At 42.3% G+C, this 72,089-nt stretch overlaps 1 protein-coding gene across 1 annotated transcript; it reads right to left on the reverse strand.

Annotated features, from left to right (window-relative positions):
• Window positions 1-7,542: 7,542 nt before the first annotated feature.
• On the reverse strand, window positions 7,543-43,248 carry LOC103372670 (interleukin-1 receptor accessory protein-like 1; the record flags this gene model as incomplete). Its single annotated transcript, XM_008302365.1, has 6 exons — window positions 7,543-8,270; window positions 11,540-11,584; window positions 14,679-14,849; window positions 23,806-23,952; window positions 29,428-29,573; window positions 43,116-43,248. Coding segments are annotated over 6 exons (1,370 nt in total), but the record flags the coding sequence as incomplete, so codon positions are not given.
• Window positions 43,249-72,089: the final 28,841 nt, after the last annotated feature.

A 72,089-nucleotide genomic window follows, 5' to 3' on the forward strand; every position in this document is an offset into this window, starting at 1 on the left:
TGCGTCTAAAACTAAGCTTAGATAGCAGCTGCAACTTTAATTAAAAAGTAAGCCGTGTGGTTATCCAGGCAATAAAACAGCACATTCAGAATCTGTCAAGTTTAAGAAAATGGCTTGAGTTAGTTTAACACTGTTCTGCTAATGTTTAAGTTCCAGGTAAGCTGGCGTCAAGCTGACGTTTTAGCGCGCTGGCGTATTTGCGCAACTTTTACGGTGGCCTGGGGTGTCAAACAGGTCAATAAATCAAAACAAACCACAACAACACGGTTATATTTGAATGATTAAAATTACATATCCAAATAATCAGCAGAGAGACTTACATTTTCTGTTTCTGTCGCCGTTGCTGCTCCACCGCTGGTCCACAGAGACGCTGTTGGTAATTGACGCACCTGCAGCGCTTCACCTTAATGAGGGAGGCCAGCCAATTAAAGGTCTTTTTGTTTAATAAACTGAAAACTACCTTAAAGTCATCATTTTCAGAAACTTGGTTTGTATTAACAGTTTTCCGGGACACGTTTTTCTAAAAACATGTCCAAAAAAATATACAGTTTTTACAACGCCAAACATTTCTACCCCCTGACATCATCAACAAAAGTTCATTTAATGTCAGAAATCCCCATCATGAGTTGTATAAATAAGTTTAACGTTCAGGTTCTTGCCCTTACCTGATCAGATAATCCCAAACATTTCGCAAAACTCGAGAGGAGAAGGTGTTCTGGTGCCTTGAGGGACAGGAGGGGAAAAAAAAAAAAATCCTCCCTGTGAATCCACATTACCCATAATACCTTGCAGTCACACCTTGCACGACCATTTCCTGTTTTCCCTTCCCTTTTTTAAAATTTCTTTTTTAATATTAAAAGCATCAAATTATCAATTATAAGAATGATATCTCCATATAGATGTTTAAAAAGTACTTTGGCATGCCTCACTGGCAGCATTTAAAGTTCAAGCTTCAATTAGTGTGGTTTATATGTCAGTGGAAGGGAGCCATTTGTCAAATCTAAATGTTAAATACAATAAACTCTAATTCTACAAGCACTGTCCCAGTAGAAAAAAAACTGCAGCCTCATATTCCCAAATATACAAAAGATAAACAGAGATTCTGATACCAAATGCCATCGATTTTAACTCATTTGATATCCACCATGCAGCATAAATTAACATGACACAGCATTTCCTTCATTACACATTCACCCGCTGCTTGTTCGGTTACTCAGAGACTCCAAAATAATAAAATAAAATAAAAAAAATCATTGCTCATTTGGGAGCCATAAAAAGAGCTTTGTAAGTAGGCTAACAGCAGCAGTTTATCTAATAGCAGGAAATTGTGCAGTCCTCCATTCATCACAATTATAGGTTTCAAATGGCAAAAAGATTTCAGCTGGGGCAATTTAGAGAAGATGTGTGTGATTTTTATCCTGACTGAATGATCTACCCATCACTCCACTTTCCCCATAATGGCTCAAATTGGGTCCTTTCCTCCCAGCATACCTTGCGAGGGACTTGTCAGCTGGGGTGCAGGGTGAAATATGTCCAGCAGATGACAGCCTTTCACTTTGAATTTCCTGAGGTGGCCGCTTTCCTCTCTGTATCTTCTGGCTGGAGAACAGAAATCGGGCTCCTGCTCAAATGCAATGCTGCAACACTTTTTTTCTATTTATAAATTAGCATGATTACACTTACCGTTTTAGATATGTTAAATCAAGCTGCAGGGAAGCATCGTCTGATAAACCAGGCAGCTGTATCCCGCAGATCGATATCTAACATCGATACTATTGTTAAATAATAAATAATTAAAGATGCACTTGCAAGAAGTAATCGTAAATTGAAGGGGCCTCGGTAAGTGATCAGTGATCCATGACTTGGATCTTCCCGCACACAGGCAATTATGCCGTGCTGAACCATGGTGAGTTCAGAATTACTCCAAATCTGGGTTAACAGCTGCCTGCATCCACTATCCAAATGCTTTCAGCTCTCTCTCCCTCTCTCTCTCTCTGACACACACTGCCTCCACCGCCACCTACCCCTGCACAGACAATTGGCCTGGTTCTTCGAGTGGAAGACGTGTCACACAGGGCACAGAGCACAAGAGCTCCGAGTAACAAGGCCCTCTGGGACATGGAGGGGCATGGCATACCTGCCAGAGTGAGTAATACTCCTCACCAGTAAGTGTGCACGTGTGTGTGCGTGCAGGCAGGCAGGCAGGCAGGCAGACGGGTGGGGGAAACAAAACATCTGCGGACGTACATGTACGCTCACATCCCGATCTGCTCCTGCTGCAGCGAATATCTGCACTCACCCCCCCACCGGTGTCACATGCTTTTGTTCAGGGAGCTTATTATGCGGTTGACACTGTAATGAAGTGAAAATGATTTCATTTGGGGAGGAAAGTGCCGCAGCTCAGGAACTCCCACTTTTTCGCAGACTCGCACACCATATGGCGACATGTCACGTCGTATGAAAACATCTGGTGGCCTTCTATGTTCACATGGGTTCAGATGATTGGAATGTAGTTTCGCGTTGCACACATTGTGGCGGGAAACTCGGTGGAAGTGGGGAACACGGCGCTCTCTCTAGTTCTGTTATGAGCGTGTGCAGCTGACACAAGGAAACAGCAGTCTGACTCACGGCTGCTTTCAGCGTCTACACAGAAACTTCAGAAATGGATGCATACAAACCTTGAGATTAAGATGTTTAGGGAGGTTAACCTGCACACAGTGTGGAACATTGTATTCAGGCTGTTGCATTGTCCCCTTCAGGAAGAAGACTCTCTCTGCATTTGTGACTGACGCCACGAAACATAAAGAAACCAAACAGAAGCTGACAGACCTGGACCTTCTACTGCTTCTAACTGTCCTTCTGAGTGACAATTTTATATGGAGACATCACTGAAGTCACAATACAGCCGGTGTTTTTCAAACAACACTGGTCTAAAATCAGTATTTCAGGGGAGCAGAGCTTAGAAATGGTTCTCATTAACATGCAGCCTAAACGGGATTCAGTCCTTATTTAATGCTCGATTCATTGTCTCACAGCAGAAACAGAAAATTATGTTAACAATAACAGCTTAATGGGAACTTGGCTGTATTAAAATGCAATGCAGTGAGCACAGGGAGCAGGAGAGAAGCAAAAAACAAAACTACACTGTGGGGAAATGCATTACTAAGCATGTTCTCACTGCTTTTATTTAACAGCTCTAAGTTTTTTAGACATTTAAAAAGCTTCTTCATCAGTACAACCTCACTAGAAAGCTCAGTTAGCAGTCATAGTTGGTGTAATATTTGCCAGCGGCAGCATCCTTCTCCCAGTTAAGGTTAAAATGAAGTAAAAATATGGTTTCAATTCAACATTCACTAACCGGCACATGCAGCCGAGCTCAGCTGCACATATCACATTGTGCAGGGCCTTAGGGGAACTCAGGTCTGTCCTGGATTGAACTGAGACAGTAGGCGGACCACAGAAGACATTAAAAACCAGGTGTCATGAGTCAAGAAGTAGTGCAAAATGTCAAGTTGTGGGTTTATGGTGCCTGTTTCTTGGCTGAGCCCAGCATCTGAGGTGGGCAGGCAACCAGTGCATCAGGAGAACAAACAATACAAAAACCTTAAACTGCAACGTCAACGAATCAAACAAATGAAATATAGATTGTTAATTAGGAGATTTTGCTAACTTTCAACAGGCTAACTCCATTTCCAGTCTTCATGTTAGATGCCGAGCTGCAACTACAACCACAGACTGCTCATACTATTAGCTACATGTATTTTTAATATCAGTGTTGTCTTTTTGGTCGAGTTGTGAAACCGAGCAAACTCGTCATCATTCAAGTCGACGCACACAGAGGCTAATTAACACTGTCAAGCAGTATTTCACGATTCTCCCTCGTGTGCGTTTCTTTTCTCTCCGATGCTCTCGCTTTGATCACAGCAAAAAAAATAAGTAAACGGCTACACTGTGGGCACATCGCTCCGAGGCAGGGGAGGAAAAAAAACCAGAAAGCAAAGAATTGTTTATCTGCCTCGAAGCACGCTGAAAGAAAAAGGATCCTGTTTTCTTAGAGACATTAAATGTGACAGTTTTACTGAGCAAACTTGCCTGTTGTTTCCAATGCGCTAATTCCCACTGAAAAATCATGAAGCGGTGAATCTGGAAACACAGCTGCATACATTAACGGTCGACATACAGCCTAAACAAGAAACTCCAAAATATATTCAAAATCATGATCGCAGAAAATGACTGACGCATCTTCTACGCAAACAACAAATTCATTCTCGGTGCATCTGTGCCAGCTGTCTGTGATTGCAGCCAAAAGTGCACTAAGGTCAAACAACAATCAGGACATGGAGGTTTTTAAAGTGTTTCTCGATGCATTGACTCCCCTGATTTAGTCTTATTCTAAAATGAGGCCTGGCTGATTCAGTCTCTGAGTGGAATAAGGAGACTTATTGATTGTTGTTTCAAGGTTTTACGGGAGACGGGAGAGTTATGGCGGTTGGGGCTGCATCGGCTCTCCGCCAAGAAAAGGGATCCGGGCATCGTCAGCAATCTCTGCCGCCTCTCCATAAACAAAGTGAGCCGGGTGGCATTTCTTTCTTTTTTTTTTAAAGCAAACAAACACAGCGCTCTCACTCTCCCCACACACAGCAGCACACACAGCACGGAGAAATAACATTACCATTAATGTGGTTTTATTAATAATAACAGTATCTCTTTTAATGAACATTGCAGATACATAATAGAAAATAAATCAGAAAACAGGAGAGACGTCGTCTCAAGAGTCGTGAAAGTGCCTGGAATAATTCTGTGCTATATATTGTCATTGTTATTCATCATCCTTATCACCTTTCCCATCAAAGCCACATCACCGGAAATTCGTCATGAAACAAAAGTGTGTGTGTGTGTGTGTCGTCGTCCCGCTTAGAAAATGTTTGTATTCACAGAGCCTCCCAAAGCAGGAGCGCCAGACTCCTGTCGAAATCCCATCGATTTTGCGCCTTAACCTCCAGTCGGGATTAGTATTTCTACTTTGAGAGGCCTTGTGAATAATGACCATTGGTTTCATGAGTATGGCTCGATTGTCTTCATCTTAATCATGTTATTGTCTTCATTATATTTACACAATGCCTTATCAAAGAGCACAGCGAACTCCTCGGTTCAGAGGTGGTGCTCTTCATCCATATGTTACTTTTCATAGAGGGGGAGGGAGGGAAAGGTGTGACCGGGGCGGATAAATACAGGCCTGGCTCGGATCATCTGTTTGAAAGAAATCTCCAATGAAAATCTTTGAACAAATTCCCCCCACCCTCCTTCAAAAAAAAAAAAAAAATCCAGGCCTGGTTTGAAATATTCACTGAAAGTAGAATCAAAAGATTTCAAGATGATGAAAAGTTGGGGGGGAAGGAACACAAGTTTTCATTTATTGTTTACACGTTCGACACTTTGCATATTTTATGGCACTAAATGAAACATCTATGAGATGTTGCAGGTATTTTTAGTATGAGGTTAGTTTCTCGAATAAAAAAAAAACAAATGACATGGCACAGCTGCAGGAGGAGTGGATATGTGAGAGTAGCTCTTGATTGGATGGAATCACGATGGGAGGATAAAAAGAAGACCATTTTGCGAATGGTTTTACTTTAGCTTGCTTTGGTCTAAAGTAGCATTTCTATTGTGGTTACATATACACCAGGATTTAAGTTGCATTTCTAACAACATTCTCGTCACTCTTAAGCGTTAAACATCTTATTTGGAAGGGTTTCATTCTAAAAGGCTTCGAGGAGAATACGCCTCAAGTTGATTATTGGTCAGTAGGGCAACGATATAATCCTCTACATGTTACTTTTATATTAATAGCTAAACAAAAAAAACATTTCACAAGTGCTTCAGCTGGCTCGTTTTGGAATGAAACTCTTCACCGTCGTGTTCCTACGTCCCGACCCGTGATGTGAAAGCCCTATTTTATTAATCTGAGAGCAACTCAACAGACACTTCAAGAGGGAGATGGCGAACAAATAACAGAGCTGTCATTTATAAGAAAATGAATGACAGATTTTTTTTTTCTTTTCTTTTTTTTTTAGCCCTGGACAGCCTTGTTTGGTCCTACAGAGGAAACCAGGTGGAGTAAATGCTTCGATGGATGCCATGGCTTTCTCCTCCATCCGCGTTGACATCATGGAGAGCTCCGTCCTCGACTGCTGTGAAACCAACAAAAAACATGTAATACGCAAAAAACAAAAAAAGCCTGCTGAGCTGCGATCAGTTGTGTATTTGAAATGTCAAAACTCCCCTTTTTTTTAAATGATGAAAACAAACTTTTTTTTTTCTCTTGCACTATAAGACATTTAGTGAAAGACCTATCGATTTTCGTGAGCTATGCAGTTCCACATAACAAAACGTTGTTCTTTTTTTTTTTCTTTTTTTTTTAGTTTCCCCAAATCCTTCTATCACAAACTTTATAGGTATAACTTCTCTAAGCAAATATCCCTCAGTTACAAAAATATACTTTTCTTTTTTCATAAAATAATACACATAATTACTTTTTCAGTGATATAATCATCTGTTAAGGTAAATAGCAAGGCTGTTTTTTTAAAAGTAAATGTTATCGTGAGAGAAACAGAGAGAGATGTGAAGCCTAGCACCATATTCTTCATTTCCCCCCTTCACAGAATTTTCCGAAAGCGTTCCGTCGATTTTTTTTGGGGGGAAAAAAAAAAAACACCCCCATCTGTTCCTCCGCTCTCTGGCCTTCAAGTTTTGCATATTCTGGTTGAGCCCAGATCCTCAACCCTTTACAGCAGTCAGCGGAAAACTCAAATCCAAAAACCCCAAAATCTTACGCATCTCCTGAAGGCTTTGACCCCCTCCCCACCCCCCCAAGAGAAAAACCCCAAAAGCTTTATAAACTACACCAGCCAAGAAATTAAGATAAAGGTAACAACGGTTTAACCAACACATCTCACAGGCCATTGCTTCACTTTTGTACAAACTGAAACAAAAAGAAAAGAAAAAAAAAAAAAGAGTCCCAAGTGATGATAAAACATAAAGAAGAAACAAGTCCCAAACACTGTTGCTACAAAGAATTAGAAAAACGTATGTACAGGACCCTGTATTCCTTGACTCTCTGGGTAAATGATCATAGGTGTTGGCTTGTGTTACGTGAGTGTTTATACAGGCATACAAAAAAGTTCCCCCTTGCTTCTTTTTTCTTTTTTTTGTTGTTCAGCAGAACTTTTTTGTGGTTCAGTTTCAATAAAAGCTCTTATTGGACCAAAACAAAACAAAACAAAAAATATCTGCCACCACCGTCTCCAGCTCCAGTTTGTCCAGTGTGTCTGATGCCCCGTCCTCCCTCCCTTCCCCCCCCACCCCACCCGTCCCCCCCCCGTTGTTTTTATCTGGTGCAAATTCAACAGCAGCAAGTAGCTTAGTGCCATTCCGGTCCGTCTGGCTCCGGTGTGTTCAGGGTCCAAGTGCCAAATTGGTGAGTCCTCCCTGTGTCGGACATCGTATAGATCCACAGTCTTACCCCGCCTGGCACCGTCTCTGTCACCAGATGACACTGGATATACTGGTCTCTCTGGGAAGCAGTGGCAGCATGGCGTTGTTGCCGTGGGCTTCCTCCAGACTCTGCTGGCGCGGTGACTTGGACTGCGGCCGCTGTCCGTTGATGAGCGTCATGGGGATGTTGCAGTAGGTGTGCTGGTTGCCTAGCGAGGAGAGTGGCGGGAGCGTGCCGCCGGGCGGCAGGTCGTAGTCGTAGCTACGGTAATAGTGTTTCTGCCTCATCTGGGTGTGGCAAGAGTTGTGAAAGGTCGAACGCAAGTCCGGGTGTGCCGTCGCCATGGCGGTGGAGGTGGCTGCTGCCATGGAGATGGCCGAGACGGTCTGGAGCTCGCCGAAGGGGCCCTGCTCGCTGACGTCCAGCACCTGCTCGTGGGAGATGCTGAGGGGCTCCATGCGCTTAAAGGGCATCTCGTAGAGCAGCTGCTTCCAGAACTTGGAGTTGAGCTTGTTGCTGGACGAGCCGCGCCACTTGATGACCGTCAGCATCTTGATGGTGTGTTTGAGGGCCTCCACCTCCTGGTAGTTCATGATGCCGCGCAGCTCGGCGCACTCGATCAGGATGACTTTGATCTCGCCGGTCACCAGCATGTTGCGCAGCCGCGTCTCCAGCTCAAAGATGCTCCACCCCCTCCGCACCACGTAGCTGGGCGTCATGACGATGATGAGGCGCTTGCTCTGGTCCACGCAGCGCGCCACGTCCTCGATGTAGGCTGGACACACAGACAGAGATGGAGACAGAGATGCCTCACTTTGACAGATTAAGAGCACAAGCAACATCATGTTTTCTGATTCAGCCTATTTGCTCGTAGACTTAAATAATCCTGACAGTTTAAATCGTACATGTAACTACACAGAGCCGATGAGTGATGAAAATATGATGAAACATTACACAGGCTATTTGAAGAACTCTCTTGGCCTCATAGCGACTTTGTACCAAACTACTCCCCTTTTTTTTTTATATCAAAGTTGCAAACAAACAAGTCCAATTAAGATTTTAAAAAAGTGCGATGTTTCAAAACAAGATTGAAAAATTGAAGATGTAAAAACAACATTAAACATCTGATGGATTCTAAAATGTTCACTGGCTCTAAATTATTCCACCATCTGGCGTGCGGATAATGATACGCAAAATGAGGATAAAACAGAGATGTGATTTTAAACGCTAACTTAAATAAACAGCTACAGCCCCTGCAGCGTTTAATAATACAGACGGGAACAAGAGGACGAGGATCAATTGGTTTTTACACTCGAAGCAAAGCGAAGACACAGGTGTCAGCTTAAACTCCCATCCGTCAACTGAAGGTAAAAGAAGTTTACAGTAAATACAGTATTGTGCTCACGTCCCTAATGAGTAACTCAGCTGCTTGGGTAATAATGAATGTGATTAAGTTTCTCCCCAGGCCTTTGCTGGGTGTCAGGAGGAGGAGGGAAGTGTGTGAATAGAGGCGTGTGTGCAGCTAATGCCTGCTTTTAGCCTTTTCTTGGCCAAGACAAAGACAGAGTGGCTCCTCAGCAGCAGGTACACCGGATTAACTGGGCTTCGCTTCCCGATCAAAGCTTACGACCCTCTCGTGTGTGGAGGAAAAATTAGAGAGAAAGCGAGGGCGAGCGAATAATATCTTTAAGCAAACAAATGCCACATTTCGTCTCTGACCTCCATATCTCTGAGAGCGAACGGCTTCTTTCATGTCACGCTCCGCCTGAGGCTCGGCGATGAGAGGCACCTGATTAGAGTAAACTTGGATTTGAAGTCGCCCTTTACTTCGGCATGACAAGTCAATCTCTTTGCTGTTTGGTAATTGGTCCTCAAGCGCTAATTCGCTGCTGTGGTTCCCCCGAAGCTAGAGCTCGCCTGTAAGGTCGGAGCCCACTCGGTTGAGGTTAAACTAAGTTTTTCTCTTATCTTATCATGAATAAAACAAATGGGAAAGGATGAATGGATATTATATAATTAGCTAATGAGCTGTAATTTCTTTTTATGTTTTGAATTGATTGTACTGAAAGTAAATCTTGTCCTCTCGGGGTGCCGCCTGGTAACTTTTTATAGCTTTATAGATCCAAATCGTCCTCTCAGAGACTTCAGCTTTGCAATCTAACCGTTGCATGTGTAATAATAGAGCCATGTCTACATAAAGAGACTAAATCAATGCTCGATTAAATTGGGCAGAAAATCAGTGTCGCTCTGCCCTTTATTGGTTGTCTTTTTTTTTTTTTAAAGGAAAAAAAACATCCAAACAACCAAAACTGTTACAATCCAGCCAGAAATGACCCAGTGAGAGTCTGAAAAGTGCACTTGTAGTAAGAGAATGCATTAAAGTCAACTAGAGATGTTACCAATGCTCTTGTGCTCTTTCACAAACTTATTGTGATATTGAGCATAAAAGAAAGATGTTGTGTACTTCCTGCTCATTAGAATAAGGATTTGTGTTGACATGTGGGCATATATAAGGTTTTACATTCGCTTGTTTCCTCGCAACTAAGTGACAATCCTACAAGTTATAGTGCAAATATAATATGAAGAGTGAAGAAATTACTTTCTACAGGAAGTAAGTAACTAAAGTATTGCATTACTTCTTGAAAAAGTATTGACAACCCCAACAGCAGTGTTTTTAAATTCAGTACGTACAAAAGAAAAGACACATGAATAAATAATTTACATGCTTCCTGTGCTAAACTTTTGAGATAACATTTTGGTCAGTTCTTTCCTACACGTTTTATCTCTGGTTTCCACATGTAACCATAGACTGTATATTCAAAGTGGACGGAGCCTCGGGGTCTGAAATGTGAAGCTGACGCAGAACCTGCATCTTCTGGTTGTAAACAGAAACAAGACTGTATAAAAGCCTATGAGAAAATGTCCATGTTTCTCATATTGGGTCTCATACATGGTCTCAGTTGGTGGTTTCAAGTCTGATTTGATACAGCGTGATGCTAATGAAGTAAATTAAGGTCTCATTTAGAGCAAAAGAGATGATTAAGAGTGTTTATTCAGTTTAAATGAGATAATTTTAAATCTCTATTAGGTGTATTTTAGGGCTTGGCTGCTTGTCTTTAACAAATCGCTGTGTTGTGCACCTTAGCTATCAAACAGACTCAGGCTTCGCTTTCAAAAGAGCAAGATGGCGACGACCGAATGCAAAGTCCACACACCAGTGGGCAGCATTACACTTGCTATGCCTGTCTTTTACTACATATGCAGTCTATGCATGTATTCTGAAAGCTTGAGGTGAGGTTAATATAATGTAATGTTTGGGAAATCCTTACTCTCTACTCTGAATGGTGTGCAGCAGAAATCAGCTCAAGCAACCGCATTTAATTCCAGTAAAGCTTCAAGAGCAGATTAAAACACAACGACGTTTCAACTAAGCCACAACTCGTGCTTCATTTATTTATTTTTTAACTGTGCCTGAAATGTGATTGTTTAAGTTTGTGTCAGACATTCTGGTGTTTAATTTAAACTCAATTTCAACTGTATTTCCTGCAATTCAATGCACGCAGGTGGCACCACATGTAGATTTTATCGTTATGAGTTAAAACAACACAAACCATTTAAAAATTATTTCTGTGACTTACACCCATCTAACTACCTACACATCCTAAAAACACCACATAACTTCAAATGTTGGTCTAACTCAAGTATATCCAAGTGGGAAAAACAACCATAAATGATTGCAAAACTTTTTATAAAGAATTCATATACTTGCAGCTAATGGCTTTACTGATGGTTCCTGTATAATTCATTAAAACTTAACAGATCAGTAAATGCTGTCGTACAAACATTAATTATTCATTGCTGATCTTTGCAGCATAAATCAAGCTGTTAACCACTTGTGAAGTCATTAGTACCAACCTAGAAACCCTGGTGACTTATTATAAAGTGCTACCAAAAATCTCTTTCTGCAGCTGCGTTGCTTATTTGATCAGAAAGTCTGTGTCGGTGTGTGTTGGCACGAGCGTTAAAAATCTGTGGAGAAAGTACCTCTAAGTAGTCTTGTGTCATCCTGGAAATGATCATTGGTGAAACCTAAACATAGATATTTAGATTCAAAGTTTGATCAAAAGATTTGCAGAACATTTGTTTTGCATTTTAAAAAAAAAGAAGAAGAAACAATTCTGTCAATGTGGGGACATGGCTCTGGCATAAACTGTGTGTCTCCACTGATGCGCTACTGGCGATTGTGAAACGATAATCGCGCTGACCAGTTTATTCCAGTTTAATATGGGACATGTAGCATAAAAAAGCAAAGGAAAAAGCATTTGATTTGGGTAGTGGGAGTTCAGCAAAGACTCGCCGTCGCTGCCTTGTCATCAAAAAAACTAAAAAACTAGAACAGTATGGGGGGGAATGTACCAGAGATGTGTTAAAAATAATCCAGCATACTGTGGAATAACACGTAGCTAATCAGCAGCTCAGGAGAAGGATTGTTGACACATGCTGAAACCCCCAAATGGCCAAACTGTGTTTATCTATAGCCGAGGATTATGCTTTATTATATCAAATGTTGAGATGCTAATACATTCCCAATGGGAGCTAAAATATTTCTACATAGACACAATAAACCGAGCTGTGCCACCAAGCTGGAATTGTGGCAGACGTACTTTTTGGTTTCCTTTCAATCCTTGCATTTTTATGCCATTTTTCCCATATTACAACAGTCCCCCTGTACTGAGCACATAATCACAGCAAGGGATTCAGTTTATAACCTTGGCACAATGCCACTGAAGAGGAACATAATTAGTAATGGTGGTATGTGCGGGAAGACAGGCAGATGCAAGTATTCAAATGGAGGCTAATAACATAATGATATTATCAAACTCATCTGTGTGATGAGTTAATCAAAGATAAGCACGGGGCATGGTGAGAGGCTCCATTAGATATATACTGTGGTAAAACATGCATTAATATCCATGCATAAGGAGATTTTTTTTTTTTTTTTTTTTTGATTGGACAGCTGACATCATCGCACAGCAGCATGCAGAGGCACAGCGTGTATGGAGCTGGATCAGGAATGTGGACTGTAATAATAGGGTTGGCTCCTTCTGCTAATTATGTTGCATATGTAATATAGGTTATTATGCCTCCCACAGGCTTGTGTAGTGTAGATTGTGCACTTTTCAAACTTTGTTGCGTAAAGACTGAACTAGCAAGTCCGGAAATTTCCTCGCATTTTAATGTGGCGCTGAGTGGAGGTGCAGCACATTATGTCTGGGTACCCTAATTAATCTATAACTGCATTAAATTGAGTGAAGTAGAAGTAGAAAGCAGCGAAAATTTAAAATAAGGGACATGTCATTTGTTACTTTCCACCAGTGGAAAACTCAAGCAACTTCTCATTTAGTTATTTTCCATCAATCTCATGATAAATCTACGGCATGTTTCTGATGAGTGACAATAATAATTTAATGATTAATATTTGAGTTTTTTAGCACTGGATTCATGAAATCCAATAATTCTAGGCTCTCTGCACAACTTGCGTACTACTACAGGGAGGAACAGTAAAATTAAAGTAAACTTTGAAGGCACCGGCACACTTTGAAGGCTTGAATAACTCCTTGAACTAAAGGCTCCTCGCATGAATGGCAACTTTCCTGGTAGAAAGCGGAACTCTTGCCTTGAGATGCTTTTAGTGGTGCCACCAATCTTTTTTGTGCCCCTGTTTCCACTGCAGGAACTTGTGAACCATTGTTCTGCTCACATACTCAGTAATTTGTCGCCGTTTTGGAGCACTCAGCTATCGGATCCGACACCACAATGGAAGTGGAAAGGCTGAACGGACCAATTATTCCTGTTCTCCCACAAAGGGTCACGCCCGAGGTCCTGCAGTGTACGCTCACCTATTGCTACCACCAGTCATTTGGGGTGGATGTTTTTACTCTGGAAGGTTTTATAACTTCATAAATTACATTAAAATCTACATTGTTAGAATAGTTTGTGTACGTTTGAAGTGTTCTGAAGGTGTTTTCATACATTTGTCAAGCAAATTTAAAGTTAATTTTGAGATGTTTAAGCATAAAGAAAACGCAATACAGGCTTGTTTCCATTGCCATCTTTACAGTGCATTAACAAAGCTGCACAGTGTTGTTGGAAGGTGGTGGTAGAAGCTACAAGGATTATATTTTACTGTAATAAACAGAGCAGAAGAAGTGACGACTGCCAAAAAACCCTAAAGAGAAAAAAAAACTTTGGCTATCGACCAGGGTAAAAATGGAGGAAACTCTGGGAATTGTTTTCAATTTGGCAAATTATAATTATTCTTTCATGTGAGTGAAGCTACATCAGAACTTATTCAAAAAAGGTGTTTCCATCCCCCATTAGGTGCACTAAACCTCATGAGCCTTTTTTTCTGCAAAATTTTGGAGGCCTTTTTCAAAATCTTTCCATCTATATTAACCTTTTCTCATGCAATACTTCAAGTTGTGGATGAAAACACAATAAGGTTGTTGCTTACACTTGTAGAGTTTGGATTTGTACTGCTTCCACTCAGAGAGGAAGACTGTTTGAACCTTTATCGAGCAAACAACTTCTCTTTTTGTTCACTCTCAGTTGCAACACTAGAGCTTGGGTATTAGTCGTATTTTTCTTTTTGGTAACCTTTTTGATTGCCATCCTTGAAAGAGAATGGCCAACCCTGAGTTAGACATTTTCCTCATGCTTATGTGTTGTTTGGGTTCCCCAGAATTTGAGGCTTCTTTCATAAGCTGTATGTTTTATGCATATCTTATTGCTAACAAGCACTAAGGCACGAGTAAAGACCGCTCTCGGTAGTTGTGTTTAAAAACCGACTGAAATTAAATGAATAAATAATGCAAAATAATAAAATTCTAATCTTTTCCTATATTTTTTAAACCCAAAGTCTAAACCCTTAAATGAACCCTTTTCGCACACTGATCCATTTCAGTTCAGCCAGCGGTTAGAAAAAGCTCATTTCATAATGATCAAATGGGAAAACAATGATGGTCTTACAAGTCGGTGTTATGCCACAACACAAATGCATAACAGAAAAAAAAAAAACAACAAACAAGGCATCACCACTGCACTGACAACAGCAACACGAGCAACACCAAGCGACAAAAAACATTCGACACAACTTGACATCGCCGTGAGAGAGAGAGCTTACTTCCTGTGGGGATCAAATCCCTGTCTGGAATGAAGAGTTTATACCCATAATGCTTCTCCAGCACGTCGGGGAGGATCTCCAGGGCAAAGCGCTCCTCCTCCCGGGTCTCCTGGCTCCACTGGTCCGGGTCCACTTTGGTGTAGGACAGGTAAGCATCATAGTCCTTGTTATCTGCAGGTAGAAAGAGGAAGGCAGATACTTTCATGGGTGAAATGTCACAGCTCGGATTATGCAGCAGGAAAATCAGCGAGGCGTGTTAGCAGAGCCTTTATTGTCCTTCAAACCAAACCCTTTCATTTAGCTTCGGAATAAAGCAGAAGCAGAGCGAGCAAAACCAAGCCTTGGTCTCAGAATAAACAGACTGCTCCCTTGAATGCTCGCGCCGCTTCATGTATGAGCAATAAAAAGCTCCCAAAACCACTTTGCTTCGATTAAAAGTGTATACGTTTTGTGATTCCAACACAATGTTTCCTACTTTGGTCAGCAAAGTTACGCAGTGGCATACCCCAGATGCGCACAATCTATTTTCATACTGGTGCACAGAGAGCTATTCATTCGATGGGAGACTTCATTGAGACAGGACGCCTCCATTACACTGACCTCTGGGCACCTCTGCCCATCTGAGTGCTTTTCATTACAGCTCCGTCCCCGCTGATGAATAATGTTGCCTTGATAGCTACTTTGCCCACTGCAGGCAAAACAAATTAGACTCCAGCCCGAGCTAAACGCTCAACACTGCCTGCTAGGCCGGCACATGGCGCGGTTCCATCACCCACATGAAAGCTCTGATTGATGACGGATTTGAAAAGACCGAGCTGAGAGACGGAAAGTGAGAAATGAGGGAAGACTTAACGTTTGAGTCAGGAGAATGGAAGACATGGAAGTGAGACGTCCCAGAGCTTCCGACTACTACACGGAGAACCAATGGCTTCGTGCTCCTACGACAATCTGCAGCTCTCAGTTTGAGAAGATCCTTCAAGCAAAGCCTGGTTGGGTGGCAACGGGAACACCACCTGTAAGCTGGATCTTACCTATAAAGAGTCCCAACTCAATACCATCTCCCTAGATAATACACACTCCGAGTACATTAAAGTTCTTAAAATAATCCAGCGTCTGTGGTGCATAGAGAAGAAAATGTATTCCTGCATTCAAACTGTTGCTTAATGTTCGATGTCTTAAATGTAATGTTGCGAGAGCAGAGTGTACTGTGGCTCCAAGTTCTAAAAGACAAGTGAAAATCTGTACTTTCATGTGTGAGAAAGTCTTGCAGATTAGCTGTTGTACCTGGTTGCACCAACAGGTGGCGCCTCAGACTGCATGATACTGTGGTGCACAAGCTATAGCTCCATGTTGGCGAGCAGAGAACATTGTTGGGGTTTCACTAACAACGGGGACCATGACAAAGACTTAAGTGATGCTTAATGGCCTCCAGTAGGGTCAAGCTGGGTTCAAATAGGACAGTGTTTGTAGCAGAGGAGTTTGTAGCTCATATCATGTGTCTCTAGATTAAAACTGTTATGTCAGTACGGCTCACTGTGCTCAATTTGCATTATTGATGGAAAATGCAAAAAGGCTACTCAATAATTGCATTTCTAGCATCCAAAACTGATTTTGCTCTCGACACCTGCATGACAGCAGAAGAAAACAAAGGATCTAGATTAGGTTGATGCCAATACTGATCTTTTTTAAAAAAGTGCCTTGATCGGCCTCGGTCCCCATCTCTGACACTGAATAGGAATATCCCGACTAACTATTAATCACAGCTAATCGTGCCACCTAAAAGCAGAACCTTACAAAGCCTTGTCTCACCTCAAATGAAGAACTGAGATTGTATTTATTTTGTAATTGGACAGTTAACCTTTTAATGATTTTGAAATGTGTGTCCAACATTTTTACAATGCATTGAATGAATGATGTAAATTTTTGTGTATTTGTTGTGGGTCTAATGAGGGTTTTCGTGGTTTTAAAGTGAATCAAAAGGGAAGTTTGTCTTCATCTATTGTGCTGCTGATCATCTCTTTAAATAAAAACCTTTAAACTGACCCCATACTGGCTATGCTACATCTCCACTGTGTTGTGCAGCCCCATTTATGGCAGTTGTAATCCAGATGTGGTAATCTTGAAGAGTTTGTATGTGGATCAGGGTGAAACAGTCTGATGCTGCTTTGAAAAACTGGCACAGAAGTAAGATTGACTACCTCGATAACAAAACAAGATTTCCAAATCTGGATCATTTTAATCAGGATTAAAGTTTAATGGCAGACCTCATTAGGTCTGAGTGGTAGAATGTGCCTCTTCATTATGGTGAAATTGCCTTTTTCTGACTACAGCTACTTTGACACAAATCAGATACAATATGTGTCATATTTTGGGTCGTATGAATCAGAAATGAAAATATCCGATTCTATGTGTTTCCTTATTCACTAAAACCCATCACATCCGTGCCACAAAAGGAGGAAAACATCAGAACTGGGGCACGCTGAGCTGCAGCGTGAACACAGCCTTTGAGGTATTCTCATTAGAGACACGAGCAAAGTTTGGAACTCGGAGTTCCTGTCTTCATTACGACTCTGGTCGCTCGGCTTTATAGTGGCCACCTGCAGCGCCGGAGCCATGTGGCGATAAGACACTGGAGGAGACGAGAGCTGAAGATTAGAGATTCGGGTTAAGAAAAGGTGAAAGCAGACGGGTTCAAGAGGAGAGACTTTAGGATCAATTCTTGGTACAGCATCCCAATTTGGAATCTTTTAATATCCTCTCCTTTCTGCTTCTCTCTGAGACTGTCAACAAGATTCACTCACTTCCCAGTGGGTAATCTTGATATCTGGCAAGTTCACGCCGCTCTTACGCGACACCGTGTAATTAATCTAACTTGTTTTTATAACTCGCAATTCATTTTACAACATCAGGGACATGTAAAAATAATTGAAATGTAACCTCATAATCACTTAGTGTAACTAACTCCGAGGCTTATATTCTGTTTCACAGTGACATAAATCTCCCTCTGTTTTTTTCCTCTGCTTGCTCTTAAATGAAAGCTTGTGTAGGCAGATCAAGGGCTATTTTAGTGGAGATGATTCACTCATCTGTAGTGAGAAAGGAGAGGGAGAGGGTGAATCTGGAAGGCGGAGTGACCCCCTCTTCCCTCCTCTCGCATCTTGAGAAGTCCCTCCTTTCAGGATACTGGTGGGGACTCTACCTACAAAAGCGCATCCAAGCCTTTGTACTCGGGAGTTGCTCGTGCACACGTGACGCACATGTGCAAACAGGAGCCCACAGTTACATTGTGAACTCTTGAACTCGCGGTGGAGAGAGCCGAGAGAGTCGGAGGCGTAATCTCTGGGATATCTCTGGGCTCCATTACATTTAACGGAGAGTAGATTGGAACGTAGCACACGTACTTAACTCCGGAGCTACAAAAGAACACGGGGTGGACTGCTAATGAGAAGCTGAGCACTTTTTTTTTTTTTTTTTTGCAACATAATGCTTTGTTTTTCATAATTTAATTTTGCAAGAAGAATATGGGTTTGCATCAGACGGCAGGCAGCTTTTGAGATTCTTGAATTCTGTTTAAAAATGTAGTTTGGTCCTTGGTGCTTTGCTAACTCGGCTCTGTTCATACTTACTTTTATCACGTAGTCTCCTCTCGTTCATTTAAACGGAGAAAATATGTGAAAGGTCTCTTATTGTAGTATGACACAATTCAACATCCTCCGAATAGATAAACCGGAATCGACGCCACAGTTTGGACAAAGACCTTAACATTGGAGGAGAATTCAGTGCAGCGATGATGTATTAATAGAACACCTTGGATTAGTCCAAGGACTCTGAAACTAAAGAGGCTTTTAAATACCTCCTGAATATCAACCAGAGCTTTCCTGGATTTATTACTGACGTATCATTTTTTCAAGTCCACTCTCTTTCTCTCACCTTTTTTTAAATAAATGTAATTAATTCTACATAATACTTGAGAGGTCATCATAGAATAAAGAACATTCTAAAGTGTTACACCCAATTAGCAAATTAAAAAAAGAAGGAAAAAAAGCACAGTTTTTCACTCAGCACGTCGCCTGGACATTTAAAAATTTCGAATAACTCAACAAATATGGAGATAAAACTTTGGTGGTGGTTAGCATCGTTGCCTCACAGCAAGAAGGTCACCGGTTCGTGTCCCAGTGAGGACACCTGGGATCTTTCTGTGTGGAGTTTGCATGTTCTCCCCGTGCAGCGTAGGTTCTCTCCGGGTTCTCCGGCTTCCTCCCACAGTCCAAGAACATCCATCCATCCATCCATCCATCCATCCATTATCTATACACCGCTTAATCCTCACTAGGGTCGCGGGGGGGCTGGAGCCTATCCCAGCTGACTCAGGGTGAAGGCAGGAGACACCCTGGACAGGTCACCAGTCTATCACAGGGCTACACTTAGAGACAGACAACCAAGCACACTCACATTCACACCTACAGACAATTTAGAATCACCAATTAACCTCAACATGTTTTTGGATTGTGTGGGAGGAAGCCGGAGAACCCGGAGAGAACCCACGCTGAGAACATGCAAACTCCACGCAGAAAGATCCCGAGTGTCCTCACCGGGACGCGAACTGGCAACCTTCTTGCTGCGAGGCAACAGTGCTACCAACTGCGCCACACTGCAGCCCGTCCAAAAACATGTTGAGGTTAATTGGTGATTCTAAATTGTCGTAGGTGTGAATGTGAGTGTGCTTGGTTGTCTGTCTCTAAGTGTAGCCCTGTGATAGACTGGTGACCTGTCCAGGGTGTCCCCTGCCTTCGCCCTAAGTCAGCTGGGATAGACTCCAGCCCCCGACAACCCTAGTGAGGATTAAGTGGTGTATAGGTAATGGATGGATGGATGGGTTTAAATTAGTGCTTTTTTAAGGACAATCATCTTTTTTGTGGCATTTTAATGCCTTTGTTTGACAATAACTGTGGAGAGAAATAGTAAATACGGGAGATAGAGAGCAGTAGATTTGCTGTTCAGGACATTTACACCCATGTGGTGTTCACCCTCACTACTCCGCGACTGGGTCGCCCCTAACATTTGTGTTTTTATGAACCAAATTCAAAAGTTTCCTTTCAGAAAACTTCCAAAGAAAACTAATATAAAATAGCAGACCCATAAAATAATGGTCTGAACTTGGAGTCCCTTCAGGATTTGCAAGAGGCCGAGGTGACATCTTTAAATCGACTGTTGTTGTTGGACCGCTGTTCAAAAGCCAAGAATTGAATGTACAATAATACACATAGATATCCCACCAGAACAAGAAAGTCTTCTTGTGATAACATCACACATTTCATGTGGTAATTTGAAAGTTATGATGTGAAAGTCATCACTGACTGAGGAATTAATAAAGAATGAATTGGTAAATTGAAGAATCAGCCTGATTTCCACAGTATGATGAAGCTTCACTTCATGGTTGGGCAGAGACTTGATGAGATTCTGCTGCTTTTCAGCACCGTGTGTTGTAATATATTATTATAGGTACAGGTGCAGCTCAACAAAATTACAGTAGGCCTTCATGATCAAAATTCAAACAAAAAAAAGATTATGCAATGAATATAAAATATATGAAAGTTTGTCCTTTTTGATTTTTAATTCCAAAAATCTTTTCCAGATGTTGTACACCTGTACGCAAAAACAAAGATGGATTTTTAAAACGCATCGGAGCTGTACAGAACAAAGAATGACCTTTTGGAAAAAACCTGATCAGCTGGAAGGACCAGAAAGAATAAATTATGATTATCCACAGTGCTCAAAAACAGCAGAATATCACTCGTCTCAACCCAAGCATGAAGTAGAAATAAAAAATAAAGAAACTCTGTAAATGAAGTGTCTCCTTAAAATATTTGTTGTTTGTATGTTGCAATAACATGAACATATCTTGTTGTAATGTGAAAAATATCTTGTAATATCAATACATTTTCCACAATAAAACATGAAATGGATCAATTTTTCTTCTTCTGGTGTGGCATCTGTCTATCTAACATAGAAAAGCAGCCATTTTTTTCATTTACAGCGCTGGAAACAACAACTTTAAGATCAGTAGTTTAGCAACCAATCTATTTAAAGCTTCCGCACACAAAATGTATTCAGTGTAAACTTCTTTTCTTTTTTTTCTTTCTGACAACTTCAAAAACACAACACTGCTTGACCTTGCGATCACAAATGCGGCATTTATGCTGGTTTCCCTCTGCATTTCGACTGTGCTAATCAAACAGCGTGCATTACAGCTCCGAGATGTGAAAACTATAAATGTTCAGTATCGCTAAACTCCACTGAACACAGACGGAAGCCTCATAATTCCACGCTGCGCTTGACAACTCTGACATTCGTATTTATGGCGGAGTGTTGATGAGTTCCCACCTCTTTGTCAAAGCCCGCTCGGCTGTTGTCATCATGAAGCCTATTATTGATTCCACTGACACCCACACAATGTGACAAGTGAGTGGTCTTTAACTAAATTGCGCCGCTGACAAATAGCCGACAGTCCATCCTATTGTTGCGTTAAGCTTACAGTTTTACATCTGGCAGAAGAGGGAGGCAGGCGTTCAATTAGCACTTCAAGTGGCCACAATGAAACACAAGCACTTTCTTGGCAGTGTGTGCAGAGTTATGCTGGAGAGAGAGTGAGAGAGGGGAAAAAAAAAACATTGCTGTGCATCCAGACTCTGGCTTAAGGGCTTTATTGATGAAAAAAAAAAACTGCGTGTGTGCAACTATATCTTATATGCAGCTATTTCGCCCCGTCAGTGCAGCAGTTACCATAGAGATGGGAGCTCGGTTAACCAGCTCCTGCCATTGCTTAGCGACTGTTTTGCCTCCGCTCAACTGGCAACTGGTTTGGTTTAATGCCTTAACCTTCACCTGCAGCACACCGTCACCGGAACTCGCAGATGAGTCGCCAGGTGCAGGTGGGAAGACGCCAAGGGGTGGCGGCGAGGAGATCTAATCGACCGCGGCGTGGAGGAAAGTATCGGGGGGTCTCCTGAGAGCTCCAGAGGCAGCGTGCTGTGTCTTATTGAACCTGATCCCCTTATACTGGAGAACAAATTGAAAATCTGTTTCTCTCTCCAAAGCACTCACTCGAGTGGCACAATTAAAGGAGACAATTGCTGTTTGGCATTAAGTTCAAGGCCCGGCATTTTTATTTTTTTTTCCCTTTCCCCCCCTCTTCTTCCCCTTTTTCAACACAACTGCCTCTGGGCCATCCATTAAGGCAAAGTTCCCCCCTTTTTTTTTTCCGAGGCTGGAAGCCCTACATAGCCAGAGGTAATGACTTTCATTGAAATGTCTGATGTAGCAGCCATCACAGTTAAGCAGAGTGCGCGCGGAGAGGAGCGCGGCGCAGAATGCTTTTTACCTTTTAACGCTCATAACTCTCTCGCTGTCTCTCTTTCCGTTACGTACAGTCCCTCAGCTTCTCTGAACTAATCTCATTCCCCCTGAATTCATTGCAGCGCTGGTACTTGAGAGACTCATTACAGGGGAATCAAATTAAAACTTGCTCCTTGTCTCAGTTTGATGCATTTTCAAGTCAAGACTCATCCACCAGGCCCAATCAAAGGTTTTTTTTTTCTTTTTACTATTGCTGATGGGGCCCCGGAGTTAATGTTTTTGTCTGGCACAGGGGTTGCGTTTTCATTTGCTTTATGGCGGCCAGAATATATTACCCTTTCACTCATGTGCAGTTTGCATGCAGGCATGAGAAAGCACACTCACAAAGCACCCCGTGCCTTTTCGGCCTTCGTCTTAGCAATTCTCAAAGCGGTCACTTCTAGATTTACTTCATAATCCGGGTCAATATTTAGCAGGAGCAACACTGGTGGACGAAAAGCGAACTGGTAATGCATCAAAGGTAAAAAAAAACATTTAATTCTTCCACCCAGTTGTCACAATCTAGAGAGAAAATTACCATGAAAACCTTTAAAACCCCGGTCTGGCAGTATTTAAACTGTGTCTGATAAACCTTCAAACACAAAAAGAGGACTTGGGGCTATTGTCGCTGGGGAAAAAAAAAAAGAAGGTATATCTGTCTTCTTTATAATGGATTTCTCTGTGTGTGATTGAAGCCATCGCAACCCGATTCAGTGGGAGTGGCACAAAAATCTGATGATGTGCTGCTATGAAACTCCACTGTATGCCGCTCCAGAAATACACACATTAATCAAAGTAGTGTAAACCTCAGGACAAGAGATATATCACCACCAGTGAAGGTTTGACAACATATGCAGCTATTAACATGGCAGTGGCACGTGTGTTTGCAGCACATTTGGGCTTCACAAGTCACTACAGTATGTGTTTTTGTTTTTTTTCCCCCCTGTCTGTGTTTGGCTCATATCCAACAGAATAATAATGAGAGAAAAAAAAAACCACACACACACGCCAACCAAATGTACCCTGAAATACAAAGCACATCACCAGCAGCTGCTGCATTCACAGCGTTTAAGTGATCAAGGCCACATTTTCCCTTTAAAGCTAAACTGTGCAAGCTTTGCCTGTTGGAGGTTCTGAAACGCAGCCAGAGGGAACTGTTTGAAAATCCAAACTTCATTACCCAGAAGTCATGCATTGTGATGTCAGGAAAACAGCACTCAGCGTGAACATTTTTACAAAGCTGGCTTGTGATTACTCTTTTTTTTCCCTTTTTTACAAAGATGCAAATATGACAAGAAAAGGCAGCCCACCAAAGATCGGTGCTGCTGTTTAGGGGACGGTTTGCTGAATATTTTGCATACAATTTCTGACTGAGCTCCTCCGGTGGGTCGAGAAGATTCGCTAAAACTGACAGGATTTCGGAGTTGCAAACTATGGGCGGCTCGTTTCTGTTGCTGTGTCATTTTGACCGATAAAACCGGCGAAACATTTACATAAAAATGCTGCCACATGCCGGCTGTAAGATATGAAAAATAGCCCAGGTGTGTTCTGAGTGAAAAATAAACCTGTGTGCAGAGCAGCAGCGACACTGTTCAGGTTTGGGATTTGAATCCCGCCGAGGGAAGAAAGGATGTTTTCGCAGCAGTGCTTTAGAAATCACCTGCCAAACAGCAAACAATGTGGTATCACAGGTTATACAGTGGAAAATAAATTACATCTTATCTCATCTTACCTCCGTCTATATCCTCGCTGCCAAAGTGGTTCCTGTAGAAGAGCATGAGTTCGATCCTGTAGCACTTGTACAGCGTCACCAGGCAGATCAGCAGCATCAGGATCGCCCCCAAACCGCCGGCTAGCTCCACCGTGTACATCAGCTCGGCTAAAAGAACAGAGAGAGGCAGAGAAAGAGAGGCGTTTTAATGATTTGTTCAAGCAAAATTAGGAAAACATGCATTCTGGAGCAGCAGATAAAGCATGAAAAAGAGCATTAACGGGCTGTGATTTAAAAAAAAAATTCTGCTGTGATAGTCTGGACTCAGTAGAACAGTCCATCAGTCACATCCAAGAAGATTAAAAAAAAAAAAAAACCCACACAAGTGTCGATTTCCCTGTGATTTCCAGCCACTGTTGGACAACATGGGTGCTTCTCATTTGCTTTACTTGATGTGCCTCCACTCCTTTGGTGAATTGATTAGGTCTGCGATCAATTCCCTTATTTCTCCAGAAAGAGTCACCGCGGACGGACCTGTCTCCAGCCATCGATTATCCTTGTATACAGCAGAATGTCAGATTTTTGTTATTTGTGATCCCCTCCTGGCTTTTGTTCAGCCGAGCATATCGAATTTACTTTTAACATTTACTGGCAGTTTAGTCGGATAGAATGAAAGATGACCCTTTTTTTTTACTGTCACATTAATCATTATGTTTGTTTTTTATTATTATGCTGCAGACATCGGACGCCGTAATGCATTTATTCTCCGAAAACTCACATCGCAGTCGTTTCCTCCGTCTCATTCTCCCGGTTTTTATGTACCCGCACACGGGAGCAGGTTTGTATCCCACAGCAGAACGTCAATAAGTCATCAATCAAAAGGTTGTGCATGATGCAGCCATGATGGATAAGAAAAGCTGCACCATCTGTTGCTAAAAGGTTGCATGTTGTGAAATGACTCTGTCGTACCTCCACATTTGTTTGAAAAAGGCTTTTTATGCTTCTCCTGTGGCTGTGTTCATTCAGTCTGTGTCAGTTTTTCTTGCTTTCCCCCTCCATCTTTTCACGTTGCTCATTGTGGCTGGATTGGCTCCAGATGACACATAACTCAAACCGGAATGAAAGTACGACCGCTTCTATACCTGTCATTTAATGCCTCCTGGCGTGACTGGATAATGAAAAATTCACATTGAGGCAACCGGCGCGACAATAGCATGTGACAGATCAGACCGCCACGCTTATGAAGATCGGTTGCGTGAGTGTGTGTGTGTGTGTGTGTGTGTGTGTACAGCTGTGGAGACGTAAAGCTCCCGGGCTGTTAGCTGAACTGCCTGCTCGTCGACAGATCGAAGCGGCCCACTCTTCCCGCCATCCGTCATCGCTGTAGCCTGACGTGAACTCATGAGAACATGAAAAGGATCAGCGGGAGCTAAATACCAGGGACTGCTGCATTCCGCCGCTGATGGCTCGGTTTTACATCAGATTAGCCTAAATTGCGTGACTCATGCCGTTTTCAAAAAGGTTCATACGGGGGCAAGCTGATAGACGATTGGTTGGGGCGTATATGCTGTCAGATCGAAGTTCCTGGTTGAACCATTGCTACCTGTCAGTCACCTGCAGCTTTCAATATGTGATTCATTTAAACAGAGCACACTAGACATTCGCCCTATGCTGATATTGCTGTTTTTTTTTTTAAGTTACTTTTTTGGCCTTTATTTGATAGTGAAGTTGAGAGAGAGACAGGAAAGTGGGGAGAAGAATGAGGGATGGACCTGCGAAAAAGGGCCATGAGCAGGATTCGAACTCATGACCTCTGCATCAGGGACTGTAGCCCCTGTACATGGGACGCCAGCTCAACCAGGTGAGCTATAGCGGCTCCCCGATATTATCGTTTTAAGCCACAAACAAGCGATATGAGCCACAGGATTTCTGTTACATGTGCCACTGGGATCATCTACCACATGTGCACTCATTGGAGGTCATTAAGCACCACAGAAGACTTTGTTATGACTTTATTAGCGAAACACCTACAATAAACTCTTGCCAACATGGAACTGACCACCTTATCTGATTGCTACAGTATTAAAGTTTCAACTAATGATGCAACAAGATACTACGGCCTCATCCACACGTAGCAGGGTATCTCACAAAACGAAGATATTTTTCTACTATTTGGCCCGTCATCCACACAAAAACGCAGATTTATGGCATTAAAAACGATTCTTTCAAAAACCTCCGACCAAAGTGAAGATCTGCGAATCCTCCGTTTATGCGTCTGCATGTGGACGTCAATAACTGGGGTTTTAGGTTTTGAAACGTCACTGCCTGTGACAAAATATGTTCTTTACATCACATATGCGACCTGTGTTTACATTGGAAACAGCATGGACGCCCTCAAAACTGTGCTGGCGTTGTCTCTTGTCCAGGCCCAGATACCGCTCCACGTCCAAGAACACAGGTGAAGGACGGCGTTAAGGATGACTATTTTCCGCCACCTTGCCATTCCACGTCCGAAGCATGTTCTCAGTCCAAGACAGCGACGCTGGTTTTGGGTCAGATCGAGACGCACTGCCAGCTGGTGGGAGAACTTTGAGATGGAAATTGTGCTCCCGGAGGAATGACGTGACAATTTCCGTATGTCCCGGTCATTGCTCCTGTTGTTGGAGGAGCCTCACGTAGAATATGAATGTGCTTAAAAACGCACTTATGCGGTTAGGTGAGGATGAATTTTTTTCTAAAAACGAGGTGGTGTGTGCGTAAGTTTTTTTCTAGAAGGAAGGGGGAGGATATTTGATTTTACAAAAACCCTGCTACATGTGGACAAGGCCGACAGATAATCAACAATACTTGAAGTGTTTATCTTGGAAAAACTTTTCAGATGGGGACTCCGTATTGGCAGATATAAATACATCGGATCAAGAGCTAAGATCGGGACATGCCTAGTTTCAACCATTGGGCTCACTGACCTCATAAGTTGCCTTGAAACCAAAGTTGTTTGTCTCTCTTTCAAGGTTTTCTCCCCCTAATTCTGTGTATTTTGTTCCTTGCCATCCAGTCAGTTCAACCAATTAACAACATAAGTCATCTCAGGGAAACCCACATAGTAAGGTGAAGGCCGTACACTATTATATTATAGAAAGACACCAAAAATATTCAGGAGAGGCCAGAGTTATTCATTCAGTGGACTCAACTATTAGGCTCAATGATCTAGTAAGTTGCCTTGAAACCCGAGTCGTTTTCTTTGTCTTTTTACAATCTCGTCTCTTTCTCAAGGTTTTTTTCTCCTTTTTTACAGTGTTTTCTGTCGGATGTCACTCCATCTTTTCCCGCTCAACATTTCCCTCTGGCTACGCCTCACAAAATCTGGGTGGTCAGCCTTCATTGGCTGACTAATGGACAACAGTAAAAGCCTGGACTTACTGCAATGCTGCACACACACATAAACATGGATGGAGAGGACTCGCGCGCATCACCATCCATCACCGACGCACATTTAACCTCGTCGGAGTGTGCGATGCCCATCCCACTGCAGCGGCCATCAGGCTGACAGCTCCCATGATGAAGGATGATGTTCTAGAGAGCTAACGAGCATGGCCCGTGCCGCTTCATCACGCCTGTCCGGCGACGACCTTCAGCCAAACTCACGGACGGACGTTTGGGCACGTACACAAACAAAAGAGCAAACAAACTCAGGGCAGCATGACCACAGGTTTCCCCCATCGAGCATCTGACTTTCTCCTCTAGCTCTCCGTTTCTCTCCCCTCGGCCCTGGGAATCATCCCGAAATGGTTTATTTTTCTACGAGAGGTGCTGCCGTGAACAAGAACTGCGAAGAATCAAGCCCACTTCTTCCTTCGCTTCCTCTTCACTGTCCTCTCCACCTCCACTCTGCCCTCCCGCCTTAGTGCACACTGCTTCTCTGCTCTGATTTCTGGACAGTATATAAGCAGCCAGCTGCTTCTCGAGCAGCAGAGATTACAGTGGAGGAGGCCAATTCTTCCCAGCCTGGCATCCATATTGTTGCAGCGCTGCAGTGGGACAGATTAAGACAAATTAGCTCCTGACGACTAGAAGGCTGGATTTGATGGAGCCACACGGCATCAGGCGATTCATCACCTCGTTCTCTCTGTCTATTTCTGCATCTCTCTCTGTCTAGGGAGGGAGATGGAAAGAGAAAAGAAGAAAAGCCAGAGTGCTGGTTGAAGGGTAAAATGAAATTGGGAAACCTGAGCCTGCTGCTCCTCACTTTAACAAATTAGGAATCTACTTGCTTTGCAGTACAGCTAGTTATTTACTGTTGCTGCTGCAGTGCTGAAATTTCTGTAGGGTTTGTTGCTACGGAAGAAAAGTTGGTCAGGAGAACTTTCTGGGTTGAAGAAGTGGAAATAAGGACATGCTAAGATACATACGAGTGAAGACATATTCTGATTGATGCTGCGCGATTCGAAGTGTCTGCATGTGTGAGCGTGGGACAGAAAGAGAGGCAAGCGAGGGGAAAAGTAAAGAAGTGCTCAAACGGAGAAGACCAAATTCATTTTGAGTGTTGTGCGCTGTTTTTCGCAGCTTCAAGAGACAAGTGAGGAAAACTCTGATGCATTTTGAAAGCCAGTATAAACACTGACTGGTCTTGTGCTGCACCACACCACATATGCAGTAAGAAGAGGAAGAAAAAAAAAAAACTTTCCAGAAAACATGGGAACGAGTCGATTTCTTGTAGTGTCGCAATCCTGCGAGGACCAGGGCTAATCTTCTCCAGTTTATTCTGAGATTCGACTGTGCAGCATAAACCCCTTTAATATAGCAAATGGAGGGGAACTGGGCTGGCATCAAAGCTGGATCCAAAGCTGCGAGCTTAAAAGAGAGGAGAAATATCTTACTATGTAAATGTATTCAACACTGACAACTTTAAGGCTGCTGAGACCCCCCCAGCCTTGCTAGAAAAATAAAAAAAAATAAAAAAATCTCACTCACATAACCACACTGGAAAAAAAAAAAAGTGCATCTCTATTTAAAATCATCACGGAATCAACTTTCAAAGAGTCATCCGCAGCGAGGCGAAATCAGAGGGAGAAAAAGTTTGCTTGACTAAAAAGACAAGGGGGGGGAAGGGCAGAGACAACAGTAGCCACTGATGAAAGATGAGAAAATGTCTGAGTGAGAGTTCAGCGATCAAAGCGGGATTTGTGTGCGTGTGTTGGGGGAGGTCATTGCCAGACAGTCAAACAGCTTGTCTGGCATCATAACACCGAAGGCTGCCTCTCTCTGAAAGCTATTTTTCTTTCGCTGCAAAATAATGCTTCCTCCGGCATGCGGTGGATGAATAGGCTTTTTGCACTATCTACCATACTGTCCCATTTTTTTTTTCTTCTTCTTCCCCGAGGCAGGAAACAACTGGTCAATTCCCACATTCCCGCTAGTAGTTCTTCTTTTTGTACTCTGTAAACTGCTGCAGGAGATTCACTACATTGTCAGAGCGAAGGCCCGTGGTATTAAATGGTGTTTTTCACCTCCAGAGCTGTAACGTGGCATTATTAAACATCAAGGCTTTTCTATTCATCCTCCAGATGCACGGTGAAATACTGTGTATGCTTTTAACAGCTGATCTTTTGTCAATCCGTGTGCTCGTGCGCGTGCTCCGCTCACCTTTCTTGGTGAGCTGGATGTTGGCCTGTCGCCGCCCGTTGCCGTTTTCCACGTAGCAGGAGTAATTGCCCAGATCGCTCTCCTCCAGACAGTCGATGGTCAGAGAGATGGAGACCTCCTGCTCCCCCAGGTGCTCCCGGATTGTCCTGCAGGGGGCGGCAGAGAGAAATTAAATCATGGATATGCTGCAGGTGGTGAAGAAATGAAACCCTGGGGATGGCAACGGGGTTTGTAGGGATTAAAAGAGAGGATTGGAGCTTCGGTAAACATTGTAAAATGATTTAAATTACATGCAGTTAAATGCAGAGTTTGATTGATTCAGTTTTTTTTTTTTTTTTAAAGCTGCTTTATTCTATAAATGTAGATAAAATTAAAGACCACTCTATTTTTTTCTTAATGATATAAAAAAAAAATAATAATGTAAAAAGAATCTCAAGCAGTAAATAGAATAATAGCCTGGGTGTAGAGAGCCAGAACTTTAGTTTTGGTTCACATCAACCTTATTTTACTTATTGCTTCCGTCCTTAGTAAAAAAACGCTCCGACAAACCCTCGATTCTCTACCTGCCGAGCACCACATAGCAGATGAAGTCAGTGGCTATCCAATGAACTCAGTGAAGCATTTAGCTGCAGAACTTGGGACATGAAGGAAAGCGAATCTTTTCCCAAGTGGCCAAAAACCGACTCCAAAGCAGCGGCAATGTTGTTCTGTGTAGAAATGTAAATAGGCAACTGTTTTCAGCTTCAACTTCATAATATTCCAGTAGCTTGACTGAATATGTATTGCAAATATCTGCAATTAAAAGGAACTCCAAGTGTTTAAATGGAATATTTCAGATATAGCTGCAGATATCCAACATGTGAATTCTGGATACCTGAACATAAATTATGACTAGCTGTAATTCTAGTTTTAGGTTTCTATAGTTTAACTCTGATTAGTCATAATTCCAGTTCAAGATACTGTTGACTATTTTTTAGACAGATTAAATTGCACTTGAACTGTTTTTACATTGCAGATATCTGTGGTCAAATCAGAAGCTTAGGCAAATATGAGACGGAGGCGACTTGCTTTTCAGACATACTACAGCACTGCTACTGTATAACCGCACATGACAAGCTGTTTTATCGCCATGTCAGCGCAGCCCGAGGTTGAACTGGTAGTAAACTTCAACCACAAGGCTGTTGTTTCCCCACAAACTCCTCGCTGATAAGATCTCCCAATTTTATGGTGTGTTTTTTTTAAAACAATCTTAATCACCTCAGCAGACTTCCATATCCAGCACACAACAGTATCACCCCTACTTATTAGGAAAATGTCTGGTTCTGTCTGCTGATCTGATCGGCAACATCATTTTTTTTTTAGCTCAGGTTATAACCAAAACAACAAACTTAAAGAAACCAAACTGCTCGAGCCGAGTGACGTACAACATGTGCCGCCAATTACAAACACTCACTTGATCCTGAATTAATCTAAAAAATGTAATTACTGCAGCTTTAATTAATATGCCATGATTAAAAATGGAGAAAATCTGGGACTACGCTGAAAAGTAGCTGCTGAAAAGTAACAAAAGCATTACTCTAAACTTGACTTAGCTCCTAATTTGCCGGGGTAGTGATGAATATAAGTGTTTGCTTGAGTATAAAGTAGAACAGTGGAAATTGTCAGATTGTAATTTTCTTTCTGGCTTTCCTTACTATACCTGGAAAAGTGGCACAAGCAAGAATAATAGTGGGCTTCCTTCATTTGCTGTCATTCATTGTCTAAACAGATGGAAAAAGCGTCTTCCTGATGCGAGATCGTTGATATTGTGGACTTTTGAAGCAAATCTTTCCTGCCTGATTTGGACCCAGACAACTCGGACGTTACAGGACTTTTGAGGTGTTGATGATTCGCTGTTTAAGTCAAAGACGACGTTTCAACACGAAGCGTCTGACGTCGGACGGCGTCTTTCAGTTAATCAGAGGCTGACTGATGCGGCTGCTCTACAAGTTTTTGGGCTTTTGGTCAGTTAAACCGACCTGTTTGGTAAAATCTAAAGAACAGCATGACTTCAAACATTTTTTCAAAAATCGGGAGCTGACATGCTAATTGTGAGGTGTACATCAAAGCTGCTCCTGACACTTTTCATTTAGGAAGGTTGATTGATGACAAAAACAGACTTGAAACATCAGAGCTGGAGTTGAGGTTTTAATTTGTAGCACTGGCGTTTGCAAGTGTGCTCCGTGCCTACAGGTTCCAATTAACAATGCCAGATGTTCAGAGTTTTTGTACAAACAAAAACTAAGCTCAAAAAGTCAAGTAGAGAATATTGTCTCCTTAATAAAATATGGATTTGTCTGACACACACATTCAAAAGAAAAAAGTTTGCCCGAAGGAAATTTGAGTCGTGTCTACAGTTTGCAATCCATAAATCCTGACCTTGGAATTACAAGCTTCCATCCGGGCGGAGTGCAACTCTGAGACAGTGTCAGAGATAAGATATGCACTTTATAACTGCTGTGCATCATTCCCAAGCCATAAATATGCAGATACCTACCCCAGACAGAGCCTTAGTTTAATCCCAAGCTCTATAATTTGCTGACATTCGTAGCAGCTTTGACTCTCCAGAGGTAACCCTTTAGTGCATCAATAAAACAAAAGTACATAAAGGTAGGAGCTAACTGTCCGTGACTGACAAGGAGCCAACATCACATGAGTCATGACACATTTCCCTCCGCGAAAAATACTGCTCCGTCGACTCGCTGAGGCTCTTGATGTTGATTGGTTGTGACACGTTGGTATGGGGATAATAGTGTGACTGTCACGATGCACTACGGCGCCGACCTATCACACAACATTTCGCCAGGAGGGGTTGGTGAGAGGGGGGGAAAAAAAAAAGCTCTTGATGTGTTTGTTGCGAAGAGTTCAGCCATTTTCAGTCACGTGCGAGGAGTCGAGGCCACGACTTTGACGATTCGAGAGTGCTCTGGAAGAACGCTGGGATGCTCGGATGTTCGGTTTCTTTTTTACTTGGCAGGACAGTGTGTTCGTTAGCAGAAAAAAAAAAAACTCTGGGTAATACCAACTTTCTCTTCATTATCAGTGTCATTAAAATGAGGGAAAAGAACAGTGTCATGCCGTAGTTAACTGGCTTCAATGAGCAGCCTCAAAATGTCAAGGTATACCTTTCCAACAAACTAAGCACATTTCAACTAAGCTCGTCTGTATGAGAGCCTGGCTGCTATTTAATAAGCTGTGGTTAGAGCTAAATCCTTTTACAGCTTTTGTCAGTCTACAGGTAGGCTTTTTTTTCCCTTAAAGAACTTTTTGAAACATATACTTGATTCAGCTGATCTGATACTGTCAGACAATTTGTTTCAGTCCTAGAGTGAAAGTAAAAAAACTAAGCTTTAGAAAGCAAGTCTGCGCGAGTCTATTAATGCGTTGATTGAAGCTGAGGTGCTGATAAAAAAAACAACTCTCAAGCTTGCTGTCAGCCTTTGACAACGGCACGACGCAAGAGTAACAAGACTTAAGAGTCTACAGCTACGATTTCAGCTCTTGGAGTTGGTGCTGACCTAAATGCGTACCAACATGCTTGCGGTTGCAGCGTCGACATGCATCCTGGAGCACTGGTGGTACTAAAGGAAAGGTCAGGGGGTCAAAGCTGTTCGGTCATCTTGGACCCATAAATGTCTGCAACAAAATTCCAAGCAATCAATTTAAGTTTTCGTGGGATATTTTTTACAAGATTTCACAAGATAAACCTGCTGGTGACCAACATTTACTACCAATACACCCACCAATAGCATGGCAACAAAAAAGATATCTCCCATTGCTTTTATAGACCATCCCCTTCTTAGAAATCTAGTCTTACCAATGAGGCCACATCTAGGGCTGACAAATGTTGCAGTTCCTGGAACTGCCACAAGTGAGTCTTAGACCTCCACGTTAAAATGTCAATGTTTACAGCCAAATAAACATGTTTACAGCCTGGCACAAAATACAGTTTTGGTCTCTAGCAAGGGTTTAGAGGATCATGAACGTCAGTAGAACATACTGTCAGAGAACCACAATTGTCTGCACAAAAGTTTAGTCCATCAGAAGCATCAACGTTAAGGGCTGAAAAATAAAACCAATGCAAAGTGTCAAAACTTGTAGTTCCTCGAATGACCACTTGGGGCCAACTGCTAATGTTCGGCAATCCCCATAGTCTTCCATGTTAAAATGTCCAACTTTACAGCAGAAATAAACAAAAAATACTCTTTGCAGTTGCTTTTCCCATTCATGACAACTGTATAGTGGTTCATTTTTACATATCTCACATACTTAAATTGTCTCAGGTCTTTAAGTCCCGCTTAATTAAGGATGTGACGGACATGTGGGTGCTTCAATTGGACAGCTGCCCTCATATTCCACCTCATAGCTCACTGTTGGATTAGCTGGAGGTTAGAAAGAGTCAGGCACTGCCAAAATAGCAACAGCCAGAGTCATGACACTCAGCTTCAAAATCGCTCGTCAGAGGGTTCAACCATCTCTACATTCAGTCTGTGGTGTTGTCTCATAGAAAAGCATTGAACTATTTACAGGGTTATAGACTAAATGTAGTTTAAAAAAATGGCTTCACTTCTTCAAAAATGATCAAGGTGGAAATATCCTTTTTACACAATGAGCTATTTCTTGCTTTTAAAAAGAACGCTGCCTTTTCGACTTCACTGTCCATTGACAGTCTGCATACCACCATAATTAGCTGATGCTCGAGTACAAAACAAACTTGCACGCGGCAAAATAAAGACCAAGACCTACTTTAAAAAAAAAAACCCGGTAAAGCCATTTGCAACAAACTCCTGAGAAGAGAGGAGAACAGCAGGAAAACAATGATGGTTAAAAGAGCAGCATTTCTCCTGCTGCGCACAAACAGGGATGATGTACGAGCAGATAATGTTTTTAAGGTTACAAAAATTATAGCTATTTCAGGCCCCTGTTTAATGATGCATGGGGCTAATAGTGCGAAAAAGGTGCGAGCGCCACTTGGGCATTCATCTGCCGCCCGCTGCAGGGCATTTGAATATGAAAACTCATCTAATTCTTGTTGATCAATGAACGGACTAAACAAAGCAGATTGTGAAGTGCTGCGGGGATAAAGACAAACTACAATACAACCACCGCTGCCATGGCAATATCTTTCATTAGCTTTACAAAGTGCTGCTAATAATTGGTATCCCACATAGAAAATATCACACTGCTGTAAAATGTCTTTTATTGACCACACAAAGAACAACCATTAGAGGTAATCACTTTGCAGCTACCTGGAATAGCTGCTTCATAAAAACTAATAATAAAGGAGTACTTTTTAAGCTGGTCCTCTGCAGGGGGGGAAGAGCATAAAGGTTACTCTGTGGAGTAAAGGTTATGTGAGTTTATGTGAAAAGGAAATTAATTTAGCCTTTTCTCTTAATTCCTCTGAGCTCATCGTTCTCCATTGTGTGTCCAGTCGGGCAGAGACGCGAGGCTTCACAAGGTTGGGATATAGATCCATGCTGATGGTTTTTTAAAGAGGCGGCACCCATGTGTGACCCGACATGGACTGAACTGAAACACTCTGGGTGCCGGCAAAAGAACGGAAAAAAAAAAAAATCAATCTTTGTTTACAGAAACACTCGCATCCATCATACTTGTTAGTGTAAGTCTTGAGCAGAGGAATATATGAGGACTCGTGAAGCGTGACCACGCCCACGCAAACATCTGGCAGGGGTGTCCAAAAGTGGAGGACGAGGGGGGGGGTAAACTGGTGCCGTGTAGCTGGATGGAAAAATGAAATGGATCCTTGATGCTGCTCACAGCGAAGGAGGCTGTCGCGCCGCAATGACTCACCGAGATGCTCAAAGAAACTCACCTCAGGGTCAAAAAATACCTCAGGGTTTGTTTTTGTGACTGCTTTCAATCTCATGGTAAATCTTGGTGTGGATGCTGCCAGTAAATCAGGCCACCTAAAGAGTGTTTGTGATGGAAACGAGAGCAGCAGCGGATGCAACCCTCCACCGTGGCTGCCAGGCACAACATTACGACATCGTTATTCATTTTAAACATGACCAAATATCGCGTATCAGCCCTGACAAACACGCTTTCTTCGACGGAGCTGCAGCAGGATCACACTGGATCCTATGAGCATATCTAAGCGCTGTGATGTATCTCTGCCTGATGTTATCTGGTGCAGTATTTCCCAGCAGTCTCAATGTGACACCTGAACTTTTGAACCGCTCACTGTTTTCATGCTGTTCTTTTTTTTTTTTTCTAAACGCCTCGCTGGCTGGTTGCTTGATAAATTTGTTCCCTGCCGTCTGCACTTCTCCTGGTTGATTTGAATTCGATCAGTGCCAAGTTGAAATATAAAATTGCATACAATGACAGATCACCCAGTAGGCATCGGCTTGGAGTTGGCATGTGTGTGGCACGCTGTTGCATCAGTTAGTGGTAGGAGGGCTCCACTTTTCAAACTGTCTCCGAGAGCTTGATACGACGCAGGGCAAAGTATTATTACTGCTAGTCTTTGGGGACGGTTGTGAAAATGCATCTGTACTCAGATCACACATACTCAGTTCCTCTACATATTCTGATCACACACGTGCAAATAAATGCTTTCAATGAATCCTTCTGAATTCCAAAACCCACCAGCTGGTTTGAAAGCTGTTTTTTTTTTATTTTCTGATAGTCCTTGAACTACTCATCTGTTATGTTTCTATCGAACTTAAAGAAATTCAAGTTAAATTTATAATAGTTTGTCAGAATCCTTTTTATTCTAAATGCTTCTTTAAAATATTGCCAAAATTAAAATGTTTCCTTTAACCAGATTCTGTAAAAACAAACCAAACAAATCTTGGCACAATTGAGAGGCTAACATAAAAATAATTACGAGTAATAAAAGCCTGACTGATGGTGGACTTTTTAGGCTGATACCAACTTCAGGTAGTCAGAAATTTGGATATTGTTTATATACGTCGATTAACTTTTAAGCACTGTAAATCACAAATTATTGATATTGAAATATTGAACAAAAATTGAAGTAATATTCGGCTGAGCTGCAGGCAGTGTTTACACAGAGCAGAGAGGAGACAAGTATGTAAAAATACACAAGGTAGTAGTATGGTAGTAAAACATCTACCATATGTACAGCCACCATTTGTCACCTGCTTTACTTCTTGATCCCAAGTCGTAACTTCTTTGTAAAATAAGTAATCAAAGAAATTCTACTGCAATTTTATCCCCCTTTTCTTTCGTGGTTTATGGCATTAAAACTGTGTCATTCTGCACCAAAGTAGATTCTCTCTACTTCCAGCCATGGAGGCTCTGTTTCCATAGAGGCGCAGGACTTTATAATGAAGTGAAAAATGAGCTCACAGTCAGTTAAAATGTGAGAGGAGCAAAAAACATCCAGAAACTGCTCAGAGGGTTGACGTATGCTTGGTGCTAATATTGATATGATATGTTCTCCTCTGTGGCGATAAATCTGGCAGAGGCGACATGCCGTGAGCCATGTACCTGAAGTGTGGCAATGCCACACTGGGACGACCCCTGAAACCTATAAAGGGAATTTATCTGCCTGCTGGCATGAAAATGCATGAACACGCCCTTCAGGAATTGGAGAGGGGTGATTTAGGAAGGATGTCTATGCTGCTGTGGTTACTGTGTTGCTCGGTGACCCTGGTCTGTAATAAAATAGATAAATGGAAAACAAGCATGCTGAGAATTCCAGGCAAAGTAAAGGTCAGATGCTATAGAGTAAAGTTGCATAGGTGTGGAAATAGGTATCACGGTGAGGAAAGAGAGAATACAGCTGAGGTACAACTGCTTCTTAAGTGCTGGCTTCAGTTGAATTTCACGGCGCCTTTTCACATCTGGCCTGGAAAGTAATGAAACCCAGTCTCTTTGTTAAGTCTGAGCTGTTTTATAGTTTGTTTTTTGAAGAATAGTGGGACGTTTTGCAATAAGTTACACCACCCTCACATCTGTACGTGATAAATAGCAACTAGCCAGCTTATCCAACCCAACTCTAAACATTAATATCTCTAAAGCTTTTTTGTTTCTTCAGGTTTCACCCAGTGATGCCTCCAAGGTCGCGTCTACCTGTGAAATCTCAATTGCCATTCCTGTGGCTATCCCCGACAAGAAAGGTCAAGTTCAAGCCAACTATGCCACCTGAGTGCAAACAGCATTAGATTAATCTAAATGTCAGGTGTTTGGCCCGTCCACAGGCGTCACAGAGAGCGCTAAAGACACAGTTTGCAGGTCATTGGTTCATGGAGGCACACACAGATCTCTAGTTTGTTGCGTCGAGGTGTTTGTAGGAGTGTTTCCTCTGAGTTTAGGATCCATAAGAGATTCTGGATGTGATCTCTTTCATTAATAATTAACTAATAGAAACAATGAAAACACATTTTATTGGACCATGAGCTGCTTTAGTTCAAGAAATTGTCACCCCACAGTTAATTTTTAGTATTAAAATAATAAACAAACTATGGCTGTCTTGCTCGTGGGTGAAAGTCTTCCTCTAAAACACCCTGCAGTATCTCTTCTCCTGGACTATTTTGAATTCAGTTCTGGTTTTCTGTGCCACCTTGAGATTCTCAGTGGCCCCATTTGGCCCCCATGGAACACAACAATGGTTCTACAATGTTCTTTTAATCCTTACCACGTTACATCCTACTTTTAGACAGCCGATTCCCCCCACCACATGCACTAAATCGTGAATGTAAACCCTGCACAAAGGTTTACTCTGTTAGAGTTTCATTATGGCATCAATGTCAGACTGTGCTGCAGCAGAAGCATTGCTGGACCATGAAAGCACCCCGACGTCTCATGAATATATCTGTAAGAGCATTAATTAAAGTAAAAAAAAATGAAATGAAATTTTACACTTGAACTGCTGCTCAAAAGGGTGCTCTATGCGTGCACACCGGGGACCGGAACTTCTTCTGCTTTTAAACTTCTGCAGCCTTTTATGCGCGAGTCGTGCACCGTGACCTCAACCTCAGAGATCCACGAGGCCTTGTTCTGCAGCCACAAAATCTCATATCAACCCTGACTATCGGTGGCGAAACATTGTGCCAAAAGCTCCATTTCATGTATTACAGGCAGTCCTTCAGGGAATACTCCTGTGTGATTAATTTCCATTTCAAAGCTAAAAGCTCATGGAATGATGTCAGGGAGTGGGTTTGAAGTGGCGCACATTCAAATGGGAGCAAAAAAAAATAAATAAAAAAAACAATAACACACAGAGGGAGACAGTATCACGCAGTGGCACACAACAAAAATATGCGTTTCAGATACTTGAATGTGGAGGTACCCACAATAAGAGCCTCTTCACGTCTGCACACACACACACTTTCAAAGTTGCTCAGGGTCACAGTTTTGATTCCTTGGCTTGTTACCTCATTTAACTATCATATGAAAGCAGGTTTCTAACCGCATGTGGTGCACTCCTCAGTCCTCGTCCTTCTCATCTTTTGCGTACCACCTACCCGATGCCGCCACCTGCCGCTGCCCCCCTCTCTCCCCGTCCTCCGCCGCCCCCTCAAATCCACTAGGCTCTAATTGGCCTCGTGTCCTTCACAACAGAGAGCGGCGCTGAGAGCCGGACGGAGCGTGCTAGCAGGCTAATAGAGACATCTCGAAATGCCAGGTCACTGACTGGGCCGCCAGCTCTCCTCCCAGCCTTGTCACGCTGCTTACAGTTAACCTTTTCATTAGACGGCATTTGTCGACAACAGGGATTTTTCTAGTCATACATGTGGTCCGTCAGAGGAGCGCGGTGGGGCGGGAGATGAAAGGGTGTGTGATGTGTCTATTTCGGTGTGGACGCAGCGGCAAAAATATCTTTTTAAACATGGTGCTGTTGCTATCCGAACGCATTGTGTCAGAAAATGTTAGAAAAATGGAAATTTTATTGCTATTTCAAGGCTTTTAATGTTATTTTTCATTAAGCATCTACTTTAACCATTATATTGATATCCATGCCTCACTGTTTAACATCAGTCTCCTACAGTCATATGTCTAGTTGCTGCTAACACAAGCTGATTATTGACTTGTCCTGCAGCGTCACATTAAAGGCACTCAACTGGCAAAACACACGTGAAATCAAATGTGTAAAGCATTGACTAACTACTCAAACTCAAACAATGTTCTGTTTATCTGGATTCTATACTGACTTCACAGCTGGAAATACATCAGACCTTAAAGCTACTTTCTATACACAACTGGGAAATTGTTTCTACAAACAAGACTATGGTTCCCTTTTTGTTTCGACAATGCAAACAATATTCCAGTCACAGAGTTTCTCAAAATGAAACTCACAGACAGATATTTAAAGCCGGGCAAACAAAACCAACACCATGCATCACCAAACAATGATCACGTCTTTATGCTTCTGTTTCTTTAGGTGCTAAAGCCGACACACCTTTGCCTTTACCTTATTTTCTTAATGCCCTGGTGATGACAGCAGGGCAAAGAAACACATTCCTGAGGATTAAGAATTTCCTCTTCACTGCTAATACTCAATAAATTACAATCTCGCGCGCTCGCATTTTTCCAACAACATCTGGGGGGACAGTGACCAGATCACTGCACAAACACATTACATTCTGCTGCCATATGTTAATTCTGAAGCGACACCTTTCGCACCTCCACGTCTGACGGTACATTTATTTTGTATATTCGATTTTTTTTTTTGGAATATTTTATGGTCCTCTTTTCTTCACAAAGACCACATCGGGTCATTTGATCGTAATCAGGCTGCCTGAGTGAATAAAGGTGAAATATAATAAATATTAAACAATGCTAGCTGATGAATTAGATCCAAGATGGTAATCAACCCTCTGAACTCATTAAAAAATAACCAAAATAACACCATTTGTCAGAGCAAGAAACTGAAAACAGAAGGAATCGACGGATTTTCTACGATTCACCGGTCCGTGAACTACACATTTTCACTGGAAAAAGGTAAAATTTTTTAGATATTTCATCAAAACAGCTTATTTTATGCATTTGGTTTAAAAACTGGTCAAAAACAAACAGTTTTTTTTACAGTGTTGGGAACATCTGCGGCCACTTAAAATGCCAGACAAGCCGGTTTCAGGTACATTTTGTAATGAAATAAGCAAAGAAATCCAACTTTCCTTGGCATTTTAACAGTGTGACACTGGACAAAGGGCATTATTGAGTTCACCACCGTTGGGTTGTTTCCACAGAGCTTCAGAACTTTATACTGCAGTGATAAATGAGCCCACAGTGAGTAAAAGTGTGACAGGAGCCAGAAAAAAAAGCCTAGAAATCAATCAGGGTTCAGAGGGTTAAACATACTAACAGCATGACCTCCACTGTTTCACACATCTTCTAACAAAATCAGTTTTTTTTAATGGCTGATGAACACTCTAATCTACTATTTGATTAACCTTCACTTCCTCACAAAAAAAAGTAAGATTCAGTGTTGGAGTGATGTTCTGATCTTGCCAGTGAAGCAAACAGAGAAACTGACCTTTTTCCAGATGGCCTACAATAAAGCATCACTGCAATTCTGGCAAGAAATCACACACAGTGCGACCTGCCGCTCATCTGCTCCAACAAATGATGCTTTAACCTGTTGATGCCAGCCTGCTTATACCGTGCTATGATATAAAAACTGCGTGGACATTTGTTGACTCCCGTGGATGGTATATATTACTCAAAGTTGTATCAGGAGGTAGCAGCAAAACTAACAAACTCGCCAGTCAAAGGTGAAAAACAGACTTCGAACACCCACTGAAAGCCTCCTTTAGCAAAGGCGAGCAACGTTTGCTGCAGTGTGTCTGTGGTTTATCCTAAATAAATCAATAAAACCAGCTCCGGATGAGTTCCATATGTCAATGTTTTCTAGCTAAAACATCACTTTTCTCCATATGACCTGTACATATTGTGAGCCAAAAGAGAGAAAACAAACTTCAGCCAAAGGCAACAAGCAAGTTGAAGCTGGTTTTTTTAATCAGTCTGGCTGCTCTTGATCAACTTTTATTCTGCACGGCGAGCGCTGCTGTTCCAAGTTTCCTGACACAAAGCTGTGTGAAAGGTTGTCATCAAAAGCGGCTTACTGCAAAGCGAGGCGAGGATTCATATGTTTGCTTTGTTTGAAATGTGATTCTTTATTAAAAACCAGAGGAGTGCAACATTTTTAGAAAATTGTGCTTTTTTTTTTTCCCCCACCTCACAGGACTTGAATGCAGCACGAAACTAAAGAGCAAGCCAATTAGATTGCAGTGTTGGATGATCAACCAGCTTCAGGTGCTGTGTGTGCGCGTCTGGCCGTCGGGTTTTCACCTGAGTTTGGAATAAACAGACCTTCCAGTGATGAGTGAAAGCCAAAAGATGGAGGTCACCCAAACGGAAAAGGAGGCCAACGCGGACATTTCAATTGGCGTTTCCATCTGTTGTGCCGCTCTGCCATTATCACCTCCACTGATGAAGCAATGCCTGAGCCGTGCATATATATCGTACATGATAAAGAATGCATAGCAGTCTGCATTATTAAACAGCCACATAAAGCATTCATGAATATCGTTTAGATGATAACTTGGCAGTGAAAGGTTCCCTTTATTGTTCGGTGTGTTGACGCGCGGTCGCACAATTGTGGTAACTAGGTTTAAACAGGTGTTTACCAATTCAGCCCAGGGGTCCTTTTCTGCTTTTGAAGAGATTAAAAGTGCTCTGCTGAAATATTAACTGGTTTATTGCCTTCTGAAACCCCCAGCACGTTCTGGGGATACTCCTGTCATCGTGGACTCATTGTTCACTGCAGTGTAAAGTCCTGCACCAATGGAAACATGGAAACCACTGCTAGATGTATGGAGAACACGGAAATGTCTTATAATGCCCTAATGCAATTTATTTGATTATTTACATTGCAAAAATGGAAAAAAACCTGGAATCAGTATTTAGAACATTGTTTGAAGTTCCCTCAAGTGCTACCAATAATAATGACTTCACCATGCTGAATGTATCACAGCGTGCCCGCTCCTCTCATCATGCTGCATCAGTTTTATTGATCAAGTTTGTTTTGCTCTCAGTCTTTCTGATTTGTTTCCATATTTCTATACGCTAGCTGCTCTGTAAACACTGCCTGCAGTTCAGTCAATAACAAACACGTTGGTCACAGCTGAGTCAGTCCAGGCTATTTAGCTTGGTTTTTTTTTGACAGTATCTGCTGCAAAGGCTGTATTTTTGGTAAATTGGTACATGAGGCATGTAGAATAGGGTGATTCTGATAAGATGTCATAATTCTTTTTTGTTTTAAAGTTATTTTTTTGGCCTTTTGTGCCTTTATTGGATAGTTCAGTGAAGAGAGAGACAGGTAGGTGGGGGAGAAGAAAGGGAGAAGGACCTGCAGCAAAGTGTCACGAGCCGGATTCAAACTCACGACCAGGGACTTTAGCCCCTGTACATGGGACGCCAGCTCAACCAGGTGAGCTATCGCAGGGCCCCAAGATATCATAATTTCTTAAATTTAGTTAATTTTCCCATCAGAAGTGCATGTCACACATGATTAGAAATCTGAAAATCCCATGATTCCTTCTGTTGTGATGCCTTTATGATCTTTTTATTTTATTTTCTAGCCTATTTTTGGTAACTTAACCAAATGTGGACACTGGGTAAAATTAGACCAGACCAGGCACTGAAGCGCTTACTTGATCTCGCTCTCTTGGACCCGCTCCTCATCCAGATCCTCGATAAACTTCTCCCCTTTCATCCAGTAGATCAGCGGACTGACGTCTCCGCTGTATCCGAAGAACGCTCTGCACGTCAGGTTGACAGGACTACCTGTGGGAGATAAGAGACAAGAGATGAAGGAGCCTGAATCGACACGTCTGGTGAGAATTTGGATAATTTAAAAACATCCGGATGTTTAAGCGTGATGCACTGTTGCATTGTGGTTTTTCTTGCACCATCAACTATCCGAACAAGATATAAAAACAAACAAAAGTTGTAGAAAAATCACTTGTTTTTCCCCCTCAAATTATTCCAGCAGAACCTCAGCGGACTCGTCGTATGATGAGTGTTGGGTAGAACTTTCTTGGCCAACATTGGTGCTGGCAGCCGAACACAAACAAACAGAGAAAAATCTATGAAAAATAAAAGATCACAATGTGTGTCGTGCCCTGGAGATGGTTTGATATCTGGTGATATCTGATCCTGCTTCAACAAGCGCCCGCTCTGAACATCTAGACACACACTTATTAAACCTATTCTCTTTCCAGACTCCAATTTTTACACTTCACAAACTCCATAACAGCCGTCCTGATTCCATCAATTCCTAAACCGTCTCTCGCTCTCCAGAGGTGCCATCTTAAACCATCCTAGACCCTTTTAAAATTCTCTGATGGCCTCTTAAACTTTAAAACGCTCTCTTGAACCCTCTTTCACGCCAACTTTCTACCACTGTCGTACGTTTATAAAAGCTCTTGTGCTCTTCAATAGCCGCTTTCTTTGTCAGATCCAACAGGAAGCCCTTTGGTAAATTCTAAACACAAAAGTATAGCTTTTAAGGGAAGTGGTTCATACTGTTAATAAATCCATATGGTATGACTCACAATGCGTGCTGACTTTTTACACTTTTCTGTACATTCTAAGCTCAAGTTCCACCTGCACATTATCCATAGACCCTTGAAGATCTCTGGAAACTACACCGATTAAGTCGGCCTTTATTCCAACTGGTAGCATGCAGCTTGTCACACGTGTAAGAAAACAAAGAGTGCTTATTACTGCCAGTGGAGGTCAACGCTGCAGTGCGGCGGCTTGATTGCACCCCAGTTTTATTGCAGCAATTCCACCTATTTTTAATGTCTTAATATTGCACAGTGATGGCGGATATTTAGTAACCATGGCCACCATTTGAGAAGCTGTGAAGTTCCAAAAAAGTAAACAAATAGCGGAGTGAAAACCTGCAAAGACAACATAATAGCGTATCAGCATTGACTCTTTCAGACCACAGATAAAAAGAGAAATAAAATTAAACGGAGAGACAAAAAGATGTTGAAGAATTTGTAAAGTGTGGCATCTTCAACGTTTAAAGAGGAGCAGGTCTGAGCATTCTGCATGTAAACTACTGATAGAAAATCATGGAGATAAAAGTGTTTCATATATAAGATATGCAAATGATGCACATCAATAATTCACCATGTGTGTAAAGAGTGCATGTGTGCATTATTTATTTTATTTTTTACCGCTGGACTTTTAGCTTTGCTTGGCCTCCACCAGCTTTGACTTGAGTTCTGCTTTCTTTACAAGTCAGCTGATAATTTATGTGTCTGCCACTGAGACGGGGCAGGTAACATATAGTTTGTTTTTGTCACAACTCTTCTGCTATAAAAAGCTGCCTGCTGGGAACGGAGTCGACGGATGTGGTGAAATTGAACCAAAACAGCGCCGCTGCAGGGCTGTACACAGTAACTTAATGCAGTGTTAATGAAATAATATTGATTTGTGCAGCTTTAACGTGTGAACAATGGCCCCTAAAGCTACAACAATAAATCAATTAATCGACTAGTTGGCAACTGTCAAATTAATTGCCAATTATTTTGGTTATCAATTACTTGTTTGGAGGTATTATTTAAGAATATATAAGAAAAATGTCCAAACACTCTGATTTCAGCTTCTTAAATTTGCATATTTTCCCCGAATACATGACAGTAAACTGAATATCTTTGGGTTGTGGAGAAAACAAGACATTTAAGAAGGTCATCTTAGACTTTGGATCAATAATTTTATCATTTCCTGACATTTTACACACCAAACGACTAATCAAGAAAATAATCAACAATGAAGATCCTCAGTTGCACCCCAATGGCACCTTAGCACTGCCACATATATTGAGCTCAAGTAATAAAACTGTTTTAGAAGAAAATGTGCACAAATATGTCTTCACGGGCCGCTAGCTGTCTGCTCTGTGTTTGCGCTGAACAAAAATCTGGTGTGAAGAGGAAACAACACGATTCTACTATTGTCCTGTGCACACTCGTGCTTGTGCATATTAATCCTTCTGCACAGGACAGTTGGAACGAGGGGCAGTGGGAAGCGAGGACGACGGTAAATGTGGCACATGCTTGCTGTCTAAATACGCTACCTGACTAAATATTAACAGTCTTTCTCCAGAATTGCAAACTTACACCTTTAAATGTCATGAAATGTTGATTCCTGGGAGCACTCGAAATGAATCCGCGCACACAGGAGCTGAAGTTTTAGCTAAAGTGCACGCACTAAAAGCTGTTTAAGTGGCAATTTGAACAGAAGCACTGGCAGAAATTCCAGTTAGCAAATGCAAGACTGGAAGAGAAAGAAAGAAAAGTCAGATCAACCCATTTGAGGTGGGTTTTTTTCTCCATTACCAGGCAATGTCATGGACAAACAGACTTCTTTAGATGATCAGTTCCATGACAACAGTAAAACTCCTTCCTTCACATCCCCTTCAACTCTGCCTGATTTGAATGCACATCCTCCGCGACTGGAAACAACCCCTTTAAACACGTGTTTTTTTTTCTCCGAGACCTCTCACTTTCCGTTCACACTTATCACACACGGCGCTACAACCGATGCCACGTCCATGAATGTGTGGCCCTGCGCTGCGACAGGGTGAGAGAGAGGGAAAAAAAAAAAGAAAAAAAAAAAGGGATCATCAAAGTCGGGGGAATCGCTCTGATCCGTCGAAAAAGCCGCCGATGATCAAGGAGGCTCCACCAGTTGTGCGTCCGGGAAGGCAAAAAGGTGATTCAGCATCTCTTCATTAGCTCTCCTTGCTCGCTGGCCCTGTGGCGAGGACTCAGAAGTCTGTGAGATGGGAGATAACTGTGGCGTATAATTGGGTACTTGCTAGTTCAAAGATAATAGGGATTTTATTTTACCAAGGCCTGCTCTAATTTGGCCCTCTAGTGCAGTCTAGTGCGCTCAGATGATAGCTACACCGTTAACAGGGAGAATCTGGTTTGGAGATACGGAAGGCCGTGATGTGGGGGACACTTTTTTTTTTTTTTGTCTCGTGGCTCAACAAAAATATTACCCACAGCTTAGAGAGGAGAGCTGTGTGAGTGTGAAGGACATGGAGAGAATAAGTTTTAGGGTTTGTCCTGGACCACACACACACACACACACACACACACACACTAATTGCGATGCCGTGCAATTCCACCAGGGGTCTCTGTGGTGCTGCAAAGCGATGGAGGCCGGCGTGCAGGAAGAGCACATAAAACAACAACAACAACAACAACAAAAAAGCCCTAAACACACCATTTTGACAGGTGCAGACAACAGTAAAAAGAAACACGGATCCTTTTTGTCTGCCACCTTTGATGTCAAGAGGCTTCACCCGTGGATTCGAACAGCATGTTGTGTTGTAGCGCTGACAGCTCCACTGCTGTGCTGACACCAGCCGCAGTGTCACCCTCCAAGACTCCCTCCAAAGAAAGAGGGGATGAGGGTGGGGGGCTCTGGGTGCTCGTGGTTGCATGTTATTCCCTTAACGATGGCGTGTTAATTTGGCTTAAACTGCGAGCAGCTAAGACTGCAGAGGCAGAGGTAATGTGCTCAGTCTGGGAAATGCACAAACAGCCATGCAGGGGATTTAAGCGCACCAGATTCGAACATTCAAATCCCAACCTCTGGTCTTGGTTGGTGGGGAGGGTAAAGTGAGTCTTAATGCGATTGTCTCCTCGCTCTTATCTCCCCCCCCCTTGCGCCTCTGGAGCATCTCTCTCAGTCATTGTGGCTGCAGGACGGGGGGACGTCAGCAAAGATTCCCGTAGCTAAAGCAGACAGACTGGAAGCTGTGAAAGCGTGAAACACCACAGAGGAGTGGAAAAGCAGGCAGAGAGAGAGAGAGAGAGAGAGAGAGAGAGAGAGAGAGAGAGCATGCATCTGTGTGCACAGGTAGAGCATGAGAGGGAAGTGGGTGCAGGTCTGTGTGGATGGAAAAAAAAAAAAAGAAGAGCTATTCAAAGGAATCACACACACGGGAGAGAACAAACCATTCTTCATGCAGAATTGAAAACCTCCTCCACTGAGTGAGCAGAGCATCGTACTGCCCTTGTGCGCTGAAGATTACATAGATTACAGATCACTACATCTGCATGCAGTGCGTGCACCATCCATGTCGAGTTAATCTACCAGCGTTTCCCATTCAGATCCAAACAATCAAGCTCTTGAGTAGGGAAGCCTTTCTTTTCTTTTTTTTTTTTTTTTTGCCTTTTTTTTTTTTGTTGCTTTTAACAGCCTTGAATAAATTAAGCCCTGCAGCTAGCAGGAATAATACTTCAGAGAGGGAAGAGCTTTTCAGAGTTTTCTTTTTTTTTTTGGGAAGGGCATTTGCAATCGTAACAGCACCGAAGACACATATAGCTTTAATGTTTTTCCGTCGAGATGGGAAGCAATTTAGGAGGCTGGCAATTAAAGACAAATAATGCAACACAGGAAGGGCACACTTTTCAAATTACTGATAATCCGCGAGTGACTTCTTTGTAAAAATGGCTTTTGTACGTACTTTTATACATTTACATGAACGCACACCAACTGCCGCGTGGAAGATTGTGTCGGGAAAAGCTCATCTGAAAACCTCAAAACACTCTTTACATAAAAAACTTTCTGATTGACAGAACACAATCTCACCAACTTCTTGAACTGTTTTGATCGTACCGCAAGGGCGAGAAGTTCCTAAAATACTCGGGGAAAAGGGACATTTCAATTGCAGCTTGATTTGAGGGCTTCACCTGCTGACAAGGGTCGTGCTGAATGATTGAACGCTGGAGCTGCTGAGAGGAGCGTGTTGATTGATTTATTTTCAACAGCTAAAACAAACTGCTTGAAGAAATGGTTTGCAGGAATATTAGGCATGTGTGATTTGTAGGTAAAGGGTTAAAACACTAACAAAAACCCCTACACAGACAGGGCACATAAGTAGCTATGTCCATAAAAAATCAAATGTATTGATATGCAAATACAAATAAGTAATCCAATGTGTAAAAATCTGATGAGGAGAAACAACACCTGCATGTATTTCTGCATGACCCGTAGGCTTTATGAACAGTTTAACCTCAAGGTGTCGATTTAAAGAGTAATACTGAAGCCCTTATGGACAAAAATGTCAAATATTAACACTATTTTTCACTTTCAATGACTTTTCTCTTTCAACCTATAACAGTCCTGATCATAATCATCAAATATTCATTGATTTTTCAGGATTGTAACCCTTTAGATGCCAGTTTACTTACATGATGCTCTCCAGGAGAATCTGCCTGGTTGACTTCATTGCATGAAAGCTCAGCAGATTGTACATATTATGCTCACTACTTGCAGAGCATATTGCCTTTGTAGAGTTGTCACCACATGGACTACGCATGTGAACTCAGACTTTGGTCGTGGACGTATGCGAAGGAGTCTGCAGATTTGGCGAGATGACTACATTTTTGTCATGCAACCTCTCATACTCGTGGAACTAAATCTTGACCTTCATGTGCTCATCGTACTGCAGTTTTTTTGGTGTATTTTTAACAAGCTGTGTTGCTTTGTGGCACAAACACAAGCCATTTGCTCACATCTCTTGTCCTAAATCCCAAACAACGATCCACTTCAAGAGCCCACACCTTCACCTTCTGCTCCAGACATTTGACTCTCGTGTTGCTCATTTGTTCTCTGCGCACCACCCTGAACTGAAACTGCAACATCCAGGAGATTTTTGCATCTTGATGGATCTCTGGGGGCGCCTGATTAGACATGCAGTAGCGTTTTGTATGAGCAGGGCACATGTTTTATAATTAAATAACGCAGTCGATGGTGCATGTTTAATCACAGGAGCCCAAAATTGTGATTGAGATTCGATTAATTGCGCAAGTGAGAGAATATCTTTAAGGAGAATGCTGTTCATCCCTCCAGTAGAGGTCAAAGATGAGGAGAATCTATGCAAAGGAGGACTGAATCTTATCTGCTTCTCTGACATTTTTTTTGCTTTAATGTTTCACCCATTTGTACAATCTCCTAAATATATAAAGATAGAGTATAAAAGACATTCCTTCAATCATAAAAGCCTTTTTTTTTGCTTTGGACAAGATAAACAGCATGTGCTTTTAAAGGACAACCTCTTTACAAAATGTCAGAATGACACTTCCATCATTCCTGCACTACATGAATACTCCTCTGTTCTCCCTTTGTCCATCGGAAATATTTCCCCTCCCTGCTTCCTAATGAATTCTTTTCTTTAATGCAACAGTCTGGGCTCTACATAAAATAACTTGAAGATTGCCCTGTGGCTTGTGATCAGCAGGATAGCGAGAGATTTATCTGGATTGAGGGAGGGGAGGAAAAAAAAAAAAAAGGCCCAAAATTGAATCAGCAGATAATTGTTGATGGTTACAGGGGGCTTTCCCAGATTCGGCAGGGCGTGAAGTGATTCCTGAAAATGATTTTTTTTTTTTTCCACAGGCTTTGAATCAGAATTTTCTCATCTGCTCTGACGACGGCGGCATCCGGGCAGCGAAGAGTTACAGCAGTGACAGAGCCCTGTAATTGCGGCGGCTGGGTACCCACTCACAGCGGCGTTGCCAGATGCGACGCTTTAATTGTCTCTCTGTTCAGCATTCACTTTGTTTTGCTTATTACAGCCCAAGCCTCTCCAATCATGCATTTTAAGGCAGCCATTGACTGTGCTTGTTCAGTAGTCATTTAGCTACGCACCCCTCGCGTCTGGTCAATCTCCTGTTATTCATACATCCACCTCATTGTCGCTAAGCAGGCAAACTGCCGCCGCCGTTCCCCCCTTAATTAATAGCAGATATCAAGAGACACAATGCGATGTTTACACTGTTTTCCTGAACTTTAGGATCATGTTAACATGTGGCAATCATCATAGCGAGTGCTCAATGACGTGTTGTGAAATTACAATTTTCTCGGCTACTTTTTTTTTTTTTCTCGCCGAGGACGGAGCATGTCTGGGAAATTAAATAAGGTAATACTGTTGAATATTACAGGGGCAGTGGGAAACAAACAGGCTGGGGGTTGGGTTAATAACAAGTCCAATTCGAGCCTTGTGGAACAGAGCATGACATTTGCAAAGATCAACACCCACTCTCTGCATTGATGTTCTCATAATGCAATGTTCCTCAGCACAAAAGCGGCACCTATTACTGCCGCTCCATCCAGCAAAGAATCATTACCAATGTTAAACCTTGTGTTGCTTATAATCTCGTGCGGAGAAGTCACAGTCGAATTCTCCTAATGAAAAGCTCATTAGACATTAATGAAACACTTAAAGGGTACTTCACAAAACATTAGAGAAATGCCATGTTTGAATGGAGGGAAACAAGGTTGTGCCGCAATTAGAAAAGCATCAGATGATGGCGGCAGTTGCCATGTCAACTTTGAAACGGATGCTATTTTTTGCCGACGGTAACGCGAGGCACTGCGAGGCACACGTGTGCCGCATATCGAGGCTTTATTGGTATTTTTTCTTCGGTTTGCATCACTTGTTCTTACTGTTTCCTGAACGGCGCCAATTTCCAGCTCACCCGTCTTGCCGCTGATCCAAATACATGTCCTCAGACACATGAAAAAACATCTCCCGCCTTCAAAGGGTCCTGTCATTTATAATGATACAGCAAGAAAGAAGAAAGTTTGTTGAAATCCCTGTCTTCTTCTTGCCCGTCCTGATTCTTAGTCTGAAATGCTGATGCTGCTGTTAGCCGAGAAATTGAAAAGAGTGAGGGAAAAAAAAAAAAAGCTTCCCTGATTGTGAGGAAGCAGGGATTGGATACCAACAGGAGCTGAACGCTCACCGGGCTTTGGTGCAGAGCTATGCAGGCGGAGGAGGGACTCCGGCCGGGCTTACAGAAGAACGACAAAGCTGTCTGGAGAATCCCTAAGTGGCGCCATGTAGTTTAGCTACTGATAGGGGGCCAGAAAGGTGGACAAAATGGAAAATATGGTTGGGAGGAAAGCGAAAGAGACGGATCCACAATGACAGAGCGAAAGAGACTGATGGCACTAAATAGTAGGTTCCTCGAGGCCTTGCTGGGTCACCTTTGAAGCGTGCCCACACCCCCAGCGGTCCCATTTCCTCGCTGAAGCTCCCTGTGGTTAGATGCTCAGCTTGGGCACCACTTTAGCAATGCTTTCAATGAATTTCTTCCTTAACTATTGTCCGGTGGAAGTGTTCTCTGCCTCCAAACCTTCTTGTACTTTCCCTCCAGTGTGCCACATGACTGCAAATTCAAATCTGCTCCCGTTAAAAAAAAAAAACACACACACACACACAAAAAAACGAGGGCTTTTCTGCTCACAAACTCTCAGCCTCCATCCAGTCTTGCTTATGTACACTCGATTTCTGCTTGTTAATGATGAAATGTTATGACTCATGGCGGTTGCATGGCTGACTTTCAGGAGCTGCTGAATCTATCAAATACTATTTCGAGCCCCAGTCGAGCTCGCTCCTGACAAATTACAGCAGTGTAGAATTGTGTTACTCACACCTACACACACAAGTCAATGACACTCCCAGGGAAAGCAGTCACTTCATGTATATAAACCCACAAAAACCTCAGCTTAAGTTTCTGATGCTGTGGAGGCAGAGACACTGTGGGGGAGAAGTTCTTATGCCGGGATGAGACTAAACAACCAGAAAATGTCATGGTCATATGAGAAATATGAAGAGCGATCCAGTGCAGTGAAGTATAGATTGTACTTAAAGGAGGTGTAAAGAAGCCCCCAAGAAAGTTTGTGGCCACAAAGGTGTCCTGTAACCAGTCTGACATCCAAAATCCCAACAGGTTGCTGGACGATCTTGGACGTACGACTTTAAATCCTCCTGCTTGACCACCTTTGCACATCATGCTGACTTTTGCTTGGATTTCAGCAAATAGTTCGACAAGTCAGAGCAGAAGCAGGATCATCCAGTCTGGCACAACAACCCTATCTCCCAAAAATGATGCTCCTGCACAACTGAATGTCGTTCTCATTTTTTTGAAAGAAACGCATTCTCTCCTTTGAATGTAACACTGTGATGTTGTAGGAAAATCCACAAAAAGACAGAAAGTATGTGGAAGGAGGTAGGACGGGATGATTGAGTCTGCAATAGGAGTGGGAGATTGCATCCTATGTGGGAATATTATTCTGATTATTAAGATTTGTCTTCAATTGTTGGCGACTTCTGGCTTCTGTTTGGTTAGGTTTGGACACCAAGCTCTTGCAGTTAGGTTTAGAAAACCACATGTTAGAAGATTGGTTAAGTTTAGCCACCTAAATGACTTTAATTAGATTGAGGAAAATAGCATCTTTTAGTGTAGAAGCCATTCATGTTGGCAGGTTATTTAATATGTATTATTTAGACACATGGTGGCGGTAATTAGACACAAGGGTGTCTATGTAGAGGGCACAGGTAGGGGGAGGGCACACAGTTCTCACCAGACCAGCATCAGAACAGCAAACGGATGAGGACATTTACCAAATTCACGACAGAAAACCCCTTGTATTTTCATCTTTGCATATCATCAAATAAACCATCCACTATATGGACTGGAAATTCTGTTTTTGGGTCTGCGTTGGTTCACTCTTGCTCCACTCCTGTGCAGTAATGACAATAAAAGGACATTAGGGCTTTGAAAAGTGCCGTTACATTTAGGTTTAAACACAAATCCGACCCTTTCCCAACATGTTTGAAGCTTCTCTACCATTTTCTGGGTTCCCGAACTAATACATGATTGGTTGGCTGAGTAGGAGAGACGATGAATCACAACAATACATGGCATGCTGGTTTGAAATGTATTTGTCACAAACACGTTAAACTAGAAGGAAATATGTTTGCCTCAAAATGTAATGTTCAGTTGTATAGATAAGTAATTTATGGGAGACACAGCAGGGCACAGTTACATGTTTGTAGATACACGTTACCCCTTCCTGCCTTTTCTCAAATGTATGGGTTTTCTTGCCATCATCTCTTTTTTTATTGTATGTCCACATCTTCCAAGTTTCGCCAAATTGGTTAGGCCTTCTTGCAGCAGAGTAGCCTTTGTCTCCTAAGCCATCAGTAAAAAGAATCTAGTCCCTAAATGGTCTAGTGGAGCAAACTCACCAGCAAAGCTCAAGACAGCTTACTGTGCTCAGCGAGCGAGAGAGGGAATGAGACAGGGAGAGGGAAAGAGTAGTGAGTGGAGGGCGAGGGAGCACTGCTGTATCCATACCCTCTCCTGGGGAGTCCATGTAATGAAAACAGGACACAGCAGAGTGGTTGGGACTGTAGGTGATTTTCCCAGCGTTACAGGAGGCACTGTGTTGGATATCTGCAGCGCGCGTGAGCCGAATGAACAAGGAAGTCCGGGTGAGCGACTTAACCGAGGCGGCGACGTGGAGTGAATGAGTGGAGCGGGTTTGAGAAATCTGGAGGAAAAGCTGCTGTAACGTATCACCTCAAATCTAGCAGCAGGAGGATGTAGACGAGGAGGAGGAGGAATGGAACGAGTCAGTGTTAGTGGAGTTTGGAAATCATTGCATCACATTTCTCCGGGGAGAGGTGGGAAAAGTAGAGAAGCGGGTTTACACGCCGGGACTGCGGTGTTCAAGGAGGAGGAACGCATGTACCGAGATGTTCAGTCAAAAATGCACGCGGAAATGAGATGTCGGCGCTCGATCGCGTTTTTTTTCTGGGAATTGCATCGCATGCTCCGCACAGAGGCGAAAAAGGAGAAAATCTGATTTACTTTTTCAAGCCTTTCAAGGCTTCAAAGTCAAAATTTCTCGTCGGAAACAGTTTCGTGTACATGTTAGAGTATGTAGGCAGCTACAAGTGATATTTTCTGTGTTAATTAAAGCTGCGCTGGGAATTTTTTCTAATGTTTACAAAAAAATAACATGAATCAACTTGAAAATTTGTCTCAGTTTTACTTCAGTTTTTTAATAGCAGCACTTTGGAGAACTCAAATAGTAGACAGGTGTTGAAGTCAAACATCAAAAGACAAAAAAAAAAAGCCAAATTAATCTGTCAAATATTTTTCCAATTGATGAATTAATTTAAAATATAATGAAAAGTGCCTCTCATGTATTCAATTTGGATAATTTGGAGTTCACTTTTTTTTTTTTTCCTGTTGGCTGAGCAATTTTTTAGCACTTTATAAAAGATAAAGTGACATTTACAGGCGCGTGTGCTCATCATCGCCGGCTAACTTTACATTTGCAGTCACATAGGAAACAGCAGGATCCTTATTTCTCCATTTGATCTGAGCGCAGCAGCAGTCCATTTATCTGTCTCTCCTTTGCTTGTTTTTTCTTGTCTTTTTTCCCTTTTTTTAAAATCTCTGTTCACCCTATTCATTTCCTCTCCTTTGTCTTCCACCTCACCTTTCTTTCGTCTCTCTCATGCCTTGCAGCGTGTCTTAGAAGAGTTCTGTGCATAAACAGGTTTCTATAATGAGTGCTGAATCAGGACGGGGGCAATAGGACTGTGTTACAGAGAGGCCGCGAGGAACGAAAACACTCTGCAGGAAGGACGCTGAGGGAAAGGTTAAAGCTCCAGTGAGAGCAGGCATCGTCTACACAGTGTCCTGCTGCTTCCTCCCTGTCCGTCATGTTCGCTGGAGAACACACTGTGAGGTCTCTGTGTAAGTGTGTGGCGTTCTGGTGCGCAGGCTTCGTAATTGGACTAATTTGTTTTACCGTCCCTCCAATTAGCAGGAACATACGGGGGGTGATAAATGCATGTTCACATGTTCAAAAAGAGCAAATTTTTTGGAAACATTTGAGCCGCTGAAACAATGCGGATCCGATAAACACGCCATGACCGGTGTTTAAAAAAATCCTCCATGGATCCATCTGGGCGAAATTTCCATAAGATTGACACAAGCATCTGGGGACGACAAAATGTCAGCATGATAGGAAATATCCGCGGCGGAAAAAAGGCGACAAGAATCCTCCCTGGAGGGTCGCTGACATGTCTGGTTGAATGGTGCATCTGCAAAATACAGGATTCTAATATTTTAAGGTCAGCGGGGTCATCGGGCCGTGATTGTTGAATGTCAGACCGCCGTGGAATAAGATCAGTGTCTTGTGGGTGGCTACCTCGAGCAAGTAACCTTTGAGGCATACTCTCCAATGAACCGATATATAGGGAAATCACTTTTAATGCTAGTCATACAGAATAACCCCTCAGAGTCCATAGCTCACCCTCTGATTATTCAGACATACATCTCAGCTCGCGCTGTGGATAATCAAATTGATTTGCTCGTTCCCACCCACGACTCCATGCTGCAGTATATTTTCCTTATTAAGCACTCTGGTGGCCTGACCGTACGCTTGCTAGGTTTGTGCTGCAAGGAGTGGACACTGAGGTCAGAGACACATACTACATACATAGACTGTGAAATGAAGCGATTAGATGTGGCCTTTTCTTTTTTTTTATTTGGCAATTTTTAGAACACTCTAATTCCTTGGTAATGTTTCATCAGACATTATATGAAGAAATATGGTTCGGTCTTTCACTGAGGGAAGCGGGATTGTGCCGAGCCCTGCTGTGACTCCATTTAATTTAAAGTTCTCCCTTTATCAAGGCGAGCATCTCTGTAATCCAAAGCTGCTTCCTCTCTGATCCTGGCTGAGAATACGGCGGCTCCTCGCGACTGGAACCGTGGATCTGCGGTGTCCCGACGTCTGCGGAGTTTGTATTCACCGCTACCCTGCCGCCGCTTTATTATCCCCGCTCTTCTCTTCTAAAGGTGACATTTGTCTAACTGTTCAATCCCTCTAACACGCGGCGCCGCAGTTTGGGACCTATTCAGCTTTATAGTCCCGCTTTACAGTAGGTGTGCCCAGAATTTAGAATTCAGATAAGAAATGGCACATCTTGGAACTGCTGGGCACTTAAACCCCCCCCCATGCCATCCATTTAATTAAAAACAATACAATAAATTACCAGCATGTGGGAGAGAGGGAGAAGAGGAAGGAACTGGAAGCAAGGTAAATTATGCCCTTAAGCCGGAAAACATTTTAAAGGGGGGTATCATGATGTGTGCATAAATTTAAGAGCGCAAGTGCTGAGCTGTCAATCATACGCTGTTCCTTGAAGGTGGGGGGTATAGGTCTGTATTTCATCATGCTATAGAAATGCAAATATGCATGATGGATGCGGAAACCATTTCTGAACACGTGTGGTCTGGCACAGTGGAGTAAGACGCTGTGTTTAGTGGCTCTTTACTGATAAATTATGAGATACAAGAAGCAGAATTAATGTTAAAGATGCAACCGTGGCAGGAAAGTCACTACTGCAGTGCGAGAGAGAAAAAAAAAAAAAGACAGCAAGTAAGCATTTCTTTTTCTGGCAATTTTTACCCAACAGCACGGTGATCCACACTTGTCACCAAAAACCCTTTATCGCTGTTTGCAGCCACCGCGTTTCACCACAAAAACAGACCGACAAACATCTGTTATAATCTGCAAACCAGCAGGCACATTTGAGCTTATTCGCTTCATCCACCGTCAGACTAGCGGCTCCTCCACTGTCGAGACCTAAGCGGCGCCCGCATAATCCGCCGCGCGATCAGCGCTCAGTGATAATCCACGAAATATCTCAAATACTGCATCTGTGGGATTTCCAATAAAATCAGAAGTGACACAAACACGCGAGTTGCGGTTCGAGTCCGTATAATCACTTCGGAAGAGGCTCTGAGGGTCAAACTAAAAAAAAAGTGTGAAGAGCGAGGTTGTGCAAGTAAGACAAAGTGTATAAAGGCTCGACTTAAAGGAGCACTGCGCCAATTTAACTTGTCAGAGTCAGTTTACAAGTCATGAGAAAGTGTTCCCAGACTCTGAAAACAGTTGAATAGTGGCTTCTGGGGCTCTGGAGAAGCTTTATCAAGTCGTGACATCAGGGTTGGTCAGCTTGGGTGCAAATTCTAAAACAGACAAGAGTCCATATTTAAAAGACATGGAGGAGCAAAATATGTTATCGTGTTGCATTATGGGAATTGTAGGATGCAGCATTTTAGTATCTTGACGATACTATGAAAAAAAAAAAGTCAGGATATCTAAAAGTTTCATCAGTGGTCATTGATTAAACACCTAAAAAGTCATCACTGTGTATCCAAGTTAAATATTTAGAAGTTATTTTAGAGAGTATAATCCCTTTCGGCCTTAAAAATGGCCTAGATGTGACTCTACATCATTGTTTCCACCAGAATTTAAGGTTTTTTGAAGTCCCAGCCTCTTTCTTCACTCATCTCTCCTGATTTGTTGCTGCTCAAGCACACCAGCTCGCCTCCAACGTTGTTAGACTACTTTAAACTACACAAATGAAAATATTGGAGTAATTAAGTCATACGTGTTCGAACAGAAAACCAAAAAAGTGCTCAGCAATGGCATCGACTGCTTATTTTGCTCATCATGTGTCTTCTATCATATAAAAAACACCACGAGGACATGACAACAGGGTAAAATCTTAATTTTCACCCTGGGGTCTTTAACCGTTAAGGAATTACAGCCAGTATTTTTTTTTTTTAACATCATCCCTCCTTTTTAACGGGCTCCAGAGTAATTTAACAACGGACTGATAAGCTGCTTCCTGTCCAGGTGTGGTCTGTGTTCTCATTACTTCTTGACAACTCCAGGAGATAAAAGATCTGGAGTTAATTCCAAGTGATAAATTTGCCTTCGGTGGCGGTTCATGAGAACTCTCAATATGCAGTCAATCTTTAAAACAAAGCAGACCTATTAGAGACATATTGGAAAGGAGCAGCCAAGGCAACGAGTTAAAAATAAAGAGTGCACCAGTGAAAACCAGAAAGCCAAGAAACCCACGTTTTTGAGACTGACGGACTTATTTTGCCTCTTATGTGTCTTTCAGCATATAAAAACACCATACGGACGTCTTAATAAGTAAAAAAAAAAACTGTAGAAGCCAGAAAATATCTCAGTTTCGGGAGAATATTAATCCCTATGGTTAATGCAATATTTTTTCACTTTGCGGTAGCAGCTGCAATGTTTTGGAACAGCCTTCCTCGTTTAATTAAATTATCCTCCACCACCACGGACATTTTCAAATAAAAATAAATAAATAAATACAAAAAAATCTCAAGACGTACACGTCTTCAGTGGTTTTTAGATGCACTAAACGGTCTTAATATTGTATTTTTTTTTTCTTTTTCGAAACTGATCTTACAAGTTGCCATCTTGTCTTGTCTGATTTAATATTTTATTCTGTTTTAAATTCTATCCTGTCTTGATGTTTTGCACATAATTGCGTTGCTGCTTCTCTCATCACATGGTAAACTCAAGTTGCTTTAAACAAGCTGTATGAATAAATTTAATTTCATTTGACTTTGTTCGACCCATTAAGATTAAGCTGGAAGTCTACGCTTTAATCACATCTTCACTGCTTAATGTTTAGGTTTAAAAAAAGTAAAATTCACTGAGGGGTGTCTTTAAATGTTTTTGACACTTAAAAGAAAAAAAAAAAAATCCTAAATTTGTCTTTGATGCAGAACTTCACCTGTATTATGTAAAAGTCTAATGCTCACAGAGTTTCCTGATTAAGATGGAAACACATACATGACCAAAGAATAAGTGAAGCTGCTCAATGCTACCTTCAGGCCAATAGTCAGGAGAAGTAGCAATACTCAGCCCTGCAAACAACTGAAAGGCAAGTGGACATGAGAATATGGGAATAACTGAGGTCAGTGCTTCATGAGTCTTACGACAACAGCGAGTGTTTGTGCGCGGACTGGAAATGCTGAATCCGTGGGACAATGAGCGTGATGGAGTGTTTACATGATTGCATTAGTCTGTTATTTGTCTATCCTGACTGCTAGACCTGTGCGCTTATGTGTGTCTTTGTGCAGGTAGCGCCGGGGAGGACATGAGCGGCATGCTGATGACTTCCCAGCATGCGCGGATCAAATTACACGACCTGCTCTTCTTGTCTTTCAGTCAATCTGGCCCGTTGCCCCGCCTTTACCCTGCTTCTCTTTTTGCAGGTAAACAACCAACAACTCCAAAAGAGTGACGCTGAGAATTCCTGATGACCCGAGCTTGTCAATATGGGAACTATCAGATGCACCTGTATGTTCATCGCCTACACTCTACTCAATATATATATATATATATGCACATGGCAGGAGTTTACTGCATGTGTCTGGAAGCTTCTAATAGGCTGATATGAAAGGAAAACACCACTGATCAACAGTATCTCAACTCACATGTGGTTACTTTTCATCTTTCTGCTGATCTAACATGTAAATAAACATGACTAAGCAGAGAAAATTCATGATGAAACCACGACTTTTTAAACAAAATCATCCAGTACGCTTTCAGAACTCAGCTTATTACGAGCGGTTAGTCGTTTTTATTGCATTCCACCAGTTTTTTTTTTTTATTTCAAAGTGTCCTTTTTCCAGTTATTTCATTTTGACAACATACTATATTATATCACATCGCTGAAAGGGGCCCTGGCAAAAGTGTGAGACCCCTCTGCCTCACCGAGACTGCAGGGGTGTATACTTTATAGCCCTGCTGTTACTGCCACTGGCACAACTCACGTACATCACTTAGACAAATTGACTCGGGAGTTGATATATATCAAAACTTTAAGAGAGTAAGATAAAGTAAGAAGAAGGGAGAGAGGGAGCTAAACAAGACGAAGAGTCTGAGGCCACAAAAGAAAATTGGAGCCGATCTATCTTGTAGATGCTGAGATGTTTCACCGGATAAATAGAAAAATTCGACCTGCTGGTGGGACGAGATGAAAAGTCAGGGGGATCAAGACAATCCATCCAGTAATTTCGGGGATATTTTGGTTTGAAAGTGACGGACTGACCGGCTGACCTACAATGCCAGCCCAAGAACCAAGCGTACAAAAAAACGAGGTTACGTTGCTCCGAAAGAGAGGTGGAACAAGGAGGGTGAGTTAAAGAAACAGATCGATGGAGACAGAGAAAGAAAGTGAGAGAAGAAAGAGAATCCATAAAACAGAGATTAGGCTTCCTTAACCGGTCTAATACAGAATCTCTAATATTACTTGCTTTGTAGTAACGTGCAGAGTGGAGGTTGAGTCCGACTGAGTCTCTTCCCGCACTGCAACCTGGGATATTGGGGAGCTTGTTTGGAGTTGGTGCTGGGCACTGACAGATGAAATGTTGCTCTGAATGCTGATAGGCTCAGCGTGGGGTTGGACACTGGGTCTAGGTCAAACGCTTTCAGAGGTGAAGCGCAGCAGGGTCGATTTACCCCGAGTTCGAGCGAGTGAACTGGAGGCAGAGATGAGGGGAAGTCAGGAGGAAACCGAGTGCGTACAGTCGTTCTGGTGGCTGCACTGTGGGAATTTTTAGAAATCGAGCGAGATGCGCAGAGATGTGAGTCACCTCTTTCGTGAGTCACATCTTCAGGAGTCGATAGCATCGGGGGCCGCAGCTAACCATTGCTGCTGTCGATAATAAATCTGCTTGTTTTTGGTGAATCTCTATATATGGGGCTTGCTCTGGCGAATTCTCAGATCCGACAGTCACCATTTTTTAGATTATTACTGCCATTTAAAGATGTCCCAATCACGTTTTGGCCCTCTCATGCAATATTGAATATCTGCTGATACATAATACTACTTTCCCCGATAACACATACATCAAGTATTGTAGATTAGCTGTACTACCTGATGGCACCACCAGGTGGAGCATCGTACTGTTTGATTTCTGCAGCTATCAGAGGAGCCGAGCACTTTAGCTAACCAAAGGCACCATGACAAAGACTTCCATGAGCCTTAAGGACCTCTAGCCAGCGCATATACATATACAGTGAAGTTGGTATGATGTAGGACGTTATTTCTGCATCTAAGTGGCATATTTAATGGTGATTATTACGGTCTGTATCATGTCCCTTTTGCTTAGCGAGCCATATCAGCACATGAGTCATACAAAATATGCATAATTCACATTATATATTTATAAATCATAGATTGATATTGCAGCATATAATGAGTAAGTTATTGAAATTTACAGCGCATGTATGACAGTGGATGTAGACAAAGGATTAGGCTTATTTTCTTGCCAAAATGTATTACCAATAACATAGGTTAATTTAAAAATGTGCTTATTTGAGTTTTATGCAAACTCCTCTCTCTGTCTGGAGTCACCACTCTGTGTTCCAGAGCAACGTCCTGCCTACAGCACCATATGATTGGGAACAAATGATGAGTAATAGCCAATGAAGACTGAAGGATAAATGTTACGAAGTTCTCTTTTAACTACACACATGAACCAAGGCATTTCAACAAAGTTGGTATTGGAGTATGTGTTTTTCTGTGTTTTGACACCAAGAATTTAATTTATTCCTGCAAACGCATATCGATTCCAGGCTGCTAGATTAATTATGAGCTGTATTGGTATCAGCGCTAGAAAAAAAAACCATATCGAACATGTCGAACCCTAAACTATGAAATGAGTTAAATAATAGTCATCACAATTTCTTGAGTCTCTAAGGTGACCAACAGTCTGTTTTTCTCTCTTGTTGAATCTGTTTTATTCAACTATCAAAACCGTTATTGATTAATTTTCTGTCAGGCGACTAATTGCTGACTCAGCAATAACTGAAGGCTGTATTCATTTTTTAATAAATATGTGAAATTATAATGAAAACTAAAGACAACAAGTGACATACAAAACTCCAAACATATTAAATACAGGCTATTATTATTTGCACAACAGTAACAATACTAAGAACAACAACAAAAAAACCCAATCTGTCACTATAATGGCTCTGGACTGCGGCTATAGGATGTTCCTATAAATTGCATCTGGGAGCACCTTTGAAGATATCAAAGGGACACAACGTACAAGCAATGAAATGAAGAGGTTAAAGTCGCATTGTGAAGCTCTGAGCTGCATTGCTGTGAGGCCTGGGGATGGGGAGCGGGTGGCTGGGGGTTAATCTGAGGCTGGGTAGTGAGGCAGTAATGCCAGGGCTCATGGGGAATTACTGGGGAGATTTGGAGGAAATCTGCTGGCAGCAATTTCCCTGTCGCTTTTATTAGCCTAGATGTGCAATTTGCTGCTGGCTGCTTTAATATGACAGGCTACATCTTGCTTGTGTTTTTGCCCCCCCACCACCCACCCCCTCTGTTCTCCCAACACACACACAAGCCGGTTGGCGATTCAGGTTCAGCACAGTAAGAAAATAATATATGTCACTGCATGTTTGGTTATATAACACAGAATGATACTGTACTTTCCCCCCCACAGGGCAGCTCCTTATTTGCTTGCCCTCCTTCAGGAAAGGTCAGAGGTCAGCGGGCGGGATTAAATGTCTTCCTCAAAGGCGCTTCAGCGGGGTGAATTCTCCAACATATGTCGTGCATTCAAAAGATGATCTCCCTGCTTTGTTTCTAGGCCACCCTATTACCACAAACATAGCCTGTTGGTGTGTGTGTGTGGTGGCAAACCATATCTGTACCGACCCATATCCCCCCTTAGGATGGATACACACACATCAAAGCACCCCCTAGTAACAAGCTGTACATGCACCTAAGCACATATTGTCTATCTCCCTCTTACACTCGCACACTGACTCCGTCCAGGCCCATCGGCGCTTTGCCATTTCCAATGTAAAGGATAAAGAGGTGACCGACACTGCATGCAACGAGAGGAGAACCGACAAACGATGATTGGATCATGGTGGAAACAGAAGTTTAAAAAAAAGCAGCAGGTGTGAATGTTTCTGAAATATTATGTAAGACCTGCTGACTTGCTTAAACATTACTTTGCAGGAAAGTCAATAGATTGAGATGGAGAGGCACACCGGAGCTTAATTAGCAAGAATTGTATCTCACTGAGACTTCAAGTGAAGTTTGCTCCGTTCAGAGCAAAGCAAATCCGACACAGAGCGCGGTGAATGATTAGTTAGGTGAACGCAGTGAGTACATGTTCGTTCTGATTGCCGACACCGAAGACCGGCAGCTGTCCTGCACCTCGTCGTGTCTCATTAAGACCGGGAGGTAAACAACAACATTTCACTTTTTCGACGAAATGCTAAAACCCCCCCCCCAATCTTATTACGAAGGGGAAGCTACACTGCGAGGAACAACTGCAGGGAAGCCGAGAGGCTCAACAGAACTTCAGGAATAATGTGCCGGAGCGGTGCCAAGACGAGTGGGAGTGAAGGTGGGAGGAAGAGGAGCTTATAGCGGTTGCTGCATTTCAATCAACAGCGGCTTTGGGTTCTGATCCTGAGTTGGAGTCGGTGTGAGTAAGTTCAGATAGAAAGACGATGAGCAATAAAGATAACACACATGACAGCTTTAGGTGGATCATGTATTTGTATTCTCTATTGACAAGACATTCAAAAGCTACAAAACCTGAGCCTAACTTGAAGTGCGGCTCTTAAGATGCGAGGTTATATTTGGTGAATTTTGCCAGAATAAAAGAGTGTTTGAAAACTGGCTCTGTAAGCTCCATAACATAGAGTCACTAAAGATGTGGTACATACAGTATTTCACATATTTCAAAGCAGGTACAATGCCTATAAAAAGTATTCACCCCTGTTGCGTTTTCACTTTGACAGGACAGAATCTTCTTTTATAAGTTCTTGTCAACAACAAAAAGGGAAAACAAATTGATCCAACTTTCAAGAGGGTTGAATACTTTTTATAGGAACTGTATACGCAATGTACCACATCAGGCTAAGGGTCGAACACAGACAGTAACTTACATATAACCGATTCCATCTGTTCTCATCATGTCACCTGCACTCACACACAGTCTATCTCATCACATCATCAGAGTAATACTGTGTAGGAGGAGGCAGACAAAAGACACATCCGCGTTCTGTCCATCCGTCTCGTCTAGACGCTAATTGGATTTTCAAAAAAACTTCGGAGGAATAATGCGTGTCATTGCTGTGTTCCACCCATTTGCGCTCGTTTTTTTTTTCCTACATAAATCTTAATTTAATTAAGCTGTGACGAAGATGGCAGCGGATACTGTAACCACACGACTACCGCTCTTGGAGGAGGCAAAGCAACAATGTGCAAGTCTGTGTGTGAGCTGGCGATAGAGTCGAACTGGGGTGCCAAATGCATAACTGGCGTCCAGCATTGGGCCTCGAGCAACAACATTCAGGCCTCAGTGCAGCAGCTCTGGATTGACTTCATATGGACCCTTCCACCGTCTCAGATGATGTGTGTTTGTGAGGCTGCGTTCACATTTATATGCATCATGCCCGAGTCTGGGTGGTGATGACTCTCTGCTACTTTGTAGTGTTCCAACCATGTGCAACCAACACTCCAAATTGGAGGGAACCAATTAAGAGAGCAATGGGTGGTAAACACAATCAAAGGCAACATGTCAGCCAATTGAACCCATCTTCAAAGCACAACTGGAAACAAAATATAAAATAGATAAAGTGTAATTTTCGGTGTTTATTTTTGTGATAGACAGAAGAAAACTTGTGATTGCACTTGAAGAAGCACCGAACTGGATTTGAACAGACTGTAATTGCTGAAAAGGTGTTTCCCGCTGAGATGAATCTCCTATTTTTTGGCTAGATTTCAGAAACTGACATTTGCTTTTGCACACTGTGAACGTTTAAGTGGAGACAAGCTGGATTCCAGACAATGAAAAAAAAGCACACAGCTGTGTGAGAGTGAAACTGAAGAATCATGTTTTGGTTTTTAAGTACTATACTGACGGAGATTCATTTAGAAAATCTTTAAAATTTAATAAGATATTGTTTTGTTGCAATGAAATAATATTCTTTTGCATCAGTCTTGCAATGCAGGAAAAAGCATCAAACATCAAACTTCTTATGACTCCCAAGGGAAAAGAACTGTAACAAAAATATCAGATAAGATTGTGGCTCTGCCAATCCATATTTATATAATAGAAACAGATTTGATTCTCAGTCAAGCAGATCCAGTTATTCACTCCCACTAATGGAAGGTATTTTCTTATTCTGGAGTAAAGTCCCTGAGGGAAAATACACAGAAAACTGCCTGTCTGGCATTCCATGGTCAAAGTTTTAGAAAATGTGGTGTTAGACAAAAAAAATAGAGAATCACAGAAAGGTGGCATACCTCGAGGGACAGAACTAATGAAGCAGGTAATGAATGAACCTGCCTCCTAAAACATCAGCTAGCACAGCTGGAGCATAATGGACTGCAAAAACAAATGAGTCACTTATCAGCTAAGCTGTGTCTCGCCCACCGGTGTTGTTGGCGTAAATACCAGAAACTATTAATGTCCTACTCATTATGAAAGAAGACAAGTAACTCTTTGATAAACAGAAGCAAAGGAACAGGGGATTATTAAAAGGTGTACAGACCTTTTTTAAATGCAAATGGAAAACAAGTCGTTTCTGCAGTGACGTTGTGAGAAAGGCTGTTGGAGCTGCTTCCTATTGCTGGCATGAGTTAATGTAGATCTGATGTTAGCCAGCTCTCTCTTTAGCCAGAAACCTGGATTTCATTGTGGGGATTCGGTGATTAAACAGTATTATTTTGATACTGATGATGACTTTAGGGAATGTGTGAGTAGTAGATAAAGATAATAAGTAAAAAATAGGAGATGAAGAGCCTGAGATATCCAAAATTATTTCTTCAGGAACAAGACATGCTTTCCATAAACCAACTCTACTGCAGCTTTTGTTGTGCCTTTCTTGCTTGGGAAATGCTGACATATGTGTCACGCATGTAAATTAGTCGTCTAAAAACCTGAGCTGGATGATGCTGATGACACCACTACGACATCATGGAGGCCGTTTACCCAGATTTAAAATTACCCAAAGAGTCACAAAAGAAAATACACCACTGAGTAACTAACTCCTGGGCTGATTTCAACCTTATATCCAGTAAAGTCATACAAATATGCAGTGGATGTATATAGTGTGTGTGAGTGTGTGCATACAACTGACAATTCACAGCCATTTGCAGCCGTCAGATTGAAGCTGTAAGTTCAAGACCGAACGCAGGAAAAGTGAAAAGCAACAAAAACAGCTACAGAAAAACAGGTCGATTCATCATGGGTGAAATGGAGTGGCAGGTGGCCTCCCTATTAGCCTGGTCCTGTTGTCCTCTGGTGTCCTGCTGCCCGCCTCCCGGCCCGATCTGGCTCACCAGTCTGTTCCCCTACTGGCCCCTGTTACGCCCCATCAAGTCGGGGAGCCACAGCCATGAGTCCGGGCCTCAAACATGCCCGCCTGAAGGATATGTGTGTATGTGTATAGCTTTGGACCTTGAGGGCGTTTCCGCCTCTATCAACACAGCCCCCGCTGAGGGTGACACCTGCAAATAACAGTTTAATAGCTGAGTAATGTCTCTGGCCTCCTCCCCAGCTGCGCAGGGGCAGCCTGGTGGGCCACGAGGCAATTGAAAAGCCTTTGCTCTCTTTAGTGTATACATGCAGACAGGTCCATACACATGTGTACATAGACTTTTTTCATGTACACACACGCGCCAGCGTGAGCTGATAAAACAGTCAGAAGGCTGTAAAACTGGGGCAGAAGTGCCAGCAGCCGGCCAGCGAACGGGCTTATACATCATATATCTTCGTACTCCACCTGCTCCTGATGCTAATGTTTTCCTTCCATTACAGGTATGTGTGTCCGTCGGGGGAATGATGCCGCGCGGCGCAGTGCAGCCTGTGCAATCTCTGCAGACAAAACAGCTCTATTGTGGCAGCAAACATCAACATTTTCTTTTCTATTTTGTCAAATTTAATCCATGCATTTTGCAGAACGGGAATATTATAGATAAATGCTCGAGCCCGCGGTGAGTATTGATTCTACAATCTGGTGAAATATTTCTGTTCGTGGAGCCCACTGATTATCCACCCAATGAGATCATCAAACAGTCTAAGTCAACTGTACACACATTCAAGAGATGCTGGAGAGGATAAATATTTAAAAGCATGAAATTAAAGATTTGCAATTGGCCACGGAGGATGGCAAAACGAAGCGAAGGAAGAGGTTTTTTTTCCCTTCTTCAGTTTTTCTTTGCGTGCATGGCTGCATCTCTGTCTCCAATGAAGCCAAATTCACAAATAAGTATATATTTTTATCTGCAAGCACACAAAGTTTAAATTGCCCTTTCTGTCAGCGAGTGAAACTTTGCTGGAGAATTTCCACTGTGTCCTGACAGACAGACCAAAACTCAAAAGATATCTGGAACACCAAACACTCCTTGGAAAATGGGGCATAAGTGGAGATGTTACAGAGAACTTGCCAGGAGGCTGAAAGCAAGTAATGAAAGACTAAATTGCGAGTTATGAGCCACGCACACACACATGCACATACATATACATATAAACACACTTAATAAGCTCTAACAAGAAGATGTAGCTTTCAAGACAATTCTTCATCTCTGCAATGACAAATGATTATAAAAAAATAATGCTCAGGTTGTGTTCTCCACTGACAAAATGATTCACTCCACCAGATTTCCTCTTGGGCTTCTATCTTTAAATAAATATAACACATTTGCCACCCCCTTACCAGATAAAATCTCTCATGTAATAGATATTCTACTCGACTGATCCGGTCTCTCTTGCCTCACATAAACAGATAATGTGTGTAAATTTACTTTTCCTTCCCATTAACTCCAGTGATCTTGAGGTGAGCCAAAAAATCTTCCATTCAGTTTTTTTAGACTCCATTCTCATGAACTTAGAACAACTCTCTTTTAAACCAAACGTACTGTATTGAAGGTGTCACTGGAGGTGCCAACGCTTTCTACTGCTAAACAAAGAGAGAAAAATGCTTATAAAGCTCAGAGGCGAGAGATCAATTATTGTTGAAAGCTGCCATACAAACTCTGGTGGAGACCCAACAAATGCATCAAAAGAAGTGGGAAAGGTGGGTTTCTGCAGTGGCACACTCTGGAGATGAAGCTGAAGAAGTGCAGTTAGAGTCTCTGCGAATAATTCTCACAATATTCTTTTTCTTTGTGGCACCAGAGAAGATAAATCAACCGATAAAGTGGTGTTAAGTGCAGCATAATTTGCAATTGGTCACTGGAATTAGCTGGATTTTCCCCAGTAGGGATAACCTTATGATGTAGTCACTAAAAAAGTACAGTGAATGAATTGCAATCAGTCTGTTAAGACTTTTTAACTGCTTGCTTGATTTGTGTGTGGGGAGTTAGTCATTTTTTTTCTTTCTTTGGTCTGGACCAGACTGACTGAACAGTGAACCCATTCTTACTCCCACTGCTTCAAATACTGCCATTTAGTTAAAGCTGCAGAGAGGGGTCATTTGGCATCGGTGCCACCCGCGTAAGTGTTCAACACAGAGCGGGTTTAAAAGAGCCTCATGTGAAGACTGACATGATGGAGGCAGCGTAAATCACAGGACTAAGCAGTGTCGGAGCATCACATTTCAATTTATTTTTTGACATAAGTCTTGATTTCTCTTGCACTTTAGTTAAGTGTAGGCAACAAAAGCACCTGGTTAGGAGCTACTCACCAAAACTACAGGGTTTGGTGCATTATGTTTGCGTGAAAACACACACCATCATAAGAATAAACGCATCTTATGAGGCTAGCTTGTCATTGCCCTAAATGCAGTGACAGTGATGGTACCAGCTGATAACATGTGACTGTGGACTCATGCTGTTTAAGGCCATTGTTGTACTTTGTGTCCATGAGTATCTGAGGCTGTAGTGTGGTTTGTGTAAATTTTATCTTCTCCACAAGAAACCAACAAAATCCCTCCGTGGATGTCAACGTGCAGCCCAAAATTTGTAGCTATGCATGGAATATGTAGATACGATCTAGCTGTGAGAGAATATATATTAACTCTGATGTTCATGGATATTTGTAACTCAATTAAACTGGGTTGAAAAATGATGGCATCCTTTAAATGTGAAGAGTTTTGAGAAAGCGACCATATGTGACGAGCTTTGAGTGGCCTGCTGGTGCAAAAGTAGTTGTTGTAATGGTCGAGATGAACACATGAATGGATTGTTCTTCAAGCAGTACTTACTCTCACATAATCCACTTCCTATTCATTGGAGGTTGTGAGGAATTACCCCTTGCACTGACTGACCCATTAGTGCGTTCCTGCCCCGTCCTTCCTGCCTCACATGTTGATCTCTGAGGATGTATCCTGAAGTCCAGCGTTGTGATGAGGATTCACTGTGATTGATAATAATGACAATGTGACTCATTTTACTGTACGCACTATAATGGGCTCCGTGGCATTTGCCTGAATAATTTGTGCCTTTAAAACCAGTCAAACCGACTTCAGTGTATAGACCAAAGCGAGAATGCTGGGTTCACCCATCTTTTGCTTTAGCACATAAAGAATATCCATCAAGCGGCCTAATTATTTCTGACAGATGGATGGCAGGGTCACAGCAGATGCACCCACTTAGTACTAAAACCACCACTGCACCACTTGATCTTGATGTTCTTGTAATGTTAAAACCTCAGAGGAACGAAACGAGACTGACAGCAGTGAATAATATGGGTGAGGGGAGAGGAGAGCAGATAACATTCTGACCGTGCAGACTAATTAGCGAGGAGAGAATGAGTAAACCGGAAAGGCAGATGAGGAATGAAATAGATTTGATAGCTAATCACAAAATCTTGTGATTTCCAGCAAGTGATAATTACCCCTCCGCAATTTCTCCAAGCAGCGCCTTCCTTCCAAACATCATGGTAAGAAAAAAAAAAAAAAAACGGAAGCAAAGAGACAGTCAGTGAGGGTACTGCTTTACATCTATGGCTGTCAGTAGGAGCTGAGTGGCATGCATCCTCCCTGCCTGTACCGGTCTGGTCAGTAAATCACTGTGCCTTTTTTTTTTTTTTTTTTAGCCTCTCCTGCCTTCTGCTGAGGTCAGCTACGAGCAGTCCAGACGCAAGGAAGAGGCATCCATCACTTTTTTATACGTCCAAACCTTCTGCCGCTTAATGCAGCCTGAGATAGAGCAAAAGACAATCCAATCAGCCAGCTGAGATTCAATCCTGCCACATTCCTGTGATTCCGCTATTTTCGGACTGAAAAGTGCAGAGACTTGCAGAAAGGGGCTTTTAGGTAGAAAAAAAAAGAGAAAGAGGATGCAGAGACGGACGACGGAGGCTGCATACTGCCGGAGCTGATACATTTGGGATGGATGCAGGTAAGCATGGCCAAGTTAAACACAACGTTTGTTGAGAGGGAAATAATTTCCCACGAGGCCGTTCTTTAAAGAGACTGCAATTCAACATAAGAACACAAAATTGATGAGCGCTCTCATCGTGTCACGTTAAAGAATTCCCTCCACATCAGGCCGAAACAAGATGAATCTGAAGCCATTTTCTGGAAACAGTCTCTCGAGACTAATAAGGCATTCTCTGAGACTTTCTAAGAGAATTAATGTCCACTGCATTGTCCTCCTCATTGTGTATCTTTTTAGATGTGTGTGCATTGTCAAAACAAAGAACAAAGTAAACAGATTACGCCTACTGGAAACAATGGAAGATTGCTGAGGCTATTAACCTCAGTTTGGGAAGCAGAAAAACTGGAGATAATCTACTGTCCGACCATTTTTAAACCCTTAGATCTTCAGCCTCCATTTGGTTGCTCAACATTTGGTGATGGCAACAGTTTCAGGCTGATCCCTGAGCTCAGGACAAGAGTTTGGGAGGCTCAGCTGGTCCAGGATTTGACGCCCGTCTCCACCTCTAAACACTTTTTCGAGCCCATGCCCATAAAGTTGTTGCCAAGGTATTACCCAGGCTATAAAGGTTGTTGTCAAGGCAACCTTGCAGAGTTTGAGTAATGCTAGTGGTGCATGATTCACCGAAGTCTTTCACACAACTGTCAAACTGAACTACTCCCGAGCTTCGATGAAAAATGGCCATTTGTTATTTTGTCTTTTACTTTTTGACATAAGTCTACATATTAATATGGAGTGTGTCACAAAGCGACAGGGCGGTCAATAAAGCAGACATTGATTAGACACAACTATGAGGGCAAACAACAACTTGAGAGGGGGAATGAGCTTAGTAAGGGAGTGTATGATGGCAAAAACTCACACAAAACTGTTTCTCACAAGTCTACAGCTTTTCATCTCGCGTCATTTGTTATTGAACCTTAGATTCAGAGGGGGAATTTTGCATTTGCATGATAAATATGGTGGAAAAACCATTAATTGTGGGTTGCAAATGTGACATGCATGTACAGTTTTCACCTTTTAAATGCAAATAAGTAAGTGTTCTTTCCATAACAATGATTGTAAAGCAAACAGTAGCTTTCTATGTAAACCCTGTATTGTTCATAAACCGATTCGCTACAACATTAAAACCACTGACAAGTATAACATTGACCATCTTGTTCCAATGCAATGTTCTTCTAGGAAACCCTGTGTCCTGGCATTCATGTGTTACTTTTACCCGTACCAACCACCAACATTGTCCAGACCAAGCACAACACCAGCATTCCCAAACAAAACAGCCATCCAGTACCACAGTTGGAGGAACATGACCAGAAGACCAAGATGTTTCTCAGCCTCCAAACTCCACAGATACCAATGAAAATGAGTATCCTCTGTGTCCACTATTACAAGTTCAAACTACAGATGCTCCACACCACAACACACAGGACACATAGGATGCACTGCCAAGGTTTTGGGACACTCCCAGAGGTCCTCAGTCCATAGCCTAGTGGATAACAGCTGCTCTGGTGGCACAAGT

The sequence above is a fragment of the Stegastes partitus genome, unplaced genomic scaffold, assembly GCF_000690725.1.
Source record: "Stegastes partitus isolate 25-593 unplaced genomic scaffold, Stegastes_partitus-1.0.2 Scaffold1800, whole genome shotgun sequence".
Lineage (NCBI taxonomy): Eukaryota > Metazoa > Chordata > Actinopteri > Pomacentridae > Stegastes > Stegastes partitus.